Source organism: Trichomycterus rosablanca, chromosome 4 (assembly GCF_030014385.1).
Source record: "Trichomycterus rosablanca isolate fTriRos1 chromosome 4, fTriRos1.hap1, whole genome shotgun sequence".
Lineage (NCBI taxonomy): Eukaryota > Metazoa > Chordata > Actinopteri > Siluriformes > Trichomycteridae > Trichomycterus > Trichomycterus rosablanca.
In genome coordinates, this window is record NC_085991.1 from 24,274,650 (window position 1) to 24,346,738 (window position 72,089).

At 40.8% G+C, this 72,089-nt stretch overlaps 2 protein-coding genes across 2 annotated transcripts in view; both read left to right on the forward strand.

Moving 5' to 3' along the window:
- The first annotated feature begins 37,535 nt into the window (after positions 1-37,535).
- LOC134312243 (cytochrome P450 7A1) lies at positions 37,536-53,006 on the forward strand. Its single transcript, XM_062994026.1, has 6 exons — positions 37,536-37,615; positions 43,595-43,835; positions 44,149-44,741; positions 46,143-46,252; positions 51,051-51,229; positions 52,596-53,006. Exons 1-6 carry the CDS (start codon positions 37,536-37,538, stop codon positions 52,902-52,904), a joined length of 1,512 nt encoding a protein of 503 aa, XP_062850096.1. The 3' UTR covers positions 52,905-53,006.
- A 7,806-nt stretch (positions 53,007-60,812) lies between these two features.
- The window catches only part of sdcbp (syndecan binding protein (syntenin)), a 16,252-nt gene continuing 4,975 nt past the window's right edge, over positions 60,813-72,089 (forward strand). Inside the window, exons 1-6 of the mRNA XM_062994025.1 lie at positions 60,813-60,945; positions 63,868-63,941; positions 66,499-66,616; positions 66,710-66,813; positions 66,950-67,105; positions 67,189-67,364. Of these exons, the coding sequence (XP_062850095.1) occupies positions 63,891-63,941; positions 66,499-66,616; positions 66,710-66,813; positions 66,950-67,105; positions 67,189-67,364 (605 nt within the window). The 5' untranslated portion in view covers positions 60,813-60,945; positions 63,868-63,890. The remainder of the gene's footprint in view (positions 60,946-63,867; positions 63,942-66,498; positions 66,617-66,709; positions 66,814-66,949; positions 67,106-67,188; positions 67,365-72,089) is intronic.

The following is a 72,089-nucleotide window of genomic DNA, read 5'->3' on the forward strand; positions in this document are numbered from 1 at the left end:
AAGTAAAGAGAGTGTTGGCTCAGACTTTGAAATATAAGGATTATATAGAGTGTTGCAATTTAACTTGAACTTATCTAATTGGGTTGTAAATATAACATTATTTAGAGTGTGTGATAGTCAGCAGTGAGAACAAGGATAGGGATTATGCAAGCTGACTCCAGAAGTGACCTGACAGTCCTTTTATCAAAACAGATCACTTTATTGTCACATCACATTAACACAGGTGTGAAAGGTGAGTGAAAATTATGAGAGGCCGTGTAGGCCATAATTCTGAGTTGAATTCTCTCACACACACCATCATACTCTCTCACACCCACTATCATACTCTCTCACACACACCATCATACTCTCTCACACACACCATCATACTCTCTCACACACCATCAAGGTGTTCAAAGGAGGACAGGAAGGAGGAGGAAGGAGGACAGGAAGTCAGATTACCTGATTGGCTTACAGCTGTAAGAACAGAGCCTGCACATAAATTGGTCTACAAAAAACATTTAAATCTGGCAGCAGACCTTTTAACAATGACTTTACACTTTTGTTGAGCTTTGTTGAGCTAGCCATGATATTTCTACTTTCTACCTTTTTTTTTACAAGGTCACTTTGGTTTGTGGAAATAAATGGTAATGAGGAGGACATGTTTTACTATTTTTGTCTATCACAATGAGATGCATTTAGAACATTGAAAGGAAAACTGACAGCATGGGACATACCAGCATGATTGTGGAAATATTATTTTGTGAGCTTAATGGATAAATACTGACAACTTTTTACTTTCTTTTAATTAGCCAGCAGTTAGAAGGAGGTGGCAGTCAATGAAGTTTGGGTGCACTGGAGGCACTTTATGCATGTTTTTGTTCCCTAAAAAATTCATATGAAAACTCAAGATCAGTAGAAATTAGACATAGGGATATATTTACTCCAAGAGTACCTCCAACAATCAGAACTGGTAATCCTGGTTGCCATCAGTACAATATACTACATAAACAAATTACCTTCGGTTTGTCTCTTGAAATTCGTTGCTAAAGAATAGCTGTATGCTTTGGAATCATCAGGAGGAAATTATACAGGCACAGACAGCAACTTCAAATTGGTTAACTGACGTATACAACAATGTCTGATGCGGCTTTGGCTGACATTGTTAATAAGATTCTTCAAACCACCCCAAATACAGATGAAAGGTACGTGCTAGGAGGACTACAGTCTTGCAACATCAGAAAACAGCGCTGGCATGCGCTGCAAGTGCTTGACCCAAATGGACATGCCTTCCGTCACGGGCGTGCAACTGGCCAAAGAATTTACAATGTTCAAATTCCCAATTAGTTATGGTTATTAGAGTTATTTGTGATAGTAATTAAACTTCATAAAGTATTTCTGATAAATGAAACAATGCAGTAATGTAAAAAAATGAGGACACCCCATATAATATTTAGATATTTATTATCAAGTTATGGACAGGTCAGGAAATCACTATTAGACTGGTTAACAAAGATCTTGTCCCAGGCAAACAAATGTTTCTTATTTATTGTTGCATGCAGAAACCAAATATTTCAGAACAGTCTTGTCACGCTTGGAGCCTCAGTGTGATCCTGTGCTCCAGTGTGCCACGCCCTTCTCTCCCCAGTCTCCAGCCAGCCTCCCTCTCCTGATTGGTTAGCTGGGGCTAATTAGCCCCAGCTGCTACTATTTAGGAGAGGCTCAGGGAAAGGCTTAACCATATTTATACATATGGTTAAGCTATTATATAAAACATCTGTGACACAAGTAAAAGTAAACAGTGTTTTGACAGATTCCTTCTTAGTGGAACGGGGAGTTAAACAAGGCTGCCCCTTAAGTGCAGCCCTTTATGTACTAGCTATTAGCCCTCTTCTAAATAAAATCAAGCATGACCCAAGAATACAAGGTATAAAACTTTCTAAGAACAACATAATTAAAATCTCAGCTTATGCTGATGATATAACAGTCTTTATTAAAAACCAATTTGAATACAATATATTAAAAGACTATTTTAATGAATATGAAATAATAGCAGGTGCAAAACTTAACCAAATGAAAACAGAAGGTATTTGGATAGGAGGAAATACACAACCCTATCTAGAAGTTAATATAAAAGAAGAAATAAAAGTACTGGGTATATATGTATCTAAAGACAGAGCACGTGAACTAAACTGGGAAAAGAAAGAAGAGTCAGTGAAACATGAACTGGACAAATTCAAAGGCTCTAACTATAAAACTCGCATACATATTATTAAAACCTTTATTTTATCTAAATTATTATTTCTTGCTACTGTTTTTCCACCAGATGAAAAATGTATTAATCGCCTGAACAAATTGTGTATTAAATTTATATGGAATACAAATAGGGAGGTAACAAAACGAACCCTTTTGTTTAAACCAAAGTTACAAGGAGGGTTAGGAGCAATCGACTTAGGCATTAAATTAAAAATTGCATTTTGTAAAAACATAGCACAAGCAATGGAAAGGAAGGCTAAGTGGATACTAAAGGAATCTGAATGGTTGAAACAAAAAGGAAAGAAAAGAAAAGATGTATTTTATTATAAACTTATTTATGGTGATTTCACATTTAAGCATACAAACTTAAATATTGACTGGATTAACTTATCAAATAAAGAAATTTATAAATTAATTAATACATTTTATCATGGAGAAACCTTACAGTATAGACAGACAGATTTAAATGAAAGTAAGATAATAATAAAGAACATACTCTCTAAAAATATTTCTGAAAATATAAGAGACACAATGTGGCTAATAATAAATTATAGATTACCTGTTAGAACAATTGTGAAATGGAGTTGTTATGTCACCACCACTAAATGTCCTATACATGGTTGTCTGGAAGAAGAAACAATTGAACATCTTTTGTTGAACTGTACAAGAACCACCAACATTTGGAATAAAGTAAAAACATTAAATTTGGATTTTGATATAAATATGAGAACAATAATGTATGGTATTTTTGATAATGTGCATACAAATATTGAAGAATTTTACTGGCTAATTATTTGTGTGGTGAATACAAAGATTTGGAAAACAAGATGCAAAATAATTATAGACCAAATTAATATAAGTGCTGACATTGTTTGTAAACAGATTGTTTGTCACTTAAGACGGTTGCGAACTGAAGATCTTAAAGCTAAGAAAAAATTTCCATGGTCGATACTTAAGTTGTAAACATTTGTATGTAATAGATTTTATGTTTTGTATGTGTTATTGCTGTGTTCTTTATCTGGTTCGGATTGTAATGTAATGATAATAACTTTGTTCTGAAAATCATGTCTTAATAAAGATCATATTTAAAAAGGAAAGGCTGGTTGGAGACTATTTCATGGTAACTCTGTTTGCGGCTGGTATCTCTGCCCCTGGTATCTCTGCCCCTGGTATCTCTGCCCCTGGTATCTCTGCCCCTGGTATCTCTGCCCGTTCTCGCTCTTGTTTGCTCTTGTTTGCTCTTGTTTGCTCTTGTTTGCTCTTGTTTGCTCTTGTTTGCTCTTGTTTGCTCTTGTTTGCTCTGTTTATGTCTGTTAACCTAGTCTGTGTCTGTTAGCCTAGCCCTGTCTGTTAGCCTAATCCTTGTGTGTTAGCTTGTGTGTGTTAGCTCTGTGTTACTAGCTTTAGTTCAGTTTATCTTTGTTTAGTCTTTGTAGTCCTGTTCAGTCTGTTTAGCCCAGTTAGTCTGTTTAGCCCAGTTAGTCTGTTTAGCCCAGTTAGTCTGTTTTACCCTGTTAGTCTGTTTAGTCCTGTTCAGTCTGTTTTACCCTGTTAGTCTGTTTAGTCCTGTTCAGTCTGTTTAACCCTGTTAGTCTGTTTAGTCCTGTTCAGTCTGTTTAGTCCTGTTCAGTCTGTTTTACCCTGTTAGTCTGTTTAGTCCTGTTAGTCTGTTTAGCCCTGTTAGTCTGTTTAGCCCTGTTAGTTTGTTTAGCCCTGTTGGTCTGTGTAGTCCTATTAGTCTGTTATTTCTGTTTAGCTTTAGTTAGCTTAGCATAGGTTGTGTGTTTGGTTTTGTGTACCCTTGTCTTGTTCTACCCTGTCTTGTCTTCATTATTATTAAATATAGTTTATCACACATCTCCGCGTTTGTGTCCGCCCCTCCTGTCCGTCTAGCCCACATAAGCGTTACAGAATAGTCTCCCTAGAGGACACAGCGAGATGTTTTTTGTCCATGTTTTTCCGGACTTCGGCTCCATGAGGTTTCCTCAAACCTTCCCGCTTAGTAGGCCAGCTCCATATGATGGAAGCGACTCAGGCGTCGAAGGCTTCCTTCTACAGAGTCAGCTCTACCTGCAGAACCTTCTGGACCCCCAGCCAGCTGAAATCGACAGGGTGCAATTTATGATGTCTCGGCTGAGGGGTGCTGCTCGTGAGTGGGCTAAGCAGCTTTGGTCTGACAGGGGAGTTGAGCTGAACTCGGTGAAGGATTTCGAGGGCCTCATGAGAACCAAATTTTCATGTAGCAAAGTGCCCACTGCAGCTTATACCTGGCATCCAGTGCCCACTGGGGAGGTTAAATTTTCCCCAGTGCCCACTGCGGATGTGGTCCAGGAGCCAGTGCCCGCTTATAAAGCTCGTGACTGTCCCAAGTCCACGTTAGGAGCCAGCCAATATTATTTAGGTCCTGTTTCCTGTTTCGACCCCAAGGGCTCCGGGGGTCCTTCTGTTTGTTCGCCGTCTCCAGTGTTTTCGCAGCTGAGTCCAGTTTCTCCAGGGTCCAAACAGCTGACTTCTGACGCATATCCAGGGTCCAAGCAGCTGATTTCGGACGCCTCTCCAGTGTTTTCGCAGCTGAGTCCAGTTTCTCCAGGGTCCAAACAGCTGACTTTTGACGCATATCCAGGGTCCAAGCAGCTGATTTCGGACGCCTCTCCAGTGTTTTCGCAGCTGAGTCCAGTTTCTCCAGGGTCCAAACAGCTGACTTTTGACGCCTCTCCAGGGTCCAAGCAGCTGATTTCGGATGCCTCTCCAGTGTTTTCACAGCTGAGTCCAGTTTCTCCGGGGTCCAAACAGCTGGCTTCTGACGCATATCCAGGGTCCAAGCAGCTGACTTTGGACGCCTCTCTAGTGTTTTCGCAGCTGACTTTGGACGCCTCTCCAGGGTCCTCGCAGCTGAATGACGTTTCTCCAGTGTTTTCGCGGCTGACTTCGGGCGCCTCTCCAGGGTCCTCACGGCTGAGTGATGTTTCTCTAGTGTTTTCGCAGCTGACTTCGGACGCCTCTCCAGGGTCCTCGCAGCTGAATGACGTTTCTCCAGTGTTTTCGCAGTTACCTTCGGACGCCTTTCCAGGGTTCTCACAGCTGTTTCGAGAAGTTTCTCAAGGGTTTTTGCAGCTCAGTCCGGACGCCTCTCCGGGGTCCTCACAGCTGAATCAAGGAGATTCTCAAGGATTTGCGCAGCTGAATGACGTTTCTCCAGTGTTTTCGCAGCTGACTTCGGACGCCTCTCCGGGGTCCTCACGGCTGAGTGATGTTTCTCTAGTGTTTTCGCAGCTGACTTCGGACGCCTCTCCAGGGTCCTCGCAGCTGAATGACACTTCTCCAGTGTTTTCGCAGCTGACTTCGGACGCCTCTCCAGGGTCCACGCAGCTGAATGACGTTGCTCCAGTGTTTTCCCAAGTGACTTCGGACGCCTCTCCAGGGTCCTCGCAGCTGAGTGACGTTTCTCTAGTGTTTTCGCAGTTAACTTTGGACACCTCTCCAGGGTTCTCACAGCTGTTTCAAGAACTTTCTCAAGGGTTTTTGCAGCTGATTCCGGACGCCTCTCAAGGGTCCTCACAGCTGAATCAAGGAGATTCTCAAGGATTTGTGCAGCTGATTAATGACGTTTCTCCAGTGTTTTTGCAGCTGACTCTTGACGCCTCTCCTCAAGGGTCCACGCAGCTGACTCCGGACGCCTCTTCTCAAGGGTCCACGCAGCTGACTCCGGACGCCTCTTCTCAAGGGTCCTCGCAGCTGACTCCGGATGCTTCTTCTCAAGGGTCCTCGCAGCTGACTCCCGAAGCCTCTTCGCCAGGCTCCACGCAGCTGACTCCCGAAGCCTCTTCGCCAGGCTCCACGCAGCTGACTCCCGAAGCCTCTTCGCCAGGCTCCACGCAGCTGACTCCCGAAGCCTCTTCGCCAGGCTCCACGCAGCTGACTCCCGAAGCCTCTTCGCCAGGCTCCACGCAGCTGACTCCCGAAGCCTCTTCGCCAGGCTCCACGCAGCTGACTCCCGAAGCCTCTTCGCCAGGCTCCACGCAGCTGACTCCCGAAGCCTCTTCGCCAGGCTCCAACGCAGCTGACTCACGAAGCCTCTTCGCCAGGCTCCACGCAGCTGGCTTCTGTTCCCGAGTTGGCGCAGCCCGATGGCGCTCCTGTTCCCGAGTTGGCGCAGCCCGATGGCGCTCCTGTTCCCGAGTTGGCGCAGCCCGATGGCGCTCCTGTTCCCGAGTTGGCGCATCCCGATGGCGCTCCTGTTCCCGAGTTGGCGCATCCCGATGGCGCTCCTGTTCCCGAGTTGGCGCATCCCGATGGCGCTCCTGTTCCCGAGTTGGCGCAGCCCGATGCCGCTCCTGTTCCCGAGTTGGTGCCCCCTGATGGCACTCCTGTTCCCGAATGGGCGTCCCTCGGCGACGCTCCTGTTCCTGAGTTGGTGTCCTCCGACGGCACTCCTGTTCCTGAGTTGGTGTCCTCCGACGGCACTCCTGTTCCTGAGTTGGTGTCCTCCGACGGCACTTCTGTTCCTGAGTTGGTGTCCTCCGACGGCACTTCTGTTCCTGAGTTGGTGTCCTCCGACGGCACTTCTGTTCCTGAGTTGGTGTCCTCCGACGGCACTTCTGTTCCTGAGTTGGTGTCCTCCGACGGCACTTCTGTTCCTGAGTTGGTGTCCTCCGACGGCACTTCTGTTCCTGAGTTGGCGCCCCCTGATGGCGCTCCTGTTCCAGAGTTGGTGTCCTTCGAAGGTGCTTCTGTTTCCTCATCGGCACCCACCGACGGCGCTCCTGTTTCCTCGTCGGCACTCCCAGATGGCGCTCCTGTTTCCGTGTTGGCGCCCCCCGATGGTGCTTCTGTTCCCACGTTGGCGCCCCCCGACGGCGCTTTTGAACTCTCGTCGGCGCTCCCCGACAGCGCTTCTGGTCTCCTATCATGCCTACCGCAAGGCATATTGAATGACTTCGAATTTGCCCCTCAAGGTCCAGGACCTCCTTTTTGTTTTTGTATTTGGGCACGCCAGGAGTCGTGCCTTCGGGGAGGGGCCTACTGTCACGCTTGGAGCCTCAGTGTGATCCTGTGCTCCAGTGTGCCACGCCCTTCTCTCCCCAGTCTCCAGCCAGCCTCCCTCTCCTGATTGGTTAGCTGGGGCTAATTAGCCCCAGCTGCTACTATTTAGGAGAGGCTCAGGGAAAGGCTGGTTGGAGACTATTTCATGGTAACTCTGTTTGTGTCTGGTATCTCTGCCCCTGGTACTCTGTCCGTTCTCGCTCTTGTTTGCTCTTGTTTGCTCTTGTTTGCTCTTGTTTGCTCTTGTTTGCTCTTGTTTGCTCTTGTTTGCTCTTGTTTGCTCTTGTTTGCTCTTGTTTGCTCTGTTTGCCTGTTTATGTCTGTTAACCTAGTCCGTGTCTGTTAGCCTAGCCCTGTCTGTTAGCCTAATCCTTGTGTGTTAGCTTGTGTGTGTTAGCTCTGTGTGTTAGCTCTGTGTTACTAGCTTTAGTTCAGTTTATCTTTGTTTAGTCTTTGTAGTCCTGTTCAGTCTGTTTAGCCCAGTTAGTCTGTTTAGCCCAGTTAGTCTGTTTAGCCCAGTTAGTCTGTTTTACCCTGTTAGTCTGTTTAGTCCTGTTCAGTCTGTTTTACCCTGTTAGTCTGTTTAGTCCTGTTCAGTCTGTTTAACCCTGTTAGTCTGTTTAGTCCTGTTCAGTCTGTTTAGTCCTGTTCAGTCTGTTTAGCCCTGTTAGTCTGTTTAGCCCTGTTAGTCTGTTTAGCCCTGTTAGTTTGTTTAGCCCTGTTGGTCTGTGTAGTCCTATTAGTCTGTTATTTCTGTTTAGCTTTAGTTAGCTTAGCATAGGTTGTGTGTTTGGTTTTGTGTACCCTTGTCTTGTTCTACCCTGTCTTGTCTTCATTATTATTAAATATAGTTTATCACACATCTCCGCGTTTGTGTCCGCCCCTCCTGTCCGTCTAGCCCACATAAGCGTTACAAGTCTCAACAGCAAATAATCTGTCACTCAGGTGGATTAAGGTATCCTTAGCCCTTGTAGTCATACAATGACTGGTGTGGTACTTCTGTGGTCACTAGATGCTGTTGTCGTGTCAACCTCCACACCACTGTCCTCTAAATCTGTGGTGACAAACTAAAAAACAAAACAAACACACACACAATGCATTTAGTTAATGTAACATACTGCTTACATTATTTTTAAATAACTTACCGTAAATGTGTAATGGTCTACTGTACACTGCCTTTGATGTAAATGTACAGTATTGTGAATCATGAAGCCATTTAGTTTCTGGCCCTCGTGCAACTTTGGTGAAACCAGTTTGTTTCCACATGCCATCAAAAGTTCAATACTGAAAACACAAAAATTGAATTTAGTTTCAAAACCAGTCTATAGCAATTCACCCAATACAACAAATATTTAGAGAACAGTTACTCAAAAGAGCTTGGTCTCAATCTATAATGAATTACATAACTTTTCTGTAATAAAAGAAATATAACAAACTTTAATAGTACAAGTGACTAAGTTGGAATGACCACTGAGACAGATTTTGAAATGTTAGACTGTAAGTCTGTAGCTTTCCATGTGCAGCAGCTTGTTTATGATTGTGTATATAAAATGAATCTATATTTTATTTTACTTATCAAGATAACCTACATAGGGAAGAGTCCAAAAGTTCCATGTAATTCGACTTAAAAAACACTCTAATGTAGTGACACATTTATGTGGAGCAACTATAGCCATTAAAACGATAAAGTAAATTTATTTATTGTTCTTTAAGAAAGCTTCCAAGACAGAGTTTCTTATAAATGTGCTTTATGAGAACTCACTTACTTAGTTTGGCATTACTACAATGTTTAAAACGTGTAATTTGCAGACGGTCCCTTACAAAGAGGAATATTCATTAAATATCCCAATCTAAACCCGAATCTATCAGAAGCTAAATGAAGAGGTGAATGATGTAGTGAACTCACCTGTCCCCTGACTCTGGAGCCTCTGCTCTCTGTGGTTGAGGCTGATATGGAGCTCGCATCACCTGGCTGATGATTCGGATATAAAGCTTCACCGCATTTCTTCCTCCGCGGGCTGTCCACATTAAATCCACATTTCTGACATGGATGTGGCAGCGGTGGAAAAGTTTAAAATGTTGTTAACAGGCCGATGCTCCATTGATCCTCTCTCGGTCCACTATCCTCTCCTATCAGTAATAATGAGGAAGGCGGGACATGTCTGTGAAATCCCGCGTCTTCTACCAATCAGGTACTGAGAATTTAATATTACTTCCGTTTCAATCAAACTCGTTTCCGTTTCAATCAAACTCTCTCACACATACAACTATTCTCATTCACATGCACCATCATTCTGTCTTGTATTCACTATCATTCTGTTCCATAAACATGATTATTTGCATTCACATACACAATTTATTACGCTTACCAATGCTATTATTCTGTTTTACATATAATAATATTCTCTTACACATATAGTAGATTTTGTTTTACATACAGTGTTAACGTCCCTTACACAGACTACCAAACTTACATACATACAGGTCCTTCTCAAAAAATTAGCATATTGTGATAAAGTTCATTATTTTCCATAATGTAATGATAAAAATTAAACTTTCATATATTTTAGATTCATTGCACACCAACTGAAATATTTCAGGTCTTTTATTGTTTTAATACTGATGATTTTGGCATACAGCTCATGAAAACCCTCAAAAATCTCAAAAAATTAGCATATTTCATCCGACCAATAAAAGAAAAGTGTTTTTAATACAAAAAAAGTCAACCTTCAAATAATTATGTTCAGTTATGCACTCAATACTTGGTCGGGAATCCTTTTGCAGAAATGACTGCTTCAATGCGGCGTGGCATGGAGGCAATCAGCCTGTGGCACTGCTGAGGTGTTATGGAGGCCCAGGATGCTTCGATAGTGGCCTTAAGCTCATCCAGAGTGTTGGGTCTTGTGTCTCTCAACTTTCTCTTCACAATATCCCACAGATTCTCTATGGGGTTCAGGTCAGGAGAGTTGGCAGGCCAATTGAGCACAGTAATACCATGGTCAGTAAACCATTCACCAGTGGTTTTGGCACTGTGAGCAGGTGCCAGGTCGTGCTGAAAAATGAAATCTTCATCTCCATAAAGCTTTTCAGCAGATGGAAGCATGAAGTGCTCCAAAATCTCCTGATAGCTAGCTGCATTGACCCTGCCCTTGATAAAACACAGTGGACCAACACCAGCAGCTGACATGGCACCCCAGACCATCACTGACTGTGGGTACTTGACACTGGACTTCAGGCATTTTGGCATTTCCTTCTCCCCAGTCTTCCTCCAGACTCTGGCACCTTGATTTCCGAATGACATGCAAAATTTGCTTTCATCCGAAAACAGTACTTTGGACCACTGAGCAACAGTCCAGTGCTGCTTCTCTGGTTCAAAAGTGGCTTGACCTGGGGAATGCGGCACCTGTAGCCCATTTCCTGCACACGCCTGTGCACGGTGGCTCTGGATGTTTCTACTCCAGACTCAGTCCACTGCTTCCGCAGGTCCCCCAAGGTCTGGAATCGGCCCTTCTCCACAATCTTCCTCAGGGTCCGGTCACCTCTTCTCGTTGTGCAGCGTTTTCTGCCACACTTTTTCCTTCCCACAGACTTCCCACTGAGGTGCCTTGATACAGCACTCTGGGAACAGCCTATTCGTTCAGAAAGTTCTTTCTGTGTCTTACCCTCTTGCTTGAGGGTGTCAATGATGGCCTTCTGGACAGCAGTCAGGTCGGCAGTCTTACCCATGATTGCAGTTTTGAGTAATGAACCAGGCTGGGAGTTTTTAAAAGCCTCAGGAATCTTTTGCAGGTGTTTAGAGTTAATTCGTTGATTCAGATGATTAGGTTAATAGCTCGTTTAGAGAACCTTTTCATGATATGCTAATTTTTTGAGATTTTTGGGAGGAATTTTGGGTTTTCATGAGCTGTATGCCAAAATCATCAGTATTAAAACAATAAAAGACCTGAAATATTTCAGTTGGTGTGCAATGAATCTAAAATATATGAAAGTTTATTTTTTATCATTACATTATGGAAAATAATGAACTTTATCACAATATGCTAATTTTTTGAGAAGGACCTGTATACTACTATTCTCTGTTACACAGATTATCATGAAAGCACATAATGCATGTTTAAGTATGATGGTGTGTGTGAGAGAGTATGATGGTGTGTGTGAGAGAGTATGATGGTGTGTGTGAGAGAGTATGATGGTGTGTGTGAGAGAGTATGATGGTGTGTGTGAGAGAGTATGATGGTGTGTGTGAGAGCGTATGATGGTGTGTGTGAGAGAGTATGATAGTGTGTGTGAGAGAGTATGATGGTGTGTGTGAGAGAGTATGATAGTGTGTGTGAGAGAGTATGATGGTGTGTGTGAGAGAGTATGATGGTGTGTGTGAGAGAGTATGATGGTGTGTGTGAGAGCGTATGATGGTGTGTGTGAGAGAGTATGATAGTGTGTGTGAGAGAGTATGATGGTGTGTGTGAGAGAGTATGATGGTGTGTGTGAGAGAGTATGATGGTGTGTGTGAGAGAGTATGATGGTGTGTGTGAGAGAGTATGATGGTGTGTGTGAGAGAGTATGATGGTGTGTGTGAGAGAGTATGATAGTGTGTGTGAGAGAGTATGATGGTGTGTGTGAGAGAGTATGATAGTGTGTGTGAGAGAGTATGATGGTGTGTGTGTGAGAGAGTATGATGGTGTGTGTGTGAGAGAGTATGATGGTGTGTGTGAGAGAGTATGATGGTGTGTGTATGAGAGTATGATGGTGTGTGTGAGAATTCATCTCAGAATTATGGCCTACACGGCCTCTCATAGAAAATCTTGGGTGCATAGTCCATCACAGTTGCAATACACATTAAATACAAAAAATATACATTACCTTACATAGACTAGCACCATCTTTTCAATATATACAGGTATTGTTTAGAGGCTATTAATAAACAGGTGTACAAAAATTATGAATGGGAATGAGGAATATAAATATAGAAGATTTGGAATAGTTATTAAAGTTTGAAATTTACAGGTGTTGTACAAGATATGAATTATACATAGTACGTGTGCAAGTGTGGTGGATATAGTTCAGGTGAGTAAAGTGCAGAGTGCAGAATGGGTTGTGTGGTGTGGATTGTCTATGGCAGTGGTCCCCAACCACCGGGCGGGCTTTTTATTTTATTACCGGGCCGCACAGAAAGAATGAATAATTAGAGATTGCTAGAAAAGCAGTTTTCACTGCTTCCATTTTGGGTGTTATTGTCTTATTGTCACCCCTAGGTGGGAGCAGCTTCTCGTTGCAGCGAAAAAAGCTCATTTTACATCGTTTGTGAGCAATATTATCAAATCCTCCCTTCCCCGTCGGTCTGTGAAATTATATCTTATATGATCACTGTGCTGATGATGATGAGGAGTGTGATGAGGATGATGAGCGGTCCCACACATGGATCCCTGCTGGACTCTTTTTATAGCCACCTCCAGTTTGTACTGAGCTGTTTTTCTCTCTTTATTTTTTTCTTGGAACTTGGTTGTCACATCGTGGTGGATTGAGCAGCCGGCTTTTTTGTAAAAAACTGTTCCCATGATGGTGGTGCAGCAGTAAAAACACACGCTGCAACCAGCGCTGGGATCTTGCCGGCTGAGGCTGAGCGGTCATATGAACAACGATTGACCTGTTGTTCAGATGGGCGGGACTAAGCCGGATATGGGTCTCTCTCTGTCAGACTGGTGCAATTACGACCTCTGCTGGCTGATTAGAGGCGCCTACACAGAGATGAGGAAAGAGTGCTCTTAGGGTGTGTCTCTCCATACACAACGCTAGGTGGCACAACACTCGTCAATGTGTGGGTGATAAGATGCATACGGCTTCCTGCCCACGTGTCGGAGGGGGCGTGGGTTAGCTTCGATCTCCTCGGTCAGACAGGGATCGGAATAGGAAGAGAGGAGGCACGATGCAATTGGGCAACTGGATGTGCTAAAGGGGGAGAAAAAGGGGAGAAAATGAAAAAAAAAAAAAAAAAAAAAACTGTTCCCATTTCAGTTCTATCACTGTGATTTTTTTGTGCATTTCTTTTGATACTTTGGTTAGTTCCTGTTATTTCGGCCACTCCATTTTAGCCACAGTATTGTTCTGTCCTGGTTAAGCATCCTGGATATAGTGTTCATATATAACGTATTGCATATGTACAGGGCTTTACCTTGGACCTAAAGTTAAAAGAGAGTGATGGCTCAGTCTTTAAAACATAAGGATTATAAAGAGTGTTGCATTTAAACTTGAACTTGTCTTCAGCCATGAGGGACACTCAAACAATGATATTTCCTAGTGATTAGCCAAGATATTTGGGTTAAGTTGATATTTGGGTTTCGTGGAGAGTTGGAGGAGTAAACACACACGATTCAAATAGTATCGCCAGGGCCCTGACACCCAGATGGTTGCCTGGCAACTCTGGGTCGTGCTAGTGTGAAGTGTTTAGCTGTGTAATGTGGGTATGTGCATACATGCATTTACAAGTGTTCATAAGGTGGGGGGTTCAAAGTGTTTCTAACTGGGGGTACTTACTTCAACTAAATATGTTACAGATGGCAAACAATGCAAATATACAAAATACACACACACACACACACACACATCCTACGATCATTATGTTTTTCCTTTGCTAGTAATTGCAGATGTAGAAGCACAGCAAGTGATTATTGAACTGTTTTCATTTTTTTTTTAAATGCCACAGATTAAAGGTTTATACAACCCTGTAAATCCACTATTTTAGATAAGCATCCAGTCTCACAGGCTAATACCCTTGATGTGCACGTGCATGTGTGGGGGTTTGTGTTTGTGTGGTAAGGTTAATGTAGCATGGAGGTATTTATCACTTGAAAGCATCTTGGATCTTCACCACTGGGCAGAGTTTCAATCTTCCTGTCGCGCCTGTTAGCTCTTATTATCTGTAATACGAGAGCACAGAACTGTCCCTGCTCTTCTCTTTTTATTTTTAAGTTGTGCAGTTCTATTGCTATAAAACACTCAAGCAATTAGCTTAGCACAAAGCATCTTTATTAATGTTTGTTCTTGAAGTACTATGAACAAACCATTTAAATAAAATGCCAGAAAATGTCATTTAACTTCATTAATACTCATAAATATGCATTTTGTAATGGCTCTAAAGTCCTGATGCCATCCCATAATAGCCAGACAATGTATTCATACACTGATCAGCCATAACATTAAAACCACCTCCTTGTTTCTACACTCACTGTCCATTTTATCAGCTCCACTTACCATATAGAAGCACTTTGTAGTTCTACAATTAGTGACTGTAGTCCACAGGACCACCACAGAGCAGGTATTATTTAGGTGGTGGATCATTCTCGGCACTGCAGTGACACTGACAATGGTGGTGGTGTGTTATTGTGTGTTGTGCTGGTATGAGTGGATCAGACACAGCAGCGCTGCTGGAGTTTTTAAATACTGTGTCCACTCTGTCCACTCTATTAGACACTCCTACCTTGTTGGTCCACCTTGTAGATGTAAAGTCAGAGACGATCGCTCATCTATTGCTGCTGTTTGAGTTGGTCATCTTCAAGACCTTCATCAGAGGTCATAGGATGCTGCCCATGGGGCGCTGTTGGCTGAATATTTTTGGTTGGTGGACTCAGTCCAGCAGTGACAGTGAGGTGTTTAAAAACTCCATCAGCACTGCTGTGTCTTATCCACTCATACCAGCACAACACACACTAACACACCACCACCATGTCAGTGTCACTGCAGTGCTGAGGATTATCCACCACCTAAATAATACCTACTCTGTAGTGGTCCTGGGAGAGTCCTGACCATTGAAGAACAGCATGAAAGTGGGCTAACAAAGCATGCAGAAGAACAGATGGACGACAGTCAGTAATTGTATAACTACAAAGTGCTTCTATATGGTAAGTGGAGCTGATAAAATGGGACAGTGAGTGTACGTAGAAACAAGGAGGTGGTTTTAATGTTATGGCTGATCAGTGTATGTATACAACCAGGAGAATTCATATGGAATTGCCCCCACCCCCTTTCAACTATAACAACCTCCGTTCCACTGGAAATGTTTCTGCAAGATTTTTGATTGTGTCCACGGCAACTATTCATTCAACAGAGCGTTTCAAGATCAAGATCAAGAAGGTCTGGCTTGCAATCAATTTCCATTTACTTCCAGGGCTCTGTGCTGGTCACTGGAGTTCCTTTAACACCATACTCATGCAACCTTGTCTTTAGAGCTTGTTTAGTGCACAAGGATCTTTTGCTATATTTTGCCACACAGTTGAAAGCATTTATCTATCATAAACTTGTTATCAATGTGTGTGGCTAAAACACCAAAACTTAATAATAGGAGGAGTGTCCACAATTTTTAGCCATATAGAAAAGAAAGAAAGAAAGATATCCTTTATTTGTCATATATACATATACAGGTGTACAGTACAATGAAATTCTTTCTTCGCATATCCCAGCTGGTGTTGGAAGCTGGGGTCAGAGCGCAGGGTCAGCCAACTTACGGCGCCCCTGGAGCAGACAGGGTTAAGGGCCCAACAGTGGCTACATAGCAGAGCCAGGATTTGAACCGCCAATCTTCCGGTTGATAGCCCAAAGCCCTACCCACTAGGCTACCACAGGCCCCACTAGGCTACCACAGGCCCCACTAGGCTACCACAGGCCCCACAGTAAGATATAGTATATCTAACTGAGAGAAGACTTTCTCACACTGGCATTAGGGTCTTGATTAGGGCTGGTAATGAGGTAAAAAAAATTTAAATAAAATAAAAAAACTAAATAATGATGTGATTCCAAACAGGTGATGTCAACAGGTGATTGTAATCATGGTTTGGTACAAAAGCAGCATCCAGGAAATGCTGAGTCGAAAATGTGTGAGAAAATGATTGAAATGTTTAAAAACAATGAACCTCAAAGAAAGATTGGAAGGGATTTGAATATTTCTCCCTCTACAGTGCATAATATCATTAAACGATTTAAGGAATCTGGAGGAATTTCAATGCGTAAAGACCAAGGGCGCAAGCTTAAGCTGAACACCCGTGATCTTCGATCCCTCAGACGGCACTGCATCAAGAACCACCACTCAACAATAGCTGATATAATCACATGGGTGAGGGATTACTTTGGCAAACCTTTGTCAAGCACTACAATACAGAGTTACATGCACAAATACCACTTCAAACTTTACTGTGCAAAAAAATAAGCCTTATGTTAACCATGTCTAGAAGCGGCATCAACTTCTCTGGGCTCTGAGGCACCGAGGATGGACCATCACACAGTGAAAACGTGTATTGTGGTCAGATGAATCAGCATTCCAGGTCTTTTTTGGAAAAAATTGACTCTGTGTGCGCTGGATCAAAGACGAAAAGGATCATCCAGACTGTTATCAGCAACAAGTCTAAAAGCCAGGGTCTGTCATGGTATGGGGCTGTGTCAGTGCCCTTGGAAAAGGTCATTTACACTTTTGTGATGGCAGCATTAATGCAGAAAAGTACATTAAGATCTTAGAGCAACATGTGCTGCCTTTAAGACGTCATCTTTTCCAGGGACATACATGCATTTTTCAACAAGACAACGCAAAACCACCTGCTGCACACATTACAAAGGAATGGCTGCAGAAGAAGAGGATACGGGTACTTGACTGGCCTGCCTGCAGTCCTGATCTGTCCTTAATAGAAAATGTGTGGAGAATTTTGAAACGAAAAATGCGACAACGACGACCCCGTACTGTTGCACATCTTAAGACGTGTTTGCAGGAAGAATGGGACAAAATAAAAGCTGAAACACTAAATCACTTGGTAAACTCGGTGCTAAAACGTCTTTTGAGTGTGGTGAAAATGAATGGCAACATTACAAAGTGGTACATGCTTTACTGTCCCAACATTTTTGGAATGTGTTGCAGGTCTGAAATGCAGGAATGGATGTTTATTAATAAATGAAATGAAGTTGCCCGGACAAAACATAAAATATCTCGTAAATATATCCTGTCTGCAATCAAATAAGCAGCTTTTTCTGATTTGGGGTTGTACAATAAATCAATCATTTATTAAATAGCATTTGGTCATCACATTATACCATAATAACCACTATTTTTATAATAAAGACAGAACATTGTTAGAATGTCTGCAGGTATCAAGTAGCCAAAGTTGGACTTTTCTCTGTGATTTGCATCATTTAAGCTTAAACTTACTCCATATCATTATAAACAAAATAAGAGGGAACTTCTAACTTTTTCACCACCCAACTGAATTCACTTACAATCTTTTTGAGAGTTCTGACCCAGCTGAAGAAAAATGGAGACTGGAGACATAATGTGAGTCATATTTGAGTAATGTGTTAGCCAGTGCAGACATTACAAAGGCGTTCATTAAAACAAAGGCATTCATTTTACTTCATAATGGTGTTGTCACATTCTTCATTTAAGAAAATATCATGATTCTGAAACTAAATTGACATAAATATTAGGCCTCACAAAATATGCTGATTGAAAACCTCATTAAAGTGAGTCATAATGGTGTCAGTTAATAATGCATCTTGAGTGCTTGATCATTTTAATATATGAAGGTACAAAAAACAATGTAACACTATTTGTAAGCATTTTTAGTTTAATAAGTACATTTTTCATTTAAGACTTTTTCAAGTTTTGGCTGTCACATGCCAACCTGTGAGGGTAAAGGGAGACGCTTGCTCTGAGACACTTGATGCTGCCAGACAATGCATCATTCTGAACTGCTGCTCATGCAGTATTGTAAGGCAGGTCAATGCACTAACTGTCCTTGTACAAACATATAAGCTGATAAATGTTCATTAATAACTATTGTAATGTTTCAAGCTATAAAGTATACAAGAATTCTATTCCTTCATGCAGTGAGCGAAACCACATACAGTATGTTTTCTTGGATTACTGACCATGCATGATGATATTAACTCACTATAAAACTAACACTTTACTCTTGTGGCACTTAAAAGCCCAAGTTCTGATTTTTTTTACACAAAGCACCTCAATTACTCATACATATTCAGCAGATATGTTTCTCCAGCTTTAAATAACTGACTGTGTTACCTTAACTGGTGACAAATATTCATTCCACAGTATAATACACCAACCAGGCATAACGTTATGACCACTGACAGGTGAAGTGAATATTACTGACTATCTCTTTATCACGGCACCTGTTAGTGGGTGGGTTATATTAGGCAGCAAGTGAACATTTTAAAGTGTTAGAAGCAGGAAAAATGCTGGGTCAGAGCATCTCCAAAACTGCAGCCCTTGTGGGGTGTTCCCGGTCTGCAGTGGTCAGTATTTATCAAAAGTGGTCCGAGGAAGGAACAGTGGTACACTGGAGACAGGGTAATTGATGCATGTGAGGAGCAAAGGCTGGCACGAATGATCCGATCCAACAGACGAGCTACTGTAGCTCAAATTGCTGAAGAAGTTAACGCTGGTTCTGATATAAAGGTGTCAGAATACACAGTGCATCGCAGTATGTCGCTTATGGGGCTGTATAACCGCAGACCAGTCAGGGTGCCCATGCTGACCCCTGTCCACCACCGAAAGCGCCAACAATGGGCAGCATCGGAACTGGACCATGGAGCAATGGAAGAGGGTGGCCTGGTCTGATGAATCACGTTTTCTTTTACATCGCGTGAATGGCCGGGTGTGTGCGTCGCTTACCTGGGGAACACATGGTCCTGCCATCCATGTGGATGTTACTTTGACACATACCACCTATCTAAGCATTGTTGCAGACCATGTACACCCTTTCATGGAAACGGTATTCCCTGATAGCTGTGGTCTCTTTCAGCAAGATAATGTGCCCTGCCACAAAGCAACAATGGTTTAGGAATGGTTTGAGGAGCACAACAACGAGCATCTGTGGGATGTGCTGGACAAAGTCCGATCCATGGAGGCCCCACCTCACAACTTACAGTAGTTAAAGGATCTGCTGCTAACATCTTGGTGCCAGATAACACAGCACACCTTCAGGGGTCTAGTGGAGTCCATGCCTCGACGGGTCAGGGCTGTTTTGGCAGCAAAAGGGGGACCAACACAATATTAGGAAGGTGGTCATAATGTTATGCCTGATCGGTGTAGTTTTCTTGTTTATTGTTTTATTTTCATGCTTTATTCTGGTTAGGATCGTAGCAGGTCAGGTTTTCCACAAATCATTGGGGACAGTGCAGTAATCCACACTTGATAGGATAGCATCCAAATGCCATAATAAGTGTATCAAAATGTGAAATACAAACATCAATACATTCAGTTACTTGGAGGATGGCAGCTAACATCTGTAAAGAAGCTGTTTTGCTCACAAAATGACAGGCTCACTAAAACCATGATTCAATTAACCCCAAATAAAAAGGTGATACACATGATTTGCAAGTAAATTGGCTACAGTTTAACCACCCAGAAGAGGCATGATAAACATCACTGCAGTTTTCTTCTGTGGAAAGATGTTAATCAGCTTAAGGCAGGCGATCAAAGATGTCAAAGTAATCATATGAAAACCAGTTGATTATATTTGCAAAAGCCAGTTTGCCAATTGAATGTCTCAAGGAGAATTTTAAAACCTAATCCTTTTAAAAAGCACTGAGATTACATTACGATATTCCCCAATCAGTAATTTAGGATACAAAACAAGCTGCTCCATATTCATATTCACAGTAACCATGTTAAAAGCAATATTAAATGTGAAATAATGCGTACATGTTCAGAGCCTTTATAATGATAAGTTTTCAATATTTGCTCATTATCGCTGCAGGGTCCAGAATGTACTTTGGAAACAGGGTGCCAGTACATTGCAGTGATGATCTTCATTCAGTGACAGTCTGTTCCAGAACCAGCCACTTTTTTTAAAGATGGAGAAATAAATTACAAAAATTGTCTTTATGTTTTAAGCTTACTTTTACATTAACATATGAGAGAAATCTACCCCTTAATTTAGAGACAAAATGTAAATCACTGGACACATTCAAAATAGGTTTGCACAGAAGCATGTTTACCACTGTGTTACACTACGTGTCTGTTACATGGTCTAAATGATGTACTATCTTGCATTGAAAATGTTCTTTTTGTACTTAGGTAATTTGGCACAAAGTGGTGAGTGATGACCCATTTTTGCTTGCGAAGACTAAGCCTTGGATTCTCCTTTCATACCTAATCACGATACCTTCACCAATGGACCTGCTTAATGTGGATTTTTTCTAAATGTGTATCTTGAATGTTCTATAAAGTTTTCATTCTTGTTTTGTCTGTCCCAACTTTGTGTTGCAGGTATTAAATTCAAAATGTGTTTCTATTTCCAGTTAGTAATGGACCCAGCCCAGGTGGAGCGTTCTGGGTCCTTTCTGTGTGGAGTCTGCATGTTTTCCCCGTGTCTGCGTGCTCCTGTTTCCTCCCACAGACCAAAGACATGCAAGTGAAGTGAATTGGAAATACAGAATTGTCCATGACTGTGTTTGACTTTAAACTTAAACTGATGGATTTACCTGTTCTGTCATGAATGTAATCAAAGTGTAAAACATGACGTTAAAATCCTAATTAATAATAATAATATCAAAAAATTAACAGAAGCATGTTTTGATTTATGTTTTTTCCATAGATTTATATTAGGTAACTGTTAATTAATCATGTATGTCTTCTTGTTTGACCAGGATATGTATATAAGGTGAGATAAGTCATTATGTTATTATTTGACAAGATGAAGTTTGAAATTACAATAATTTGTTGTTTAATAGATGCTGTTGGAACTTCAGCTAGTTGGAACCAGTTCTATGGCCAAATGAGTCAAATAAGGTTTTGGCAACAAACACTGGAATTAGTGTTTGTTTTAAAAATGTTAATACAAAATACAACTATTATATTATATATTATATTATATACTAAACTACAACTAGCCCCCATTGTAAAGTATGATGGAAGATCTCATAATGCTGATCTGATGATCTAAAGATGTGATGTTTTGAGTTTACAATAGCCATCCCAGTCCACCAACCTCAACCAGATTAAAAGGCTGTGAAGTGAGCTGGTTCATTTAGTTAATGGGGGTTGTACCACTGCTTTATCTTGATTAGGGTCACAGTAGGTCCAATTCCTTGGGTGAAAGGCAGGAAACACCCTAGACATGTCACCAGTCAATCACAAGGTAGACACACACACACATTCACACTTACGGCAAGTTTAGTAGCTAAAATTAACCTAAATTCATGCCTCCTTGGGCAGCACGGTGGCTCGATGGGTAGCACTGTCGCCTCACAGCAAGAAGGTCCTGGGTTTGATCCCCAGGCAGGGCGGTCCGGGTCCTTTCTGTGTGGAGTTTGCATGTTCTCCCCGTGTCTGTGTGGGTTTTCTCTGGGAGCTCCGGTTTCCTCCCACAGTCCAAAAGCATGCAGTCAGGTGAATGGGTGTGTGTATGTGAATGGGTGTGTGTCTGCCCTGCGGTGGACTGGCGCCCCGTCACTGTGTGCCTTGCGCCCATTGAAAAGCTGGCATAGGCTCCAGCACCCCCGCGACCCTAATTGGATAAGCGGTTAAGAAAGTGAGTGAGTGAGTCATGCCTCCTTGAGGGAGGAAACCAAAGAGCCCAGAGGAAACCTATGCAGGCACAGGGAGAACATGCAAACTCCACACAGAAAGAAACTGAACCCAGGCCCTTCTTGTTGTAAGATGACAGTGCCACCCACTGCCAGCATGCTGCCTAGTTTAATGACACATATTGCCTTAGTCAGATTATTTTATTTATATATTTTCTTGAATTGCTTATTAGGGTAGCCAATACATCTTTTACATGTTTATTTCAGGTGGGAGGAGTACCCAGAGGAAAGCCACATAGACACAGAGTGAACAAGGAAACCTCACAGACGGTAAACAAGAGACGAGAATCAAACCTAGCTCCTTAGACTTATGCTGCTGTGAGGCACCCACTCGACCAACTGCAACACTGTCCTGCACTATTTGTTCATCTATTTGATTTGATTTTAATTGATTCCAGACAATACCAGATCTGACTTTACACCTTCCCAAAAGTGACTTTAATCTGACAGATAGTTGTCAGTATACTGACCCAAATCTAAAGACTCAACTTCTAATAAAATAATACATGTACCTCATAGGAACAAAGTTTGTCCTAACCCTTTTATGCCAAAATACCCCAATGAGTCCATTAGAGTATCCAGTTCGTCAAATCTGTTGATAAGAGCAATACAGAGATAAGAGACATAAACAGTTCATCAAACAGCACACTTTAACCAGCTCGCTGTCTCCATCTAGTGCATATACAGTAGTGTTGTAAAACAGTTCATCCGGAAAGTATTCACAGTGCTTCTCTTTTCCACATTTACAGCCTTATTCCAAAATGGATTAAATTAATTTTTCCCTCAAAATTCTACACACACACACACACACACACACAATACCCCATGATGACGAAGTGAAAAAAGTTGCAAATGTATTAAAAATAAAACACAAAAATATAACATGAACATAAAGATTTGGGGCGGCACGGTGGCTAAGTGGGTAGCACTGTCGCCTCACAGCAAGAAGGTCCTGGGTTCGATCCCCAGGTGGGGCGGTCCGGGTCCTCTCTGTCTGGAGTTTGCATGTTCTCCCCGTGTCCGCGTGGGTTTCTCCCGGGTGCTCCGGTTTCCTCCCACAGTCCAAAGACATGCAAGTGAGGTGAATTGGAGATACAGTCAAACCTCGGTTTTCGTATGCCCCTATTTTCGTATGATTCGGTTTTCGTCGACTTTCGTCGGGTTTTTTCTACCTCGAGTTTCGAACGCTGACTCGGTTTACGTTGAACCGTACCGATCGCGTTTCCCACGTTACTCGGTATGGGCCAACGTAAACAAAGACTCGCGCGGCCATATCGGGGTATCCCTCTGCCTTCCTCGCTGCCTTCCATACACCAACAGGACTCCTCAATAAAGGTAAATGTGAGGTTAAATGTTAATTTATCCATTTCATTACTTATTTATAATAATTTCTCATTGTTTTCTGTATTTAAAACTACATTTATTCTCTATAAAATGTATTTTTTGTTAATATTTTTGCCTTTCAGGAACCCATTAATTGTATTTACTTTATGGGAATTATTGTTTCGGTTTTTGTATGTTTCAACTTTCAAACGGCCTTCTCGAACAGATTATCAACGAAAACCGAGGTACCACTGTACTAAATTGTCCATGACTGTGTTCGATATAACCTTGTAAACTGATGAATGTTGTGTAACGAGTAACTACCGTTCCTGTCATGAATGTAAACTTGACGTTAAAATCCTAACAAAACAAACAAACAAAGATTTACAGCCTTTGCCATGCCACTCAAAATTGAGCTCTGGTGCATCCTGTTTCCACTGATCATCCTTCAGATGTTTCTACAACTTGATTGGAGACCACCTGTGGTAAATTCAGTTGATTGGACATGATTTGAAAAGGTACACACCTATTTATATAAGGTCCCATAGTAGACAGTGCATGTAAGAGCACAAACCAAGCCATGAAGTCCAAGGAATTGTCTGTAGACCTCCGAGACAGGATTGTATCGAGGCACAGATCTGGGGAAGGGTACAGAAAAACTTCTGCAGCATTGAAGGTCCGAAGAAATCGAGGAAGTTTGGAACCACCAGGGCTCTTCCTACAGCAGGCTGCCCGGCCAATCTGAGCAATCGGGGTAGAAGAGCCTTAGTCAGGGAGGTGACCAAGAACCCAATGGTCACTCTGACAGAGCTCCAGCATTGCTCTGTGGAGAGAGGAGAACCTTCCAGAGGGACAATCATTTCTGCAGCACTCCACCAATCAGGCTGGTATAGCAGAGTGGCCAGACAGAAGCCACTCCTCAGTAAAAGGCAGCCCGTCTGGAGTTTGCCAAAAGGCACCTGAAGGACTCTCGGACACAAAACAAAATTCTCTGGTCTGATGAAACAAAGAACTCTTTTGTATGAATGCCAAGTGTCACGTCTGGAGGAAACCAGACACCGCTCATCACTTCATACAGTGAAGCATGGTGGTGGCAGCATCATGCTGTGGGGATGTTTTTCGGCAGCAGGAACTGGGAGATTGGTCAGAGGGAAAGATGACTGCAGCAATGTACAGAGACATGCTTGATGATAACCCGCTCCAGAGCGCTCTGGACCTCAGAAAGGGCGAAGGTTCATCTTCCAACAGGACAATGACCCTAAGCACACAGCCAAGATAACAAAGGAGTGGCTTCAGGACAACTATGTGAATGTCCTTCAGTGGCCCAGCCAGAGCCCAGACTTAAACCTGATTGAACATCTCTGGAGAGATCTAAAAATGGCTGTGCATTGACGCTCCCCATCCAACCTGATGGAGCTTAAGAGGTTCTGCAAAGAAAAATGGGAGAACCTGCCCAAAAATAGGTGTGCCAAGCTTGTAGCATCATACTCAAAAAGACATGAGGCTGTAATTGCTGCCAAAGGTGCTTCAACAAAGTATTGAGCAAAGACTGTGAATACTTGTGTCATGTGTTGGGGTTTTGTAGTGACCTCTAGAGGCCACTATGAAAATTTTTTGGACTATTTGTTTACTTGGCCATGTGCTTTTGTGTTTGGCTAACCTTGTGCTCTTGGCCCCACCTGTCATTGTTCCTGTTTCCCACCAGTTTGCTCCTTGTGTCACCTGTGACTAATTACGCTGTGTATTTAAACTTGTCTTTCCTGTTAGTTCTTGCTGAATCTTTGATGTTCCTTGGTGAGTTTGTTGCAATTCTCTGAGCTTTTGTCCCCAGTTGTTCTTTGATAATGAACCTCAAGTTTTTTGATGTTAAAACATTAATAAAAAAGTTTTTCTCTTCAACTGAGTCTCTGCACTGTTAGTGGTGTAGTGGTTCCAACTTGGGGTTACCACTCAGGGAGTTAAAATTCACCCTAGGCAGTGACACTTATGTACATGTTATATTTTTGTGTTTTATACATTTGCAAAAATTTCAAACAAACTTTTCACTTTGTCATCATGAGGTGTGTGTGTAAAAAATAAATTTAATCCATTTTGGAATAAGGCTGTGTGAAAAAGTGAAGCGCTGTGAATACTTTCTGTATGTACTATATCTCTGCATCTGAATAATACACAATGCTTTCAGTTATTCTTCCACAAACGCCAGCATTAAACCACAGAGCTCAGCTTTTGTAATCAGTGTTGGTTAATTGTGGGTCAGTAGCTGTTAGTTTATAACTGTCAGTAGTTATGTAAATAGGAAATGTCTAAAGCACGTTAGCACTAAGGTTTATTTCCACAGCATTTCTAAATGTTTTATTTACATGTTCTGTACCACCTTTTTGTTTTATTTGATATTACAATAGTATTAATAAAGTAAAATAATTAAATGAGTTAATTTATCATTAATGAGCATTTTAAAATAAATATTTTTATTTTTGCTATTTGTGTGGGATAAATGTTTCAATTTGTTATAGTACGCTTATTTTTTTCTGTAATGCTGTCATTTTTATTTGTTTGGAGCAGTTGTGCATTGTTACCTTGCATTTGAATGAACATGGCCAAACCTACATAACAGTTAAGATTTTAACGTTATTAGAAATTGCATTTGTATTTAGTAAATATCTATAATAGACTTGAGAAATTCTATTTAGCTCCACCTTGTTATTGATGTACAAATTACATTTTTGGTTTACTAAAAACTGTAAGCAAGCTTGTAAATGCATCTTAATAACAATAGCCTGGACAATAAATGTACACCTATGAAACTGATGAGTACTGAAATGCTTTTTGAAAGCAATGTAGTTAAACATCATAAATACTTCATACTTTATTTCATGTAATATTTATAAATTTTTTTGTCCTGGTCAGTGCTGGTCCAGCTCCACCGGGAAACACTAGGTGCAATGCAGGAATACCCTTGACAGGGTGCCACTAACACCCCACCTTCCCACAAAGCCAACACAAAGCATTATGCAAAACTGTGTACAGTATATGAATTATTACAAGGAATTTGCCCATTTACTTATTCATGCTTCTATAGTATAGCAGGAGTTTGAAGTTAAAATTTATTACATGACAGGAAGTGAAGAAAGTCCTTGCTCGTTGATTTAGTTCAATGAGTCACGTTAAGCTTTGTGCACGGCACACTCCATAGGAAATGACGGCACAGTCAGTTTTGCCGCTTCTCATGTGAATGCACCTTGACTAAATGGAATACAATATTCCAAGATCAAGCATCTCCACAATTAAGAAGCATAAGGAAACTACAACCCCAAATCAGAAAAAGTTGGGACAGTATGGAAAATGCAAATAAAATAAAAATGCCCTGTTCCTTACATTTATTTTGACTTTTATTTGATTGCAGACAGGATGAACCTGAGATATTTTATGTTTTGTCTGCTCAACTTCATTTTATTTGTTAATAAACATCCATTCCTGCATTTCAGGCCTGCAACACATTGCAAAAAAAGTTGGGACAGTAAAGCATTTACCACTTTGTAATGTTGCCATTCCTTTTCATCACACTTAAAACATTTTGGCACAGAGGTTACCAAGTGATTTAGTGTTTCAGGTTTTATTTTGTCCCATTCTTCCTGCAAACACGTCTTAAGATGTGCAACAGTACGGGGTTTCCCCCGTCCCAATTTTTTTTGGAATGTATTGCAGGCCTGAAATGCAGGAATGGAGGAATATTAACAATTATCCACATATTCTCTATTGGGGACAGGTCAGGACTGCAGGTAGGCCAGTCCAGTACCCGTACCCTCTTCTTGTGCAGCAGGTGGTTTTGCATTGTCTTGTTGAAAACTGCATGAACGTCCCTGAAAAAGATGACGTCTTAAAGGCAGCATATGTTTCTCTAAGATCTCAATGTACTTTCCTGCATTAATGCTGCCATCACAGAAGTGTAAATGACCTTTGCCAAGGGCACTGACACAGCCCCATACCATGACAGACCCTGGCTTTTGGACTGCTGATAACAGTCTGGATGGTCCTTTTCGTCTTTGGTCCAGAGCACACGGCACTGAAATTCCTCCTGATTAATTGAATCGTTTAATGATATTATGCACTATAGAGGGAGGAGTATGTAAATCCCTTCCAATCTTTCTTTGAGGTACATTGTTTTTAAGCATTTCAATAATTTTCTCATGCATTTGTTGACAAACTGGAGATCCTCTGGCCATCTTTAATCATCAAAGACATGCTTTTGTACGAAACCATGATTACAATCACCTGTTGTCATCACCTGTTTGGAATCACTTCAATATATATATATTTTTTTCACCTCATTACTAGCCCTAAATTGCCCCGTCCCAACTTTTTTTGGAATGTGTTGCAGGCCTGAAATGCAGGAATGGAGGTTTATTAACAAATGAAATGAAGCTGAGCAGACAATCTATTATTATTATTACCTATAGTAGGTCAGATGATTCATGGAAAGTTCATGGCGACACGGTGGCTCAGTGGGTAGCACTGCCTCCTCACAGCAAGAAGGTCCTGGGTTCGATTTCGAGGTGGGGCAGTCCGGGTCCATTCTGTGTGGAGTTTGCATGTTCTCCCCGTGTCTGCATGGGTTTTCTCTGAGAGCTCCGGTTTCCTGCCACAGTCCAAAGACATACAAGTGAGGGGAAATGGAAATACAAAATTGTCCATGACTGTGTTTGACATTAAATTTGTGAACTGTTGAATCTTGTGTAATGAGTAACTACTGTTCCTGTCATGAATGTAACCAAATTGTTTAATACATGATGTTAAAATCCTAATAAATAAATAAATAATGGAAAGTTATATACTGAAGATAGGTGCCAAAAACACCACACACCATAAATAATGCTGCTACAGAATGCTTTTTATAGCAATCCCACAAAATTGATTAACAAATGATATAACAATACATGTGTGTACCAGTATGAGCTGTAAATGAACATCTGAACAACCTTTACGTGTGAGTATTTTGAGTGGCAACGGACTCACTGTGACCCTGATTAAGATGAAGTGAATAACAAAAATACATTAATGACACACAGTGTACACTACTCTCATATTTGAATGAGTGAGAGTTGGCAAGACTTGTCGACTCCCAATGTTTACATAAATGAGCCGAATCGAATCAAAGAGCCAATTCTCTCGTGAACGGGACAGGAAAGAGAGTGAACGAGGAACAGCGATTGCAACATGGCTACATGGATACTTTTCACCTTTTTCTCCTTTGCTTTGTCGTTATTGTTATTCGCTTTAAAGTCGAGGACAAGGTAAGCTCGCTCGGGCACCTTTTAATCCTAAAAAGTGAAAGTTGAACTTGGGAGAATAATAATTGTTAGGTTCACCACCGCGGTTGAGAATCCCCGTGTTTCACTTCATGTTACAAGAGCTCTAATGCTGTTTCATACAGGTATTGATTAACACTGATTTATAATTTATGTTAAATTAAAACCACCTCATTGTTTCTACACTTACTGTCCTTTTTATCAGCTCCACTTACCGTATAGAAGCACTTTGTAGTTCTACAATTACTGACTGTAGTCCATCTGTTTCTTTACATACATTTTTAGCCTGCTTTCACCCTGTTCTTCAATGGTCAGGACCCCCACAGGACCACTACAGAGCAGGTATTATTTGGGTGGTGGATCATTCTCAGCACTGCAGTGACAATGACATGGTGGTGGTGTGTTAGTGTGTGTTGTGCTGGTATCAGTGGATAAGACACAGCAGCCCTGATGAAGTTTTTAAAAACATCACTGTCACTGCTGGACTGAGAATAGTCCAACAACCAAAAATATCCAGCCAACAGTGCCCTATGGGTAGCGTCCTGTGACCACTGATGAAAGTCTACAAGATGACCAATTCAAACAGCAGCAATAGATGAGTGATCGTCTCTGACTTTACATCTACAAGGTGGACCAACTAGGTAGGAGTGTCTAATAGAGTGAACAGTAAGTGGACATGGTATTTAAAAAAATTACAGCGCTGCCGTGTCTGATCCACTCATACCAGCACAACACACACTAACACTCCACCACCATGTCAGTGTCACTGCAGTGCTGAGAAAGATTCACCACCCAATAATACCTGCTCTGTAGTGGTCCTGTGGGGGTCCTGACCATTAAAGAACAGGGTGAAAGCAGGTTTAAAAGGTATGTAGAGAAACAGATGGACTACAGTCAGTAATTGTAGGACTACAAAGTGCTTCTATGTGGTAAGTGGAGCTGATAAAATGAACAGTGAGTGTAGAAACAAGGAGGTGGTTTTAATGTTATGGCTGATAAGTGTATATATATATATATATATATATATATACAGGGGTTGGACAAAATAACTGAAACACCTGGTTTTAGACCACAATAATTTATTAGTATGGTGTAGGGCCTCCTTTTGCGGCCAATACAGCGTCAATTGGTCTTGGAAATGACATATACAAGTCCTGCACAGTGGTCAGAGGGATTTTAAGCCCTTCTTCTTGCAGGATAGTGGCCAGGTCACTACGTGATGCTGGTGGAGGAAAAAGTTTCCTGACTCGCTTCTCCAAAACACCCCAAAGTGGCTCAATAATATTTAGATCTGGTGACTGTGCAGGCCATGGGAGATGTTCAACTTCACTTTCATGTTCATCAAACCAATCTTTCACCAGTCTTGCTGTGTGTATTGGTGCATTGTCATCCTGATACACGGCACCGCCATTGGATGCACATGGTCCTCCAGAATGGTTTGGTAGTCCTTGGCAGTGACGCGCCCATCTAGCACAAGTATTGGGCCAAGGGAATGCCATGATATGGCAGCCCAAACCATCACTGATCCACCCCCATGCTTCACTCTGGGCATGCAACAGTCTGGGTGGTACGCTTCTTTGGGGCTTCTCCACACCGTAACTCTCCCGGATGTGGGGAAAACAGTAAAGGTGGACTCATCAGAGAACAATACATGTTTCACATTGTCCACAGCCCTAGATTTGCGCTCCTTGCACCATTGAAACCAACGTTTGGCATCGGCACGAGTGACCAAAGGTTTGGCTATAGCAGCCCGGCCGTGTATATTGACCCTGTGGAGCTCCCGACGGACAGTTCTGGTGGAAACAGGAGAGTTGAGGTGCACATTTAATTCTGCCGTGATTTGGGCAGCCGTGGTTTTATGTTTTTTGGATACAATCCGGGTTAGCACCCGAACATCCCTTTCAGACAGCTTCCTCTTGCGTCCACAGTTAATCCTGTTGGATGTGGTTTGTCCTTCTTGGTGGTATGCTGACAATACCCTGGATACCGTGGCTCTTGATACATCACAAAGACTTGCTGTCTTGGTCACAGATGCGCCAGCAAGACGTGCACCAACAATTTGTCCTCTTTTGAACTCTGGTATGTCACCCATAATGTTGTGTGCATTGCAATATTTTGAGCAAAACTGTGCTCTTACCCTGCTAATTGAACCTTTATACTCTGCTCTTACTGGTGCAATGTGCAATTAATGAAGATTGGCCACCAGACTGGTCCAATTTAGCCATGAAACCTCCCACACTAAAATGACAGGTGTTTCAGTTATTTTGTCCAACCCCTGTATATATATATATATATATACATATATATTATTTAAATACTGTTATACAGTATTTCTATTAAAAAAAACATAAGTAGCCAATTAAAATACTTTAATGTAAAATGGAACAGTCAATTAAATTCAAAAATCATCAGGAAACTTTAAGTTAAAGTCAGGGATGATGGTGTTGAAGAAAGAATTGGGTCCAAATGTGGTGGTATTTGGTGCATTGGGTGAGGAAGTGCAGCTCCGTCTCTACTGTATTGAGAGTGCAGAATTTGGTGGAAAAATCTTCAGCAAACTTTAACCAGGCAGTAAATGAACTGAGAGAAAAAGCTCGCAGGGCCTTCTATGCCATGAAACGACAAACATTCATAGAAAATCCAGTTTGAATCTAGGTCATAATTCTTGAATCAATATTTAAACCAATTGCTCTGTATGGCAGTGTAGTGTGCACTAACACACCACCAGTTCCACAGTGGGCAAAGACATCATTCCCCTGATCCACTGGTCCTGAGTCACTGCACCAACACACCACTGACACACACAGCACACCATTAACATACACTAACAGGACTGTGCAAAGAAATGTGCAAACCCAATTAGATCCAAATTACACAAACACTAAAGTCCAAAGTAAATACAGTAGAGATGGAACGATCGATCGGCTATGAATCGGTATCGGCCGATTTTTAATCAAAATATGCTATCGGCGATCGGCCGATATTTCCTAAATGTAGCCGATCCGATCGTGTGATATATAAAGACCATGTTAAGCTTAACAGCTCAGTGGATTGATCCAGACTTTGAGCTACGAAGCACCAACCATCACATCACCATTCATCAACAATCGTACAGAAACCATCGTGAAAGCTCTTGATGACCTAAAATAACATCATTAACGTTGTGCGTCATACATACGATGTAATTTTGCTGATTGTAATATTTACTTTAAAAAGGTAATTCAACCCGGTCACATCTGAGCCGATTCTATCAGCACGTTATATAAACTCCTGGTTCACTTTGGTAAATCGTAAGCGGTTCTTACTTGTGATGTAGATGAGAACAGAAAACGTTACAGAGCCAATCAGAGGCAAAAGTTTATTCATTACCAAATTCGTTAGTTCAGGATCATCTGCTGAACTTCATCATCAGATAATCATAAAACTTTTAGCTCCTTAGACGGAACGAGTCTGAGTCGGTTACAGATCTGTGGTAATAGCAGTTTAATTAAGCTTTTTAATTAAGCTTTTTAATGTAAGAGAGTCACACAAAATGTTCTGTAGTAGCTGGTGTTTATTTAAAACCCCGACATTTAATTAATAACAGTAAACACGGAGAGATAACTGAGAAGAGAAACTTACGCTTCACATAAAACGAATCGACTCATGAATCAATGAATCACTTATAGCGATACTGTGAACAAAGCGTCTCTTCTAAAGGCACACACACACACACACACGCGCGCGCTGCTCCGGTTTATCTTCACTGTGAGGCTCTTTTTAAGTTTATTTACTTTATTTACTGCTAAATCCCCCCCCCTTCCCGATCGGAATCAGCTATCGGCCGATATCCCTGAAAGGAGATCGGAATCGGTGCCAAAAACCCCGATCGGTACATCTCTAAAATACAGTGTTATATGGCCCTAAACAGATACTACAGTGTGGCAGATTATCTGAGCACAGTATCTGACCCTAAATTAAGAAACACCTTTATGAGGTACAGACTGAAGCGACACACCCGGTCCTGGCTGCCCTGAGAGGAGAGACTGCACTAGCTCTGCACACTCAATACAGTAGAGACAGAGCTGCACTTCCTCACCCAATGTACCAAATACCACCACATTTGGACCCAATTCTTCCCCAAATTCAACACCATCATCCCTAACTTTAACTTCCTCCCAGACCCCAACAAACTGCCCCACCTACATACATATTTGCCATCAGGTGAGGGAGAGTGTGTGACAGTGTTTCACACATACACATAAATGTTATTTTTATTACTCCTAACATATAGTATTATTATTGTCAGTGTATTTTTTTATTGTTGTTAATATTTGCACTGTTTTTATATATCTGTAACTATTTTTATATATTGTATTGTTATTATTGTACCATGTATAAATTCTTATAACTAATTCTTTAACTGAGCTTTGGCAATATGAATGTCCAAATCTGTCATGCCAATAAAGCTATCTTTGAATTGAATTCAATTGAAAGGTTGTAGTTTTACCCACTATACCACTATACATACAAAGTTAATTTAATATTAGAAACATAGTAACTACATAATTTAAGCTGCTAGCTTTGATTTATTTTTTTTGCCATTGGATGTAGCCAAACGTAAGGTCTGTAATATGACAGGGTGGCACAGAATAGCTTAATATGTCATGATTTTATGGCACCTGGTAGCCTAGAAACCTGTCAAATTCACTTTTCAGATCTTTTTGTCCCAATTTATCCAATGCATGGGATAACCACTGAAAGATTCTTGGCAATAAAAAGTAAGGTGTATTGTTAAAATATTTTGATTATAAGTCAAATAAATAATATAATGCCACATCCTACATATATTTTGCTGTCATACAATCATTGTTTTACTTGCAGTACTTATTTTACCATAAAGAGAAAACCAACATGCAGCATGACTTATATTGAATGTCCAAGGACCAGTATTTCTTGAATCAATATTTAAACCAATTGTTCTGTATAGCAGTGAAGTGTGTGGTTCACTTACACACCACCAACTCCACAATTGGGATAAACATCCATTAAAGACCCTGCACACAGTGTTCTGCAAAAATATCTTAATGTACACAGAAACACCACAACAATGCAGGGCAGAATCAGGCCGATTTCCATTCATTATAAACATATATAGACAAAGACACCATTCCCCTCATCCAACTGATCACAAGTCACTGCACCGACACACCACTAACACGCCAGAACACCACTAACACACACTAACAGGACTCAGCAACCTGAGAAATCTGTGTACTAATATGTGTATTGGTATAATATAATGTGCGACTGTTGAGATTTCATGAAATTCAAAATGTCAGATTACTGAGCTATTGCTGCTGGGAGGAAAAAACTATCAACCTTTTCCTTTTCCTTTTACTTGAACCATTTAATTTGTTTTCATGAAATGAGTAAAAACAATCCACATGAAACAATATTTGTTAGAATATCGATGGAACAAATTATTATGCCATGTCTTCGCCAAAAAAGGAAAACACAATAGTAATATAGTGATTATTTATTGTGATTGCAAAAATAAGAACTGGGACAACTCTTACTATCTGAAGCATGTACAGGGTGAGTCAAAAGTCGCAGGACACTCTTTTATTTCAGAAATGAAAGGGGAAATGACATATCTGAATATCCCAGCAAGTAATGGGTGAGGGGGCCTATCTTTTAGGCTATGTCCGGAACATGGCCGCCATATTGAAAGCCGCCATATTGGATCAAGGGCAAGTTTTTCCAATGGAAAGGTGGTCATGTAGCATATCAAAGAAGACCAAAATTTTCTCAGAAATCAATTGCCCACTGTCGGTGATTTCAACAAGAGATAGCATAGGCACTTTGAGTGGTCTGCGACAATGCATTCCCATACACAGAGGGGTGTGTTGACACATTCAGGTCATCTCAGAATTAACATTTTTTGCACTTTGAGCCAGAGTACCAGATGTTATAGTTGGTGTGTCCACTGGCATCAATGTGTCTTGACCAACCAACAACTTAGTTACTTATTTACCCTGGACAGGGGGCCAGTCAGTACCAGGGCACCAAATACTTACTTATTTACTCGCACCTGGGATTATTTTAGCATAGTCGGTCAATCTTCAGCCTAATTTCGGAAGATGGTAGAAAACCCTTGCATTCTAGCATACTTGTATATTTTCATACTAGCATCCTTGCATACAATTCTACTGTCATAAACCGACTGCAGACTGTTCAGAGCGATGTTGTCACCAGAGAGCTGAAGGGCTAGTAAAGCAACTGTCTTGCCTAACCTCCTGTTTTGTAGTTCAAAGGATGTTACATCATTTTAAACTTAGCTGTTATAACGTATTTTGTATGAGTGTCAGTAACTAAGAAAAAAAGCATGAGGTGGCATGCCGTTACGGAAAATAATCAACAAAGTTGAGGGTGTATGTACCAACTTAATAGATTATTTATAACAACAGCACAATCCACTTTATCCTCCTTTACTTTGGGAACTTTAAAATGTTTTATATGAATAGCAGTAGAGCATTTACAGCTACTAAATTTTCTGATTTTACTTTCTTTGTATTAAGAAAAAAAACATTTTACATTTTAACCCCCTTAATTGCTGTGTCACTTTGAACATTAGATCAGGGGTCTATTTTCACCCTAAAGAATTTGTATTTGGACTCATAATACTGATCAGAAGTATTCAAGCTGATGTCTTGGGTATCTGGGTGTTTGATCTGCACTGTATAGCAACGTCATACTCCGATCAGCAACAACTTTTACTGACCGGTGAGGTGATCAATATCTCATTATTATTAACTTAGCTTCACCTTTTGAAGGAGAAGGATATATTAGGTAGCAAGTGATCAGTCATTTCTTAAAGTTTTGGAAGCAGGAATGAGCAAGCGTTAGGATCTGAGTGACTCTGACAAAGTCCAAATTGTAAAGGCTAGACGACTGGATCAGAAAATCTCCAAAATGGCAGGTCCCGTGGAGTGTTCCCAGGATTCAGTGGTTGGTACATTCCAAAAGTGGTCCAAGAAAGGACAACTGGTGAACCAGCAATAGGCACATTGGCGCCAAAGGCTTGTTGAAGCACATGGGGAAGAGCTACTTACCTGGGGAAGAGATGGCACCATCGTTTACTATGTGAGGAAGGCAAGTTGGCGGAGACATTTGGATACTTTGGGCAGTATTCTGCCTGGAAACCTTGGATCCTAGCATTTATGCAGATGTTATTTGACTTGTACAACCTACCTAAGCATTCTTGAAGACCACGTACACTCCTTCAAGGCAATGGTATTCCCTAATGGAAGTGGCTTTCAGTAGCATAATGCACCCTGTCACAATGCTGAAATTGTTCAGAAATGGTTTGAGAAGTTCACCAGGTCTCAGTCCAATCAAACATCTGTAGGATATGCTAGACAACCAAGTCTCATCTATGGAGACCCTACCTTCCAACATGTACTGCTGCTAACATCTTGGTGCAAAATACCACAAGACACCTTGAGAGGTTTTGTGGAGTTTATGCCTCAACGAGTCAGAACTTTTTTTGTGGTATGAAGGGGATCTACACATAATTTGGAAGGTGGTTTATGTTATGGCTGATTGGTATATAGTCAGGGATGCACATAAGTGGTGCGCTGGTGCACATGCGTGGTCAAAATTAACGATGCGCAGCATGCATTACAACGTGAAGCGCGTTTGCGTACCAAAATGTTTCAAGCTTTGGGGTCACGGTTACACGGTTAGCTCACATAGCCAGTATTTAGTGGTTTAGGAGATGAGTGTAAGATGAAGTTGGTTTCAGTTTGCACAGATGGAGCTGCAGTCAACGTTGGAGTTTAGATCAGATGGTTGCAATCAGGGATTCTCTTGTGCATATTCTGTGTACCGCCCACACCATGGAAAACTGCCCCAAGTCAGCTGATCGCATGGTTCCGTACTGTGAGACATTTACTCGCTCCATTGTAAAGTTACTAAGCTTCTATTTACAGAAAGGGGGCGCAAAAAGAACAGAACAGCTGAAGAAGATATACGTTTGGCAACCTCCTCTGTGTATGACTTGGTCAACATAGTGAAGACAGGCAGTTCTTGAGCAGTTCGGCATGTGAGAGGGGATTTTCACATCTCAATATGATAAAAAACAAGTACAGATCCCGCCTGTCAGACGTTCGCCTCTCATGCCTGATGCACATTCACTTGTCTCAGATGACAACAGAGACTTTTGACCCAAAGCCAGCTGTTGATCTGTGGATGCAAACAGCTCATCGTAGCCTCAACCAAGGAGAAAGAAGTCAGCCTTCATTATCATCCACCATGTTTGAAGGAGAGGAAGAAAGTGAGGAGAGCAGTCAGGAGGGAAGTGATGATGAGCACTTGTAGGATATTCGTGCATTGTACAAGGTGAGCACCAAGCAACAACTTCAGGTGCTCCTTTGAGAACCAGACCAAAAATTTTATGTGCACCCCTGTATATAGTGTATTTGTTTGTATTACCCAAGAACTTAAATACATGCCCAGGCAAACATGTCTTTTTAACTTGTTTGCATGGGCATATGCTACTAAATGCACCAAGTTAAAAAGCACAATATCTAAATGCACAATGTCTTTTTAACATGCATGTATTTATTTTATTTATATATGATTGTTAAAGCAGTAAATTATGCTAGCTTGTGGCTGAGGTCCCTTGATAAATTGGCATCCCATCTGGGGTGCGTTACTGCATTGCGCACAAAGATTCAGAGGAAACCGGACCCACAACAACTCTGACCTGGATAAAGCAAAGTCAAGATAATAAAAGATGCATACATTAGTCTGTTTGCCTTAGGATGAAAGTCTTGTCTTTAAACTGCCTGCAGTTTGTGATCAGTTGTGTAGACGTAAGTCCTGTATAAAGACAGCATGGGGGCTCTATTTGAACCAGAGTTTTTGTACACGATCAGCATGCAGGAGGGGCCAGCACCGAGTGTAACAGTATAAAGAGGCAGACAGGGCAGAGAGAGAGAGAAAGTGAAAAGGAGTAACAGTTAAGTACAGGGAGACAAAGACAGAGCTCACTAAGACATGGCTACATGGATTCTTGTTTCCCTTCTCGCGGTTGGGCTGTCGTTCTTGTTTTCAAGAGTATGCTGGTCAAGGACAAGGTAAGCTTTTATTTTGGTCCAAAAATAGTCCCAACTGAACACTAAAACTGAATTTTTAGATCAAGCGGACTCTAATTGCTTGGCCATTTTGAAGTGAATTTGAATATACATTTATATATGTATGTATTAAGTAGTGCAAATTCAATATTTCATTTCACTAAGCTAAAATAATTAAAATGTTTAAACTGCATGGATATACACTGATCAGCCATAACATTAAAACCACCTCATTGTTTCTACACTCACTGTCCGTTTTATCAGCTCCACTTATCATTTAGGAGCACTTTGTAGTTCTACAATTACTGACTGTAGTCCATCTATTTCTCTACATACTTTTTTAGCCTGCTTTCACCCTGTTCTTCAATGATCAGGACCTCCACAGGACCACTACAGAGTAGGTATTATTTAGGTGGTGGATGATTCTCAGCACTGCAGTGACACTGACATGGTGGTGGTGTGTTAGTGTGTGTTGTGCTGGTATGAGTGGATCAGACACATCAGCGCTGCTGGAGTTTTTTATACCGTGTCCACTCACTGTCCACTCAATTAGACACTCCTACCTAGTTGGTCCACCTTGTAGATGAAGTCAGAGACGATCGCTCATCTATTGCTGCTGTTTGAGTTGGTCATCTTCTAGACCTTCATCAGTGGTCACAGGGCGCTGTTGGCTGGATATTTTTTGGTTGGTGAACTATTCTCAGTCCAGCAGTGACAGTGAGGTGTTTAAAAACTCCAGCAGCGCTGCTGTCTTTTCGGACGCATGGGCATGGGAAAATCATCGCATCTAACATGTCAGTGTCACTGCAGTGCTAAGAATGATCCACCACCTAAATAATACCTGCTCTGTAGTGGTCCTGACCATTGAAGAACAGCATGAAAGGGGGCTAACAAAGCATGCAGAGATACAGATGGACTACAGTCAGTAATTGGAGAACTACAAAGTGCTCATATATGGTAAGTGGAGCTGATAAAAGGGACAGTGAGTGAAGAAACAAGAAGGTGGTTTTATGTTATGGCTGGTCGGTGTATATAGTGGATATAAAAAGTCTACACACCCCTGGTGCAATGCCAGGTTTTTGTGATGTAAAAATGAGATAAATTATATAAATAATTTTTTACAAATTTCCACCTTTAATGTGGTCTATAACATTCATTTACAATTCAATTGAAAAACTACGGAAGCGTATTGCTGCCACACAGTTAAAAAAAAAATACCGTCAGTATGTCGTTATAACGAGAAAGGATGTCGTTATAACGAGAAAAGGATGTCGTTATAACGAGAAAAGGATGTCGTTAAAACGAGAAAAGGATGTCGTTATAACGAGAAAAGTTCATTACCTCAAATGCTGCACAGCTGATGGAGCGTATCTGCTGATGGAGAGACAGTTTGCACACATGCATGATGCTGTAACTTGTGTAACCTTACAGCTTGTGGTGCCGATCAAGATTCTCCTTTAGGATCTAAACTTGGTTTAATATTCAACATTTGTCTGACATTCGGCATTCCGATCTAAATAAGTGCTTCAAAAAACACCTAAGACCTTCTTATTTGATGATTTCTTACACAAATGAAAATAGTCAACATACTACAAAAACAAGTTTATGTTCAATTTAAGATTACGTCTATTTATCTAAAGAAAGGTTATAATGAAACCGTTTATCCAGCTCCCACTTCATGTAACGAGTTAGGGACCGTCATAAAACTAACTGAGAAACGTAGGAAACATGCACTTATCCACACTAATAAATCCATTTAAATCTGGTATGATTTGTATTTTTGGAAATATAATTTGTATATTTGAAATATAAATTTATTACAGATTTATTTATCTTTATTTAAATGTAATGTAAAATAAATACCATGTTATTTCAAAAAATAAGGTTTTTGTAGTAGGTGAGAAACATTGATGTGTTTTTGTAAAAACTGTTTGACATTAATTCATCAAATCATACCAGATTTAAATGGATTTATTAGTGTGGATAAGTGCATGTTTCCTACGTTTCTCAGTTAGTTTTATGACGGTCCCTAACTCGTTACATGAAGTGGGAGCTGGATAAACGGTTTCATTATAACCTTTCTTTAGATAAATAGACGTAATCTTAAATTGAACATAAACTTGTTTTTGTAGTATGTTGACTATTTTCATTTGTGTAAGAAATCATCAAATAAGAAGGTCTTAGGTGTTTTTTGAAGCACTTATTTAGATCGGAATGCCGAATGTCAGACAAATGTTGAATATTAAACCAAGTTTAGATCCTAAAGGAGAATCTTGATCGGCACCACAAGCTGTAAGGTTACACAAGTTACAGCATCATGCATGTGTGCAAACTGTCTCTCCATCAGATCAGCAGATACGCTCCATCAGCTGTGCAGCATTTGAGGTAATGAACTTTTCTCGTTATAACGACATCCTTTTCTCGTTTTAACGACATCCTTTTCTCGTTATAACGACATCCTTTTCTCGTTTTAACGACATCCTTTTCTCGTTTTAACGACATCCTTTTCTCGTTATAACGACATCCTTTCTCGTTATAACGACATACTGACGGTATTTTTTTTTTAACTGTGTGGCAGCAATACGCTTCCGTAAAAAACAAACTGAAGTCTCTTAGTGGAGGAAATAAAAAAAAACCTTAAACAAATACTTGTTTTGAGTTATAACTGCATTCAGTCTTTTTGAGTAGGAGTTTATCAGCATGGCACGTCTTGGTTTGTCAATCTTTGCCTACTCTGCTCCAAATCTGTCAGGGCATGCCTGTGCACAGCTCTCTCTAGGTCACCCCACAGATTTTTAATTGAATTTAGGTCTGTTCTCTGTCTGTTCTCTGGCTGTCTGTTCTCACTTTAGTTTTTCTTCTGGTGAAATAATTATTTTCTGAAGACTTGAATTTGTTGTGCCAAAATTGACTGTTATTTGGAACTGTTCATAATTCTATCCACCTTGACCAAATCCCTAGTTCCAGCCAAAGAAGAATAACCCAAAGAACAATGCTGCCACCACCATGCTTCACTGTGAGTATAGTGTTGTTTTGGTTATGTGCAGTGTTGTTTTGTGACCAAGTTTAACCTTGGTCTTATCAGACCATAACACATTTTCCTGCATGATTAGTTGATGAGTTGATAAAGGTATTTGCAAAATGTAGCTGGGCTTAAATGTTTTTTTCTTGCCATCCTACCCTACAGCCCAGACATAAAGAAAATTAGAGATTGCTGTCACATGTAGTAACAACCAGTACTTGCCAGAAATACCTGCATACCTCGTTAAATGTTGCTGTAGGGCTCTTGGCAGCCATCCAGACCAGTTTTCTTCTTGTCTTTTGTTAATTTTGGAGTGATGTTCAGTTCTTGGTAATGTCCAGGTTTTCCCTGTGCTCAGTGTAGAACAGATCTATAAATGAGGTACACCTAGGCTTACTACTTGACTTCATTCTGTTCCACAAGGTTAAGCTGTTTTCATTTCATAACATTAGCATAATAAAATTAATGTACTTTTGATATAAAAAAAATCTAATGCAAGGAACTTTTAAATCTTTGAAACTTTTTTTTCAAAAATGCTATTTTGAAGGCTGTTATAGCTGCAAATGTACTTATAACTCCATATTAATTTGCATGATATTTGAATGGTTTGTACAACAAGCTTATTGAATGAATGAATGTATGAACATCGTATTGTTCTCTGTGACATATGAAATTCTTTTTTTAATCCCAGTTGACATTTAAATCAAAGTGGCAAAATGTCTAAGTAGGTCTTTTAGTTTTGTCACTGCACAAGAATGTGATGGGACTTGCGAATGCTTTCTTTCATGATTACAATGAGCCCAATCACTGTGTATGAGAGGTCACTGTGTTGTATTTATGTGAGTATGTGAAAAATATGATTTTGAAATGACAAGCTTTCTACACCCACATCATTAAAAAATAATTAAATTTAGCGCTCAGGTGGCGCAGTGGTATAACACTCTAGAGCCCGCTAGAGTTCGAATCTCAGTTCTGTTATCAGCCGACTGGGTGCTTACGCCGACACATAGTTGGCTGTGTGTCTCTAAGGAGCGGACAACGGCTGAACAGGGTTTCCTCATAGCTGCTGCAATTGCGACCTCTGCTGGCTGATCAGTGTCAGCGTGAAAAGTTGGGATGGTACTGCACGTGTGTAAGAGGTGGCATGTAACTTACATGTGGCAGTAAAATACGACTAGATTGGGAACAAATTAGGGAGGGAATGTATAAATAGAAAATAATTATACACATAAATGACAAATCTATGCAAAGATGCATTGCAGCTATTCAGTGGATTGTGGTGGCCCTTTTGTTGGTATTTATCGTACCTTCTTACAAGTCTATAGTATGCACTTTGTGGTTGTGAATGCATCCTAAAAATCCCAACCATGTTAGTGGACCTAGATCATTATTAAAAAAATTAAGTATTAACTGTAATTGGTGGTGTCATAGGTGTCAAAGTAAGATCTTTAATTTCTGACTCCTGATGTAAAAGTAATCTGTATTAATCTTTAAGTTTATGGGCCGCTCAGGTGGCGCAGCGGTAAAAACACAGAGCTGGGATCTCGAATACATCGTATCGAATCTCAGCTCTGTCTGCCGGCTATGGCTGAGCGGCCACATGAACAACGATTGGCCTGTTGTTCAGAAATGTGCGGGACTAAGCCGGATGGGGTCTCTCTCTCATAACTGGTGCAATTACGACCTCTGCTGGCTGATTGATGGCGCCTGCACACAGATGAGAAAAGAGTGCTGTCAGGGTGTGTCTCTCCGTACACAACGCTGAGCTTCACTGCACTCGTCAAAGTGTAGGTGATAAGATGCATACGGCATGCTGCCCATGTGTCGGAGAGGGCGCGGGTTAGCTTTGTTCTCCTCGATCGGAGCAGGGATCAGCATTGGTGGAGAGGAAGCATGACGCAATCGGGCAATTGGACACGCTAAAAAGGGAGAAAAAGAGGAGAAAATGCATAAAGAAATTTTTAAAAATTCAAGTTTATGATTTCTGGTATATGAATAATCTGAATAAATATGTAGCTGTGATTGCCAAATGTATTAAATGACTTAGTCCAGGGGTTGGTAACATGTAGCTCTTTTACTGCTCTCTTGCGGCTTCGCATCAGAATTACATTTTTATAATGCTTTGCTGAGCATTTCAACGGCAACAGTTTGCACAATCAGTGGTCCTAAACACTGAAATTAATATTTAGCCTAACTGCTGATTCACCAGCTTTGAACACTAAAAGCACGTCATCACACACACACACTAATACACTCAAAATTCTTTTCACTGGATCAAATTTCAGAATCCTGCTTTCATGTCCTTACAATTTTTTTTTTTTTTTAATCATTCATGTTCAAGCTACTTTAAATCAGTTTCGCTCTTATCTGTGTGGAATGTTTCCTGCATGCTCCAAAATTGCCAGGGAATTCAGATACACAGTTCTACCTGGAGGCTAAGGAAAGTCAGAAAAGTCAGATTGGGCCATTGTTGGTGCCACAGCTGTGTGTGGTTTATTAATCTTGTTTTTCAGGTTCTGTCTTTTGACGATGTTCTTTTGAAGAAAAATCTTGCTGCTCAGATCTTCTACTCCAGTGTCATTTACTGAATATGAGAAAAGTAGTCTTGAAAATCTTAAGTGTACACTGGGAGAGACTTAAACACAGACAATCATAATAAGTCTTGAATAAGGTTGAAGCGAGCTTATATAGTTTGTGTCTGCGTGAGAAATATGAGCCTATGCCTAAACTTAGTTGAATTTTAATGGTAAGATAGCCCAAAGCTAAGTTAATGGTTAGGGAAAAAACATTAAAAAAAAAACCTGTTTGCTATGGTTAACTATTGCTGGGATGTGTAATCCTGTTGCAACATAGAGGTCAGAGGAGAAGAACAAATGCCAAAAGTTTATGAACACCTTTATATTCTATCTATCAGACGACATAGAGAAAATGTTATTGTGTAATGTTTTTGTTATTTGCAGGCGGCCGAAGGAACCGCCACTTTTAAAGGGCTGGCTGCCTTTCCTTGGTGTGGTACTGGACTACGGTAAAAACCCGCTGGGCTTCCTGCAAGCAGCTCAGCAGAAATATGGCGAGGTCTTTACATGTAAACTGGCTGGGAAATACTTCACCTTCGTCACAGACCCTTTCTCCGTTTCAACAGTAATGCGGCAGGGCAAAAACCTAGACTTTCACAAGTTTGCCATGGGTTTCTCTCAGCGGGTAAGAAACATATTTATTCATGGTTTACTGAGGAGTTGTGGAGTTGCTCAGGACCTAGTATATTGGTCTGCAGCTGGATGATAAATTGGACTGGTCAGAAAGCACAGACTATATATACAGGAAGGCACAGACAGCTGTATTTCCTGAGAAGGCTGGGGTCCTTCAACATATGTAGGAAACTCCTGCAGATGTTTTATCAATCTGTGGTCGCTAGCACTCTCATCTATGCTGTGGTGTGCTATCTATTAGTAATATCTGATGTTTAATTATCATTGTTTTCTATAACCTTTTCTATGAACTCTCTTTTTCATAGGTGTTTGGTCATGCTGATTTCACAGCCCCAATATTTAGTGAAAGCTACCGTGAGGTGCACTCCCTCTTCAGACAAACTTTACAAGGCCCCCCTCTACAGCAGCTCACCCAGAACATGTTTGCTAATCTGCAGACAGTTTTATGTGACTCCATGCCAGATGAGTGTGGCTGGAAGGAGGAGGGGTTACAGTGCTTTACCAATCGCATCATGTTCGAGGCCGGGTTCCTTACCATGTTTGGAAAGAGGGCAGGGCTTCTACAGCCGGAGGGAGGGGTAGCTGTTGGGACACACATGCAGAAGGCAAAGCGGGATTTCTTGGCCTTTGACGGGGCATTTCCAGCACTGGCGGCTGGCGTGCCCATCGCTCTGTGTAGGCGAGCTTGGTGGGCGAGGGAAGCATTAGCTGAGGAGCTGCTGCACGTGAAGCTTAATCATAGGATGTGCATCTCAGACCTGATTCAGCGCAGGATGAACGCCTTTGATCGAATGCACTTGGATGAGACTGGGAAAGCACGAACACATGTATGCATGCTCTGGGCATCGCAGGCCAACACCTTGCCAGCTGCCTTTTGGAGTGTCTACTACACGCTGAGGTAGAAAACTCACTTACATATGTGCATTAACACTAGAAAAGCAAATTTTGTCAATATTAGACCTATATTTGTTAAGAGACATTTAACTAATAGCCAAGAAGCTTATGGTAACACAGTTAAATATCAAATTCATCACAAAGGTTAATGTCTATGGGAACTAAAAACCCTTGCGGTGGCTTAGGAGAGCCAAGGACCAGCACCGCTCCCTCTGATATGTGTGCAGTACTGACCTCTTCTTTGCAACAACAGTGGATTCTCAAGGGGAACCATACAGCATGTGGTCACTCTGTGCCCTGGTTCCTTACTCCACTACTCATGCTGGTTCTTCGACTAAACAGATGATGTCACATTTTACAGTGGCATTAAGGAAAAAGCCCATTTGACCTTCTCCCAGTTACAGCTGTTTGTTTTCGCTGAGCATCTGGCACTTAGAGCTGAGCTTTTGACCTGACTGCAATGTCAGGCTAGCATATTAGACCACTGCTGTGTGCAACTGGAGATCTAGAATGTATGTTTTAAACAATGAAAGTCAGTGGCTTACATTCAGTTTTAAGACTGGGTTAACTAAACAGGCAAATTCAATAACAGATTCATCCTTTTCAAACCTTAATATTTTTGTTTACAAAGATCATTTAATATAAGGGCTACATGGAGTAGACCACTTCATAGTCTACTTTTACCAGCAGCTCTTTATTCTGATATTTTTACCAGTGACTTTATAGTCTTTACTGCTTATGCCTAGTTCACACTACACGATTTTTGCCCTGATTTTCGCTCGCCGACTGGTCGTTGCTAGATTTGCCGGCTCGGGAGCAACTCGGGGTTCGCTCGCCGATCGGAACTCGGCTCTCAATCGCTATGTGTGAACTACTCAACAACTCGATCCGAGCGGCTCGCTGAGCGTTTGGTGACCGAAGTGAGATTTGTAGCATGTCAGTTATCTGAATCTGAGTTACCCGACTGGCAATGAGTGCTATGTTTAACAGCCAATGAGAACGCAAGATACGGGGTGAGGGGAAACGCAGGGGAGAAGTTGTAAAAAGGTGGGACAGGGGCATAATATAGTTTCTATCAGAATACATCGGCACACACTCAAGTTTTACCAGAGGCTTTGCAGTCTGTACTGTTTACCAGCGGCATTGCAGTCTCTACTCTTTACCAATGGGTCAATAGTCTCAACTGTTTCCCAGTAGCTTTGTCGTCTGTATTGTTTCCCAGCAGCTTTGTTGCACTGCTGATCTCTATGGCAGGTGGGCTCGTTACGTCATTTGTCAGTCATTTGATAATTGGCTTAACATTAACATGTCTAATTTAAACACAGTATAACCTGCAGTTTTTTACAGATTGTAATTGATGGTATAGATTAATAGTCAGTATATGTTTGCATGTATTCTTGCTTAGATCTCCAGAAGCTCTTGCTGCAGCTCGTACCGAAATTGATCGAATCTTAAATGAGTGTGACAAACCAATAAACCTCTCCAAGGAGCAGCTGGACTCAATGAGTGTGCTAGGTAAGTCCAGTGGAAGGTAATGATAATTACAATAGCAATTAAGGAATACTGTCATTATAAATTGTCGCTTATATGTAGAACAGCCTCTCATGCTGCGGTATTTTTTTAATATTTAATATACTTGCATTGCATAAATCCACTACAGTTTTCTACACATAATGTCTTTTGTCTTTGTACTTATTAATATGTACAATATTATATGTATTTTTAATACAAACTAATTTGGTTTTCTTTTATTCAATTTGATCACATTCTAGTTGTCTCCAGTTCCCACTCGTTGAAATCATGTTGCATGCACCGCCTCTTGTGCCACCGCTGACGCTGATTAAAAACTTTTAATACTTGTTAATAACAAAAACAAGTATTATTTGCAGAGCCATCATTAGCAGATACATTTATAGTACAAAGGATTAGCTTTTTTCAGCAATATGGTTGACCTATTCCACTTGGCAAAATGTCTTTTCCCAAAGGTCTAAGGTTTAAGTTAGGATATTTAAGTGGAATTCAGAGGGATTCAAGTCAGCTTGTTTTTAGAAACCAGTTTAAAGTTATTTTGGCTTTGTGAGGTTTAGTCCAGATTTAGTTTTTGGGTTGATGCGAATTAAGGATATGTAATGACCCAGTACTGTCTGCTTAGAGACAGCCCTTTGGGATTGGGAACAAACTAATTACTGCACCTACTGCAGCAATAACTAGTCTTAGAAGCAAACAATTAATGAGGACAATAACAATTATTCTCAGGTGGAAGACGACTTCCTTAGTGTCTTTCCATGCGTAAAAGTGAGCAGTTTTACAAATTTGGGGATCATATTTAAAGTAAGCTAAAAAGTCTAGATCAGGGGTGTCAAACTCATTTTCACCGAGGGCCACATCAGCATTATGGTGGCCCTCAAAGGGCCGATTGTAATGTATCCTGCTGTGATTGCAGTCTGTTGTTTTTCTTGGAGGTCGAATTCTGCATTTATATTGTCCTCCTTTACCACAGACACGGCCTCATAACACAAGAGACGCACCGGTTTCTCTTCCTGAAGCACAAACTTGTTTTCACTTTCATTAAATTTCCTCCTCATGCTTAATTTTCTTACTTATCTTCTTGTACATTTTAGGATCATGTGTAAATATGTGTAACATCATCTACTGGCGGGCTGTGTCACTTTGCAGGTCACAAAATCAGCATGCATTTTGAAAGATGCAGTTTGTTTAGGATTTTACAGTGTATTTTTAAGACAATCATTCTGCCCTCACTAATAGTTTATCCCCCTTGCTCAGCTAGACAGACAGACAGACAGACAGACAGACAGACAGCTCCCTTCAGAATACAGTCGGTTTATTTGCTCGCCAGCTGTGTGATACACTGTGTGCATCAAAATAAAGTAAAAATACAAACAATAAAAACAATAAAGAACTTAATACAGTAAAAGCACACAGCTGTAGTCAAGTGTTACATCTGGTACAATATGAGATTTAACCAAACGTAAAATAACGCTAACGAGTAACGTAACAACAGTATTTAATTACGGTAAATTTGTAACTAAAACGCTGTGATATACTCACTAAACATTTACAAACAACTGAGAATATAAACGCCACTGCTTACAGACGATGCTTTGGTATTATACTGAAAGATAATTATTTGTATTTATTTATTATTGTTTACATTACTGACTGGCAAGGTCCTTGGTTCGATCCCCAGGTGGGGCGGTCCGGGTCCTTTCTGTGTGGAGTTTGCATGTTCTCCCCGTGTCTGTGTGGGTTTCCTCCAAACATTACTGACTACACTACTTCGCGTTCTCTTTGCCGTAAAAGTCACATGGCTTCTTAGCGAAGGTTAAAGTTAATTGCCATGACTACGATGTCACGGTTGTCTTTTAAAGGCGCCGTTAAATTATTAGGAGTCCCGTTAAATTATAAGCGCGTCTCTGTAACGACTCGAACCATCACAACAATCATACAGTCGTTAAACCTCTCGCGGGCCACTTAAAATGACTTGGCGGGCCGGATCTGGCCCGCGGGCCGTGAGTTTGACACCCCTGGTCTAAATTGTTCTTTGCAGCTTGAACAAAAAAATCATTTTCTGAAACTTGGCTCACAGTGTTGGTGTGGGGGTTGGAACTGAAAGATAAAGTTAGATAAAAAACTTGTTCCAGCTGTATGATGCAATAAACCACTACTAGGGGATTCTCCATCCATAAGAAATGTTCCAGTCTGCTGACACTGTGTAGGCAGTAATAAAGAATGATTATTGGTTGCATTCCACATCAGGCTAAAAAACTGAATGGAACCAATATGAAAGTGGGAGGTAAACAATATTAAGAACCTAAGAGAAAGCTCAACAACTCGCTTTTACTTTGAGTGTAACTAAAACCAGTCATTTTCAAATGGCACAGGAATAATGCTGCATTTGTTATGTGACTATAGGGTTTTGTTAAAATGTAGTATCCTTGGGCGCTCAGGTAGTAAAACACACTACCACACCAGAAAGTTAAGTGGGTAGCACTGTCGCCTCACAGCAAGAAGGTCCTGGGTTCGATCCCCAAGTGGATTGGTCCAGCTCCTTTCTGTGGAGTTTGCATGTTCTCCCTGTGTCTGCGTGGGTTTCCTCCGGGAGCTCTGGTTTCCTCCCACAGTCCAAAGACATGCAAGTGAGGTGAAATGGAGATTCAAATTGTCCATGACTGTGTTCGATATAACCTTGTGAACTGATGAATCTTGTGTAATGAGTAACTATCGTTCCTGTCATGAATGTAACCAAACAAACAAACCAGAGGCATATTGAACTCGTCGGTTGGAATCTCAGCTCTGCCACCAGGCAAGCTGGGTGCTACACAAACAATGATTGGCTTGTTGTTCAAGGGGAGGTGCCAGAGGGGATTCCTCATAGCTAATGCAATTACGACCTCTGCTGGCTCATCAATGTTGCCTGCATAGAGACGAGGGATAGTGAGTGATCAGGGTGTGTCTCTCTATACACAAAGCTGATCCGTATATGAACTCGCCTCTTGCAGGTAAAAAGATGCAGTCGGCTACTGCACACGTGTCGGAGAGGACGTGTGTTAGTCACGACTCCTTTCAGTCAAAGTGAAGGTCATTATTAGTACGATTAGCACATAAACTGTGCTCCAGGAGCTTCATGGCATGGATTTCCATGGCCGAGCAGCTGCATGCAAGCCCTACATCCCCAAGCAAAGTGCCAAAGTAGTGTAAAGCATGCCATCACTGGACTCTGGAGCAGTAGAAACATGTAGAAACAAGTGACAAATCATGATTCTTTATTTAACAGTCTGGTGAACGAGTTGGGTTTTGCAACTGCCAGGAGAACATTACGTGTTTAACTGCTTTGTGCCAGCAGTATAGTTTGGTCAGGGACAATGCTATGGGGTTGTTTTACAGGGGTTGGCCTAGATGCTTTAGTTTTCAGTAAAATGAAATCTTCAGCACAGCAAGACATTTTGGACAACAGTATTCTTCTAACTTTGTGGAAACAGTGGGCCCTGGTGCACAAAGGCATGGTTGGGTGAGCTGTGTGTGGAAGAACTTGACTGGCCTGCACAGAGCCCTGACCTCAACTCTATCGAATACCTTTGGGATGAAATAGAATGGAGATGGAGATCATCTTGTCCAGCATCAGTGTCTGACCTCACAAATACTTTTCTGGGTTAATGGGGAAAACTTCCTATAGTCCAGCCTTTTCAGAAGAGTGGAAGCTGTATAGTTGTGGGTCTGGGGAACTCCTTAGTAATGCCTATGGATTTAGAATGGGATGTCATAAAAGCTTCTGTAGGTTTAATTTGTTAGTGTCCCAATAATTTTGTGCTTATATATACACAGATCAACCATAACATTAAAACCACCTCCTTGTTTCTACACTCACTGTCCATTTTATCAGCTCCACTTACCATATAGAAGCACTTTGTAGTTCTACAATTACTGACTGTAGTCCATCTGTTTCTCTGCATGCTTTGTTAGCCCCCTTTCATGCTGTTCTTCAATGGTCAGGACCACCACAGGACCACCACAAAACAGGTATTATTTGGGTGTTGGATCATTTTCAGCACTGACATGGTGGTGGTGTGTTAGTGTGTGTTGTGCCGGTATGAGTGGATAAGAAACAGCAATGCTGATGGCATTTTTAAACACCTCACTGTCACTGCTGGACTGAGAATAGTCCACCAACCAAAAATATCCAGCCAACAGCGCCCCGTGGGCAGCGTCCTGTGACCACTGATGAAGGTCTAGAAGATGACAAACTCGAACAGCAGCAATAGATGACCGATCGTCTCTGACTTTGCATCTGCAAGGTGGACACTCTAGGTAGGAGTGTCTAATAGAGTGGACAGTGAGTGGACACGGTATTTAAAAACTCGGCGCTGCTGTGTCTGATCCACCACCTAAATAATATTTGCTCTGTAGTGGTCCTGTGGGGGTCCTGACCATTGAAGAACAGCATGAAAGGGGACTAACAGAGCATGCAGAGAAACTGGCTACAGTCAGTAATTGTAGAACTACAAAGTGCATCTACATGGTAAGTGGAGCTGATAAAACAGACAGTGAGTGTAGAAACAAGGAGGTGGTTTTAATGTCATGGCTAATACATGAATGCTATGGCGTCTGGTACAGACTGACAAACGAGCTACTGGGGCCCAAATTTCAGATCATTTCATTCCTGGTGTTGAGGTATTTTCCCCAAGGTCACGTGAAAGGCCTGGCACGTTTGCATCATCTCATTTTTGTCAATGATAGACACTGATTCTATGTTTATACATTTTTAAATATTTATATTTTTTGTATGTATTTGCAGAGAGTTTAATCAAGGAAGCTTTACGTCTGTCAAGTGCCTCCATGATGATCAGAGTTGCAAATGACGACTGCATTCTCACACTTGACTCCGGTCAGACAGCAGCTATAAGAAAAGGAGATTACATTGCTCTCTACCCCCCACTCATACACCAGGACCCTGAGATCTACCCCAATCCCATGGTAAATCCTCAAGAGTTTGGCATAAACTTAATTATTCTCAGAAGCAAAATACTAGTTATATACATATATTCTGTGTCGCTCTGGTGATAGAATGGGGAAGAGTATAATACTTATCATGAAGGCTTGTTACTGACTCCTTACACTTTGGCCATAACTTCATTCAACCCCTCCGGCAGGCGCTATAGGTCCATCCACACTAAAACTTTTAGATTCAAGAGCAGTTTCTTCCCACAGGCCATTTCCCTCCTAAATACATAAATGACAGATAATACAGACCTTGAACGTGACAATATTCACCTGCTGCCAATTGACTAAATATTGTAGTACTCATCCTACATGCTGTGCACTTTACTGTGTATGAAGACCCACACATAGTCCGGCCCCCACCCTGCAGATACGGTGGCCAGTTAGTATCTGCTGCAGGCACTGCCAATTATGCCTGCCAGATGGCACCCAGCTGGCCGGAGGCAACACCGAGCTTCGAACCGGGGAGTTCAGAAATTCGATGCTGGCGAGCTAGCGTAATATCCCGCTGCGCCACATGGGCGCATGGTTATATATTTTTGTGTTGTATTTTTTTTAAATATAATTGAACCCCACTTTTTTTCCCAAATTTTCTCCCCTAATCTAGTCGTGTCCAATTACCCTGATTGCATCCTCTATACTGATTCGACCCTCACCGCTGACTGAGGATGCCTCTCAACTGACATACGCCCCCTCCGGCATGTACAGTCAGTACAGACTGCATTTTCACCTGCACGAGTCGAGTTCATACACCGACGGGCACTGTGTACGGAGGGCCACACCCCCATCAGCATTATTCCTCAGCCCTGTGCAGGCGCCATCAGTCAGCCAGCAGGGGCCACAGTCGCACCAGTTATGTGGACCTATGATCCGACTTTTTACCCCTAACCCTGAACAACAGCCAATCGTTGTTCATGCAGTCGCCCAGCCCAGTCGGAAGGCAGAGCTGAGATTCGATACGATGTATTCGAAACCCCAACTCTGGTGTGCTAGCGTACTTTACCGCTGCGCCACCTGAGCGACTTATTTTTGTGTTTAATGTTCTTGTGCATTGTCTGCAGCTTGTACATTGCTTGTATACTGGATTATTATACTAGAGAGATCAGCAAGAACCAAATTCCTTGTGTGTATCCACATACTTGGCCAATAAATCTGATTCTGATTAAAGAAAGTTTTTTTTCAGTAAAAAGAGCTAATCACTTGTTACCAGTAAAAAAAAAGCTGATTGGACAGGTGTGCGAGGTGTAAAACTTTCTGTTTTAGAAATACTGTACATGCATGCTAAGTAAGAATGCTGATTGCTAGTTTTGTGATGCAAATGCTTTACCTATTTTAACTGCAGGAGTTCAAGTATGACCGTTTCCTGGATGAAGGAGGTGAAAAGCGGACATTGTTCTTCAAAAACGGCAGACAGCTAAAGCATTTTCTTGTGCCTTTTGGTTCTGGTGCTAGTGAGTGCCCAGGCCGTTTCTTTGCCATTAATGAGATAAAGCAATTTCTCATGTTGGTTCTTTGGCACTATGAGTTACATCTGACTGAGCCAGATACTCCACTGTCACCAGACCGTACCCGTGCAGGCCTGGGCATTCTACCACCCTCAAAAGATGTGATACTGAAATACAGAGTGAGAGCAAACAGAGAAATAATCTAATAAAATAAATATGATGTGTAGATTTGTAAACAGGATAAACACCAAAAGTCCAAAACAAAACTTTAATAAAGTATTGCGTTTGGCTGCTCTGGTTAGGCTTCACCACAGTGGATCATTCATCCACATTCACCAGATGCCCTTCCTGATGTAACTCTTCTATATACAGTGGGGGAAATAAGTATTTGATCCTCTGCTGATTTTGTAAGTTTACCCCCTTACAAAGACTTGAACAGTCTATAATTTTTATGGAAGGTGTATTTTAACAGAGAGAGACAGAATATCAACAAAAAATCCAGAATAAAAACATTAAATAAAAGTTATAAATTAATTTGTATTTAATTAAGGGAAATAAGTATTTGATCCCCTACCAACCAGCAAGAATTCTGACCCCCACAGACCGGTTATGTGCCCATGAGGCACACAAATTAGTCCTGTCCCTGTATAAAAGACTCCTGTCACAGAATCAGTTTCTTCCGTTCAAATCTCTCGACCACCATGGGCAAGACCAAAGAGCTATCAAAGGACGTCAGGGACAAGATTGTAGACCTGCACAAGGCTGGAATGGGCTACAAGACCATCAGCAAGAAGCTTGGTGAGAAAGAGACCACTGTTGGTGCGATAAATCGAAAATGGAAGAAATACAAGATCACAGTCAATCACCCTCACTCTGGAGCTCCATGCAAATCTCACCTCGTGGGGTAAGAATGATTCTGAGAAAGGTGAGGTCAGTCCAGAATTACACGGGAGGAGCTTGTGAATGATCTCAAGGGAGCTGGGAGCACAGTCACCAAGAAAACCATTAGTAACACACTTCGCCGTAATGGATTGAGATCCTGCAGTGCCCGCAAAGTCCCTCTGCTCAAGAAGGCTCATGTACTGGCCCGTCTGAAGTTTGCCAATGAACACCTGAATGATTCAGAGAAAGCTTGGGAGAATGTGATATGGTCAGATGAGACCAAAATTGAGCTCTTTGGCATCAACTCCACTCGTCGTGTTTGGAGGCAGAGAAATGCCCGGTGGGGATGGTGTTCTTGGGGTCATATCCAGCATTTCTCTGCTCCCAGCTCCCTTGAGATCATTGACAAGCTCCTCCCGTGTAATTCTGGACTGACCTCACCTTTCTCAGAATCATTCTTACCCCACCAGGTGAGATCTTGCATGGAGCTCCAGAGTGAGGGTGATTGACTGTGATCTTGTATTTCTTCCATTTTTTTATTATCGCACCAACAGTGGTCTCTTTCTCACCAAGCTTCTTGCTGATGGTCTTGTAGCCCATTCCAGCCTTGTGCAGGTCTACAATCTTGTCCCTGACGTCCTTTGATAGCTCTTTGGTCTTGCCCATGGTGGTCGAGAGATTTGAACGGAAGAAACTGATTCTGTGGCAGGAGTCTTTTATACAGGGACAGGACTAATTTGTGTGCCTCATGGGCACATAACCGGTCTGTTGGGGTCAGAATTCTTGCTGGTTGGTAGGGGATCAAATACTTATTTCCCTTAATTAAATACAAATTAATTTATAACTTTTATTTAATGTTTTTTTTGTTGATATTCTGTCTCTCTCTGTTAAAATAAACCTTCCATAAAAATTATAGACTGTTCAAGTCTTTGTAAGGGGGTAAACTTACAAAATCAGCAGGGGATCAAATACTTATTTCCCCCACTGTAACTGTGCTTGAGACCAACACTAAAGATGCACAGATGGCTAGGTTCTTGTAATGCCATGCACCTCCTGTATTTGTGAGCCCAGCTTGGGATTCACACACCAATGAGGCATAACATTATGACCACCTTCCTAATATTGTTTTGGTCCCCCTTTTGCTGTCAAAACAGCCCTGCAACTGTGATGCACTGTGTATTCTGACACCTTTCTATCAGAACCAGCATTAACTTCTTCAGAATTTTGAGCTACAGTAGCTCGTCTGTTGGATCGGACCACACGGGCCAGCCTTCGCTCCCCACGTGCATCAATGAGCCTTGGCCACCCATGACCCTGTCACCGGTTTACCACTGTTCCTTCCTTGGACCACTTTTGATAGATACTGACCACTGCAGACCGGGAACACCCCACAAGAGCTGCAGTTTTGGAGATGCTCTGACCCAGTCGTCTAGCCATCAAACGTCTAGCCATTTTTCCTGCATCTAACACATCAACTTTGAGGATAAAATGTTCACTTGCTGCCTAATATATCCCACCCACTAATAGGTGCCGTGATGAAGAGATAATCAGTGTTATTCATGTTTTGGATTCTGGGTGCACTTCTGAAAATGTATTTCTGGTCTTTGTAATGTTGAGACGCTTTTAGATAACTGTCTACAACATTGTTTACTGTTTTAAAATTTTACATGCCAAGAAATTAACTTGCATATTATTATTATTATATCAAAATTGCATATAAAATTAAATGATTTCTGATTACATTTAGCTTGTATAAAGTTAAAAAAGCACTGAATTATGTTTGTATATAAAACGGCAGCTTTAACTGAAAGGCTTAGCCAGTTCCTTCAGTTCTAAAAACAAATTAATTATATAATAATTTTTTGTTTAATGTTAAAGAAATGATTTTTACATTTTAGAGCACTTGGAGAATTTTATTTGTGGTTATCACTGTGTCCTACCATCTTTCTAGCTACAATAAGTTTAAATGAAGGGTTTTTTCATGCCTTTAACTAAAGATTCCCAGACTGATGTGGTTTGTTATTAAAAAAAAGAATGCTTCTTCTTCAGAGGTGCTATCAGCCGGTTGGGTGTCTACATTCAAACATAATTGGCTATGTCTAAAGGGAGTGGTGTATGGCCAAGGCCCTGGCATCCTCTCTGGGGTGGGTGTGCTACTTTACTGCGACAGTAATTCATCGGAAAAGCCAGACTCACCACAGTCCTGACCAGGATAAACTATAAAAAATATAAAAATGTTGTTATTGTTTTGATACATGATTGAACTGGAATGGCACCCAGCTTCTTTATGATATGCTTAAGTCTTATTAAAAATCAAATATTTTATATATCAGTTAAAACATTGGTACTTATTCCACAGGTTGTGTGTTCAAATCTGTGATGCCGGGCTTGATCCAGTCTGGTTTTCTGTTTTTTTTGCAAAGTACATTGAGATCTTAGAGCAACATATGCTGCCTTCAAGACGTCATCTTTTTCCAGGGACATCTATGCATTTTTCAACAAGACAATGCAAAACCACATGCTGCACACATTACAAAGGCATGGCTGCAGAAGAAGAGGGTACAGGATATTTTTTGTAAGTAAATGGCTTGTCCGGTTGCTCTTTGTTGCTCTAAGATCTCAATGTACTTTTCTGCATTAAAGCTGCCATCACAGAAGTGTAAATGACCTTTGCCAAGGGCACTGACACAGCCCCATACCATGATAGACCCTGGCTTTCGGAGTTGCTGATAACAGTCTGGATGGTCCTTTTCATCTTTGGTCCTGAGCACAGCGTCTATTTTTTTCCAAAAAAGACCTGGAATGCTGATTCCTCGGACCACAGTACACGTTTTCACTGTATGATGGTCCATCCTAGATGCCTCAGAGCCCAGATATGTCAACGCCACTTCCGGACATGGTTAACATAAGGTTTCTTTTTTGCACAGTAAAGTTTTAAGTGGCATTTGTGCACTCACTCATTTTTGACAAACTGGAGATCCTCTGATCATCTTTACTCATCAAAGACTCAGCCTTTCCTGGATGCTGTTTTTGTACCAAACCATGATTACAATCACCTGTTGACATCACCTATTTGGACATCACATCATTATTTAGTTTTCTCACCTCATTACTAGCCCTAAATTGCCCCCGTCCCAGCTTTATTTGGAATGTGCTGCAGGCCTGAAATGCAGGAATGGACGTTTATTAACAAATGAAATGAAATTGAGCAGATAAAACATAAAATATCTTGAGTTTAAACTGTCTGCAATCAAATAAAAGTCAAAGTAAATGTAAGAAACATGGCATTTTTATTTTATTTGCAAATGAGTATTTATTTTTGACAGAAACAAAACCTGTTCTTAAATTTTCTGGATACTGTGCAGAAGTATTCATTTATTTTCTTGCATTTTTGCTTTTAATGTTTGAGTTGGTAATCTCTTATGTTTATGTATTCTATTGATTGCATCTGTTAAAGTCAGTGTTGCTGGTATGTGAACAAGTTTTTAAAATTAAGTTTTTATTTTGCAAATCACATTGCTGCTTGAATTCACAGAGATGAGAATTTACAACTCTACATGTCCTTTAGGTGGCAGTTATGTATTTAAGCATCAACCTAATCTTCCAGCTTAAACACAGGACTGGCACCATGTGTCTCCCTAAAACTCTATCATATTAAATATGACTATATCCATCAAAAATTAACATAAAAAACTATATCCATTAAAATTAATCTTGTCTGGATTTCTAAATAAGCAAGAAACAGGACCCCATTTAGAAGAACGAAAGACATCATCATCCCTGGCAATATGTCAACAGCTCTGCTATGGAGTTACTTCTTGGCACTGACGTATGGCATTCCATATGGCAATTCATTTTTGCCCATACAGGACAGTTGTCCCTTTAAGACAGGATCTCCAGTTTATTGGGAAAGCTTTTCATAAGATTTTAAAGTGTGCCTGTTGGAATTTATGCCCAATTAGTAAATAGTTTGTGATGTTTAGTGGGGTTTAGCTCAGAGCTCTGTACTGGACCTTACCTGTACATGTCTTATGGGCCTTACTTACCATACTGTGCACTTGGAATATAATTTGTTGTTTTTATACAGCTGTTAGAACTGAGTATAGCTTTAATACATGAGCTCACTAATTAGAAGGATTGTCCACATGCATTTTGCTATATAGTGTAGTTAAACAGGGGTAAGCTGAACCTGAGCACCGCACATTTGTAAATTTTTTTTACAATGTCTGGTTGCACAGGGGGCAAAAGTATGACTTTATTTTCCTGCATTCTTTCTCTTTTATGTTTGGGTTGGTAATCTCTTATGTCTGTTATGTATTCTACTGATTGTATCACTAAAACTGTTGTTGGTATGTAAACAATTTGAAATTAAACCTTACTTATACTTTGTTTTGCAAATCGCATTGCTACTCGAGTCCATGGAGATAAAAATCTACAACTCTACATGTCCACCAAGTGGCAAGAATGTATCTTAAGCATCGACCTAATCTTCCAGCTTAAACACAAGACTTGAAGTTTGCTCAGCTTTGAAAAATGTCATTATTATCACTGTAAAGACACAATCATGGTGTGTGTGGGAGGGAGGTTAAAGCACACTGTACCAAAGCAACAACCTGGTGTTTTAACTGGTGACGTACTAAGCACCTCAGTAAACATCTGTCGTCAAACCTTAAAATTGCTGTACATCACCACACTACGAGTCAACAGATGGTTTACTTGACTTTCCCTCTGGGATTAATAAAGTGCTCTATCTAGACTTTCTAATGCTTAGTTCACACTACACGATTTTTACCCTGATTTTCGCTCAGCGATCAAAACTCGGCTCTCAATCGCTATGTTTGAACTACTCAACATCTCGATCCGAACGGCTCGCCGAGCACACGGCAACCGAAGAGATATATCTAGCATGTCAAATATCTGGCTCTGAGTCGCCCAACTGGCAATGAGTGCTATGTCGAACAGCCAATGAGAACACATAATATGGGGTGAGGGGAAACGCAGGGGAGGAATTGTAAACAGGTGGGACAGGGGCATAATATAGTTTATATCAGAATACTTCAGCACACACACAAGTTTTACAGTATTTCTTACCTGATCATTCTCTACAAAACTAAACACCAATGCTGCATTGCAAAAAATATTTATTAACCTCCAACTCACTAGAGAACAATCCATGCTGCTCGTGTAGCCAAATCCACTCAGATTCATTTATTTTTTCTCCCTGATTTTACGCTGCATATTAGCGCACAAACTTTGATCGCTCGCTACTTGTTGATGTGCAGTTTTGGACGTGGTATCATTAAACCTTTCGTCACTTCTCGCGTGTGTTTTCGTGACAAAACGTAGTTTGGGAGACCAGAGAAGCTCGCCTGCGATTCCAGTTGGTGATAGATTGTGTAGTGTAAAACCCTCTATCGCAGATCAGTCGTGTAGTGTGAAAGCCACACCGACTTAAAAGAATCCTGATTACTAGAGATCCAGTTGTGTAGTGTGAACTGTACAGCGACCTGACGACTTGGAAAGTCGTGTAGTGTGAACTTGGCAAAAAGAGCAGTGGGCTAAATATCATGATTTAGACTGATTCAAAAAGATTTCCAGCTGTAATAGTTACAAAAGATGGCTTAATCAAAGATAATTTTAGTTTTACACTTTTCATAATAATAATAACAATGATAATAATAGTTAACTAAACATAAAACAAGCATCTGCTTTTTTAGTCCCCTGATCTAAATCCCACAGAAAACCCGTGGAGTGATCAGGTGTTGCAGGGCTACACCTGTCACCTCAGTGGTGAGGCCCGCACTGCCCCAATTACAACATGTAAAAAAATAGACAAACAAACAAAAATACTTGCAGTTGTCAGTTGTCACCAAGAAACAGAAAAGAAAAAAAGCTAGCACATTGGCACTGGCTATGTTGTCCACATTGTGCTGGTCACCATTTCCGTGTCAGCTATCCAATAACTGAAAATGAAATCAGTTTGCAGGATGAATAAGAGCTTGAATAACACACAAACATCCGCAGCCCACAACAGAGGAAGTGAATAGAAAAAGGGATAGCGCAAAAGATGTGACAGTTAATTTATCAGAAAAAGAGTAAAGAAAGGAAACTCAGAATCAGCCAAGGACAGCAATGCATGAGCGGCTCCTTACCCCACCTGCTTGCTAAAATGAGTAAAATATACACTTATCAGCCATAACATTAAAACCACCTCCTTGTTTCTACACTCACTGTCCATTTTATCAGCTCCACTTACCATGTAGATGCACTTTGTAGTTCTACAATTACTGACTGTAGTCCATCTGTTTCTCTGCATGCTTTGTTAGCCCCCTTTTACCCTGTTCTTCAATGGTCAGGACCACCACAGTGCTGGTATTATTTAGGTGTTGGATCATTGTCAGCACTGCAGTGACACTGACATGGTGGTGGTGTGTTAGTGTGTGTTGTGCTGGTATGAGTGGATCAGACACAACAGTGCTGCTGTATTTCTTTTTAAATACCATGTCCACTCACTGTCCACTCTATTAGACACTCCTACCTAGTTGGTCCACCTTGTAGATGGAAAGTCAGAGACGATCGCTCATCTATTGCTGCTGTTTGAGTTGGTCATCTTCTAGACCTTCATCAGTGGTCACAGGGCGCTGTTGGCTGGATATATTTTCGGTTGGTGGGGGACAGTGAGGTGTTTAAAAACTCCATCAGCATTGCTGTGTCTGATCCACTCATACCAGCACAACACACACTAACACACCACCACCATGTCAGTGTCACTGCAGTGCTGAGAATGACCCACCACCCAAATAATACCTGCTCTGTAGTGGTCCTGTTTGGGGTACTGACCATTGAAGGACAGCATGAAAGGGGGCTAACAAAGCATGCAGAGAAACAAATGGATTACAGTCAGTAATTGTAGAACTACAAAGTGCTTCTTTATGGTAAGTGGAGCTGATAAAATGGACAAAATACCGTTATCAAAATACCCGTCAGGGAACTATCTTTTGAATAAAGGTTAATTCTGTCTGCCAAGGTAAGTTGGATTTCTTGAGGGATTTTATCATGACATATTCCCCATGTAAACAAAAAAGTCTCGCCATTACAAAAGAATATGTCTGTATAACATCTCTTCAGGTGATGCGCGCGCCCGACTGAGGACTCACGTGCACGCGCTCTAGCTACTGCAGAGCTGCATGTGACTGACTGTCAGTGCTCGGCTCGTTACTGGTTACATTGAAGGTAAAGACTGCAGTGGATCCGGAGTGCTGTTTATTATACACATCAAGCGACTTAAAACGGATCTGTTTTATTTTTTTGGTGATTATACTTACTAGCAGGCTTCACAAGCGCCATAACCAAATCATCATCAAGGTGAGTCTTAGCATCGGATGTGAGGATGGATTCCATTCAGTGTTGTTATTGTTTATCTCATATACTTGATACATGATCTGTTACATTGTTTACTAGATGCTACACAATTCATTTAATTGCATTTAATTTGTGATGTTATTTATACGACTTGCTACATGATATAAAAGCAGATTCATTGCGAGTTTGGACAGGGTGTTGTCGCGGTGGTTTTTCTGCTGTTTGTTTGGAAATTGGTATTATGTTTGTATGAATTTATTTGTGTTGATAAAAAAAATAGGGTAAATAATATTAAAACCATTGCAAAGCACAGTAGCTTATGGTAAATGTGTTGATATGCCGATTCTGTGACGCAGTGGTTCATACATGGATGCGGGCCTCATTCTCAGCAATAATAATAATAATAATAATAATAATAATAACAATAGTGAACTATCAATTTAATAATAACAAAAGCAACAATAATAATTGTTATTTATATCGTAGTCATAAAGTAATTAAAACAAAATTTGTAATAATACGGTATTGTTATTTCTTTTTTATATGTATGAATAATAATATTGTCAATTCTACTAATATTATTAATTCATTCATTAATTTATTGTCTGTTTTACCATCGCTTTATTATATTCAGGGTTGTTGTGGGTCCAGTATACTGGGCAAAAAGCAGGAAACTCCCTGGACTGCCTTGACCGTACACACACACACACACACACACACACACACACACACACACACAGCAAGGTTAATTAGAAAAACTAAAATATATATATATATATATATATATATATATATATACATCGATTAGCCATAACATTAAAACCACCTCCTTGTTTCTACACACATTGTCCATGTTATCAGCTCTGCTTACCATATAGAAGCACTTTGTAGTTCTACAATTACTGACCATCTGTTTCTCTGCATGCTTTGTTAGCCCCCTTTCATGCTGTTCTTCAATGGTCAGGACTCTCCCAGGACCACCACAGAGCAGGTATTATTTAGGTGGTGGATTATTCTCAGCACTGCAGTGACCCTGCATGGTGGTGGTGTGTTAGTGTGTGTTGTGCTGGTACGAGTGGATCAGACACAGCAGCGCTGATGGAGTTCTTAAACACCTCACTGTCACTGCTGGACTGAGAATAGTCCACCAACCAAAAATATCCAGCCAACAGTGCCACGTGGGCAGCTTCCTGTGACAGCAGCAATAGATGAGCGATCATCTCTAACTTTACATCTACAAGGTGGACCAACTAGGTAGGAGTGTCTAACAGAGTGGACAGTGAGTGGAAACGGTATTTAAAAACTCCAGCAGCGCTGCTGTGTCTGATCCACTCATACCAGCACAACACACACTAACACACCACCACCATGTCATTGTCACTGCAGTGCTGAGAATCATCCACCACCTAAATAATGCCTGCTCTGGGGGGGGGGGGGGGGGAACAGTAGAGAAACAGATGGACTACAGTCAGTAATTGAAGAACTACAAAGTGCTTCTATATGGTAAGTGGAGCTGATAACATGGACAATGTGTGTAGAAAAAAGGAGGTGGTTTTAATGTTATGGCTGATCTGTGTATAAGGAAACCCACACAGACATGAGAAGGACATGCAAACTTCACACAGAAAGGACAGTGCTACCCACCAAGCCACTTTGCCTGTGTGATTCTAATATTTTTTTCATATTATAAATATAATTTATCAATAATTATCAGACATACAAAGAAGTTGGATGCTGTTTTAGGGTTACATTTTCACCACTGCAAAAAAACCTGTAACTGGCTTTCGAGAAACAATTGGCTGTGTTTAAGGCAAGAAAGGCTGGATGGGAAATGTGTTCTTGCCACAGCAACAGTGGCTTCTACTGTCAGGTCAAGGACTGGCAGAAGCAGCAGAGAAACACAAAGAGTATATTTGTTAACACTAATAATCTGCCTCTGGTCAATAGAAAAATAGCATCTGCAGGCATCAAACATTGGAGAAGGCATGCACTAGCCTGTGGACCTCCTTGGTTACCACCAGCTCCGATAATAATAATAATAATCACAATGCACTTTAAAGTGCAAAATATCAGTGCTTAATGTGTAAAATATTAAGATTTTGTTACAGAAATTATTGCAATCGTGAGAAAATTATTATAAGAACTACTGTCAATCAAATAAGACTGAAGAACTAAAGACTGAAGGTTATACCACCTGAGACAGTAAACCAAACAGACCTAACAATTAATAGAAATTGTTTTTATATTATAAACATTAGTAATTTTATATTATAAGCATTTCCAAGCAGCCTAGGGTTAATGACCTTTGTTAAGAGCTCAACAGTGGTGGATTGACAGTGGTAGGATTAAAAACCACTTGCCCTTTGATCGATAGGCCAACACATTAACCATTGAGCCACTACTATGCAAAAGTTAAAAAAATAATTATTTTAAAGAGTAACTCATGGCTAAATCACTTATTTAAATTATATATATATGGATGGTGGTTGCACACCTGCCATTTTCCAAATGTTTCAAAAAAGCAAAAATGTATTTAATTTTGATGAACTTTAAATGTTTACATAAAGCAGGTATTGTAGAGGAATGTTATAAAGTGGAATTAAAACACAAAAATATGCAGTTCATGTCAGTGACCCATTTATAGAAGTTATTACAGATGCTGTTAAAGTTCTACACCCAAACAACTCCTCCATGGTCTCATCTGTGCTATTGTATTTGGATATATCAAAGCTGTAATGATGGCTTATAAGTTATGTTGTTTATTTGGATGTTTTTGTTTTATGTGCATTGGCAATATGGGGCTATGAACCATAGTAACCTAACCTGGCTACTGCACCTGTGTGTGTGTGTGTGTGTGTGTGTGTGTGTGTGTGTGTGTGTGTGTGTGTGTGTGTGTGTGTGTGTGTGTGTGTGTGTGCTTTTCAGGTAACTGATACAGAAAAGCAGCCATGTCACTCTATCCCTCACTAGAAGACATGAAGGTGGATAAATTCATCCAGGTTTGACTGCTTTGTCTATTTTTTTATTACAAAATAACAACAGGACCTAACATTAAATATAATATCAGTGGATGTAACGTTAGTAACATGTTCTTTACTTTACGTTGATAAAGAAGCATCTTTACACCTAGTATTGATATCCAGGTGACCTGATAACACATGGATATTTGAGAGCTGGCACTGCTATGTGTATTGAGCACACCCACAATGGCCACTTGTGATCAAATTCTGTAATTATGAGGGTCAAAGTGTTGCAAACATGTGAACTTGTAATGGGTGGCTGTTGAATTGAGATTCCTATTTAGTTTGTGGCTGTTTAGTGACAGTATTATTCTACTGTGGTCTGAGATTCTGCACAGGGGTTCTATTTTCACTTCAGGTGTGTGGGGAAGATCTTTGATAAAACATTGATGGTACAGTGATTTAAAACATTTCACAATAAGCAGGTGAATTGGTAACAGGTGAGGGTATCATGATTGCGGATAAAAGGAGGATCCACCAAAGGCTCAGTCTAAACAGCGATGTTGGGTCATGGCTCACCACTGTGTTCCAGACTTCATGAGATAATTGTCAATCAGTTTAAAAATAACATTTCTTAATGCAAGATACCATCTACGTTACATGATATTAAGAAAAGATTTAGGGAATTTGGAGAAATATGTGTCCATGTAGAGCAAAAACAGAAGCCACTACTGAATATGAGTGACTTCTGAGCCCTCACCCAACATTGTTTGAGAAACCGTCATGCTAGTGTTATGAATATAGCCATGTGGGCTCGGAAGTGCTTCCTAAAACTGTTGTCACCTAACAAGGTCCTCCACTGCATGAAGAAATGAACCTGAAACTGTTTTTACACAAAGAGGAAGCCATACGGCAGTTTTAAGCAGAAAAGCCCCTGAGTTCTCTGGGTCCAAGTTTATCTCAGATGGTCCAAAAGACTAGAAAAGTTGTGTGTGGTTACATGAATCTATGGTTCAACTTCTTTTCGATAAAAATTGACATTTCCAGAGTTCTTTGCCAAATACAGAAATGACCACCCAGACTGTTATCAGTGAAAGGTACAAAAGCCAATATCTGTCATGGTATGGGGGTGCATCAGTGCCCATGTCATGGGTGACTTGTATATGTATGAAGGAACCATCGACACAGAGGTGTATATTGGGATTTTAGAGAGACACATGCTACCATCAAGGTACGTACCCTGGTAGTCCATGATTACTTCAGCAAGACGATGCCAGACCTCATTCTGTATTCGTTACAACTGCAGACACAGAATGTCTGTACCTGACTGGCTCGCCTGTAGTCCAGATCTGTCTCTTATTGAAAATATATAGTGGAGAATCAGACAACGACAACCACAAACTGTTGAAAAAAAAGTCTTGTTTCAAGGAAAAATTGAGAAAAAATTCACTTGCAAAACTGCCTTTAGTTTCCAAAGCATTATACAGTCTCATTAGTAGGAAGGGTTATGGAACACAGAGCTAAACATGCCATGTCTGATCTTTTTTATATTTGCATAATACAATGAAGTTGATCAGTGAAAACATTGGAAATAGTTTCTATGTAATTGTCAGTTAAATAAAGATTTAGGAGAATTAACAAATTACAGATTCTGCTTATTATTGCATTTTACAAAATGTCCCAACTTTAAGTGGTATTCGACAGAATTGACAATATCAAAGCTTTCAGCAACACTGAGGTGGATACTGTTGTTTGCCAGAATTTAAGTGGTAAAACACATTAGCTCAGAATTTGTGATTTTACAGGCAGTTATTAGGCATAACATTATGACCACCTTCCTAACTGACTGGTCTGCGGTTATGCAACCCCATATGTAACAAACTGTGATGACACCTTTCTACCAGAACCAGCATTAACTTCTTCAGCAATTTGAGCTACAGTAGCTCGTCTGTTGGATTGCACCACACAGGCCAGCCTTCACTCCCCATGTGCATCAATGAGCCTTGGCCACCCATGACCCTGTCGCTGGTTTACCACTGTTCCTTCCTTGGACCACTTTTGATAGATACTGACCACTGCAGACCGGGAACACCCCACAAGAGCTGCAGTTTTGGAGATGCTCTGACCCAGTCGTCTAGCCATCACAATTTGGTCCTTGTCAAACTCACTCAAATCCTTACGCTTGCTCATTTTTCCTGCTTCTAACACATCAGCTTTGAGGATAAAATGTTCACTTGCTGCCTAATATATCCCACCCACTAACAGGTGCTGTGATGAAGAGATAATCAGTGTTATTCACTTTACCTGACAGTGGTCATAATGCTATTTACTTGTATTAAAAATACCAGGATCTGTGGGCAACTATTTAATAGATACATTTGTTTACATACATATAATAAGCTGTTTTAATGAATTAACCATTTGAAATTATGCTTCTGAGTTCAGGACACTTTCAATACTGACACGTTTAATGGTAGCTGTTCTCATTGTGCATTACCATAGTTATCACTAAACATCAACTACATCTCGTCCAGAATTCTGTTTCATGAATGTTTTTCGGGTGTTTTTAAAATATTTTCTTAATTGTTTTTTTCAGGCGCATAACACTCCGAGCACCAGCCCATCCAAAGCTGCACCTCTGCCACTACCAGCCTCTGCTTACTATTCATCTAGCCCTAACCACACTGGGTCAAAAATTGAAGAAATTGGAACTGGTTTGTTCTTAAACACTTTGCACTATGCCTTATAATGTAATGTGTAATTGTGTGAGGTTGTATATTATTAATAACATGTGTGTGTGTGGACAGGGACCTCTGGCAGTTTGTACCCTGAGCTGAGTGAATTTATGGGCCTAAATCTTAGTCTTGATACTGTGAAGGCCTTGTCTACAGTCCCTGGGCAAAGTAGTGGAGTAAGTCTCTGTGCATCACTATTACTACCACAGATCTTGATGTCCATGTGGCTGTGTGTGTGTCACCAGTTGTTTCATAAAATACCTATAAAATGTCATGCCTGTAGAAACATGCATCGCCTGTTGTATTCTGCAGGCTGTCAGCGTTGGTTCGTCTAACTGGGCAGCTGCTCCCATTACTGGCAAGGACATGGGCGTGAAAAGGGCTGAGATTCGGCAGGGTGTCAGGGAGGTGGTGCTTTGCAAAGACATGGACGGCAAGATCGGCCTCCGTCTTAAAGCCATAGACAATGTAAGAGGAATTTGACGTTATGCCATGTACATAATTTGGAAACTGACAAAGAAATGCTGATGATTGTGATGTATGCAATTTAGGGAGTGTTTGTACAGCTAGTGCAAGCAGACACTGCAGCAGCATTGGGAGGACTACGCTTTGGTGATCAGATCCTGCAGATCAATGGTGAATCTTGTGCCGGCTGGAGCAGTGACAAGGCTCACAAGGTTCTGAAGAACTGCGCTCCTGAGAGAATTACATTAGCTGTACGAGACAGGTATGAGCACATCAACCATTAATCCTAACAGGTATCGGTTTTGGCCCGTAAAACAATACACAAATGTTTTATTTATTAGAATCCATCTGCGTCAGCTGAATTATTAATAAAGCTACCAGGAACTGGTCTTTTAAATCACTCATTGTGACTCAACACAACAATAGTCAGCAAAACAGAAAGCAGGCGATTACGTAGCTACCGCAGTGGATGAATGGTACATTTAAAGCTAATCCACTGGGACAGTAAATAATTAAATATGCTGAAAACGTACTATACAGTGAACTGTATACACCGATCAGCCATAACATTAAAACCACCTCTTTGTTTCTACACTCACTCCATTTTATCAGCTCCACTTACCATATAGAAACACCTTGTAGTTCTACAATTATTGACTGTAGTCTATCTATTACTCTACATACTTTTTTACCCTGCTTTCACCCTGTTCTTCAATGGTCAGGACCCCCACAGGACCACTACAGAGCAGGTATTATTTGGGTGCTGGATCAGTCTCAGCACTGCAGTGACAATGACATGGTGGTGGTGTGTTAGTGTGTGTTGTGCTGGTATGAGTTGATCAGACACAGCAGCACTGCTGGAGTTTTTAAATCCACTCTATTAGACACACCTACCTAGTTGGTCCACCTTGTAAATGTAAAGTCAGAGACGATCGCTCATCTATTGCTGCTGTTTGAGTTGGTCATCTTCTAGACCTTCATCACTGGTCACATGACACCGCCTACGGGGCGCTGTTGGCTGGATGTTTTTGGTTGGTGGACTCTTCTTAGTCAAGGAGTGACACTGGGTGCTGAACTCCAATAATACCTGTTCTGTAGTGGTCCTGGGAGAGTCCTGACCATTGAAGAACAGCATGAAAGGGAGCTTACAAAGCATGCAGAGAAACAGATAGACTACAGTTAGTAATTGTAGAACTACAAAGTGCTTCTATATGGTAAGTGGAGCTGATAAAATGGACAGTGAGTGTAGAAACAAGGAGGTATGGCTGATTGGTGTATACACTGTGTATATACAGTGCAATGTGTACTCAACAAAGAATGCACACCTAAATGCACAGAGACATCATGCAAACTCAAATGATCTGTGCAGTTACACTTTGGTGTCTATTTGGTTATTTATTAGTGATGCATTTGCCAAAAATGTGGCTTTTTTTTTTTAAGGGGAGTTTAAGACAGGGCAAGTTCCATGTTTCGAATATTATTATAAATACTTTCCTGCCTCCTTACAGTTGCGCCCTTGTGGACATCATTGGAAGAGGGATCTTTAGTGCATGAGCCATAAAAGGCAAATGGGTGCGCCACTGTTTATATAAGAACATGCCCAGTTTAGTGCAAGATCATACTTTCAGGACTGCTTATCAATAAAAGTATTTATCTGTACCACCAGCAAAAATAATTAAATAATTGTTTGCCTTTAAATTAGTCACATGTTCAAAAATATGTAGACACTGTTTCTCATGATTAAGTTCAGCTGTGTAACTCACACCCATTGTAAATAGCGGTATGATGTCAGTTATATAAAATATTAAACCTATTGCAGATTGATAGTATATGGCTAAAGTCTTCAAAAATTATTTCTAGGACAAACATAACTTTTTAACGATTCATGGTAGTTAATATTTTATCCCTTGTCAGTACTTGTCAGCCTTTCGTTATTCAGCCTTTTATGACTGACCTACAGATAGCTTCTAGCAGTTGTTTTAAATAGGCTGAAAAGAAAATCTATCACCTAGCATGGTGTTTTAGACTTGTATGCGGCTGCTCAGACACGTAAACCTATACCATAAATTTAAGTGGATTAGTTATTGGGCTGATGTTGCTTGCAGAGGCAGTATAAAACTTAGTAGTGGACATTTCATGTTTATGTGCTATGCACATAAAACAAAGATCGCCAGTCCCATGCTGTTAACTTGTGTAGCCTATTACTACTGAGCTGTTGTTGCTACTTAATGTTCCGCTTCACAATTACAACACTTATAACTGACCAAGCAAGCTCTAGCAGGCCAGAATTTTTGCGAATGGATTTCTTCACTAAGTTTTTCAGTAAAACTCATTTACATTTTCAGCATTCAGTGGTGTGGCAGTGGTGGGGCTTGAACCAGCGACCTTTCAATTACAAGTCCAGTACCTTAACCACTAGGCTACATCTGCCTTCCAGGTCTTGCATTAAAAATCAACATGCTTCTGTAATGAACATAACCAGATGGTCTTGGGAATACCTAGTAAAATTTTTGTCCATAAAAATGATTAATCACAGCGTCTATAAATGCAAATTTACACTTGTACTATGCAAAGTGAAAGCAATACATCAACACCATCCAGAAACACAGTCGACTTCTTTTGCTTGACTTCTGTAATCCAGTATGGCAGAGGTGTACAAACTACTACCCGCCGGCCATTTTTGAAACGTCGTGTAAAGTACACTATATTGCCAAAATTGCTTGTCTACCTTCACACGCATATGAACTTGAGTAACATCCCATTCTTAATCCATAGGGTTTAATATTATGTTGGCCCACCCTCTGCAGCTATAACAGCTTCAATTTTTCTGGGAGGGCTTTCCACAAGGTTTAGGAGTTAAGGAGAATTTTTGACCATTGTTCCCGAAGTGCATTTGTGAGGTCAGACACTGATGTTGGACTAGAAGGCCTGGCTCACAGTCTCCGCTCTAATTCATCCCAAAGGTGTTCTATCGGGTTGAGGTCAGGACTCATTCATGACTTTGCTTTGTGCACTGGTGCGCAGTCATGTTGGAACAGGAATGGGCCATCCCCAAACTGTTCCCACAAAGTTGAAAGCATAAAATTGTCCAAAATCTCTTGGTATGCTGAAGCATTAAGAGTTCCTTTCACTGGAACTAAGGGGTCGAGCCCAACTCCTGAAAAACAACCCCACACCATAATCCCCCCTCCACCAAACTTTATACTTGTTACAATGCAGTCAGACAAGTACCATTCTCCTGGCAACCACCAAACTCAGATTCGTCCATCGGATTGCCAGACAGAGAAGCGTGATTCGTTACCCCAGAGAACACGTCTCTACTGCTCTAGAGTCCAGTGGCGATGTGCTTTACACCACTGCATCCGACGCTTTGCATTGCGCTTGGTGATGTAAGGCTTGGATGCAGCTGCTCGGCCATGGAAACCCATTCCATGAAGCTCTCTACACCCTGTTCTTGAGCTAATCTGAAGGCCACATGAAGTTTGGAGGTCTGTAGCGATTGACTGCAGAAAGTTAGCGACCTCTGCGCACTATGCGCTGACCCCGCTCTGTCATTTTACGTGGCCTAACACTTCATGGCTGAGTTGCTGTTGTTCCCAATCGCTTCCACTTTGTTATAATACCACTGACAGTCAACTGTGGAATATTTAGTAGCGAGGAAATTTCACGACTGGACTTGTTGCACAGGTGGCATCCTATCACGGTACCACACTGGAATTCACTGAGCTCCTGAGAGCGACCCATTCTTTCACAAATGTATGTAGAAGCAGTCTTTTATACACCTGTGGCCATGGAAGTGATTGGAACACCTGAATTCAATGATTTGGATATGTGAGTGAATACTTTTGGCAATATACTGTAGTGTATTTTGGAAAATAAAGTTGGCCCGCAGGCTTAAAAAAGAAATTCTTAGTTTGAACACTGGGTGTCGCTATCATGTAGAACCAGTCTAAACGCTTATTATTCATTTATAACTCAAAATAGTAACGACGTTACACCTACAGTACATCAATGTTTCTGAACTTCTGCATTAGACGTAGAATGATTTCAGGCACGTTAGGAAAATGTTATGCTATGTTAGGCTATGTTTTTACTAATTTCAAAAGTTAATGAGTTTAATTTGTCAGGAAAAAGTTGCTGTAATTACAGTATAATTTAGTTTACATAACAGTGTCAAAGATAGAAAATTAAAGTTCACTCAAATAAAAAGGATGTGTGGTTGATAGTAATCAATTCGGCCTATTATCTGTGTCCTGTCATTGCATATATTCTTTAAATCTGGCCACCACCTAGAAAAGTCTGGACTAATGCAGTGGTTCTCAACCAGTGGGCCAAGGCCTCAGTGCATTTATTTAAAAAGAGTAAAAAGAGTCACACTTGATGGGATGGGAAAATCAATAGGCTGTTTGCATATGGGAGATCTCTGGTAATGTCATATTGATCTGTTTTAAAGTACTAATAGCTTATGTTGGGTCTTTGAAAATGGACACATATTTGATTTGCCCACACAAAAGTGCAAAGGTTAACAGATGTTGGCTGCTAAAAATTCTGGTTCAGTTGCTTTTGTTGATGCAGAGGTTGACAAAAGTGAAGAAGCTCCCACCACCAGTTCACCAGATGTAAACCTACTACAAGATAACATACCTTCGTTGTGGATTTATCGAATTTCCCATATGCAAGAACGTAATACCTTTTGTCATCCTTGCTGAAAGCATAAGAATAACCCATCATAACCCGCATCGAGAGGGTCCCAGAAGAAACAGTCCCAGGGGTCTAAGAGAAAAAAAGGTTGAGAACTGTTGAATGTTTGCTGTGTTCTGTTAGTCTTTTGGAATGGCAAGGTGGTATGCATTTTATACACCTGTTAGAGATGGGTGTAAGCTAACTAGTCACAATTTCTAAAGTATTATATCTAATAAGCAAATCATTAGAGGTCTACTGTGTAACACAATACAAGTTGTAGCAATAAAATAATGTGTTTTGTCCA

What these genes read in the sequence shown, in the direction of transcription:
- LOC134312243 (XM_062994026.1), top strand. Translation starts at nt 37,536, where the DNA reads ATGGCTACATGGATTCTTGTTTCCCTTCTCGCGGTTGGGCTGTCGTTC. An exon ending in AGTGTCTACTACACGCTGAG is followed by an intron (nt 44,742 to 46,142) that starts GTAGAAAACTCA and finishes ATTCTTGCTTAG; the next exon opens with ATCTCCAGAAGCTCTTGCTG. An exon ending in AGATCTACCCCAATCCCATG is followed by an intron (nt 51,230 to 52,595) that starts GTAAATCCTCAA and finishes TTTTAACTGCAG; the next exon opens with GAGTTCAAGTATGACCGTTT.